The sequence below is a fragment of the Eucyclogobius newberryi genome, unplaced genomic scaffold, assembly GCF_026437365.1.
Source record: "Eucyclogobius newberryi isolate DKJ021-1_F unplaced genomic scaffold, fEucNew1.0.hap1 SCAF_5, whole genome shotgun sequence".
Taxonomy (NCBI): domain Eukaryota; kingdom Metazoa; phylum Chordata; class Actinopteri; order Gobiiformes; family Gobiidae; genus Eucyclogobius; species Eucyclogobius newberryi.
The window spans coordinates 35,315,726-35,387,814 of record NW_027316167.1 but is presented as its reverse complement, the minus strand read 5'-3'; the positions used below and the strand labels follow the sequence as shown (position 1 = coordinate 35,387,814).

Sequence of the window (72,089 nt, the reverse complement as noted above, 5' to 3'; positions counted from 1 at the left end):
TCATGAACTTTCGTTCAATGAACGCGTTCAGGCACAACATTGGATATGGTACTGTAGCATCTTTGAGGTAGGATGGGGCCATGTAATTTATGGCTTTGTAAGTCAAGAGGAGGATTTTAAATTTGATTCTAACTCGACAGGAGCCAGTGAAGAGACTCAAGCACCGGCGTAATGTGCTCTCTTCTTTTAGTTCCTGTTAGTAATCTTGATGCTGCATTTTGAACCAGTTGAAAGCTTTTTATTGAGCTTTTAGCATGATCAAAATGGGCATGTTACTTTTGTTTAAATCTCTACATTTCTTTTTCCTTTTACAAAGCCAGTGACTCAGCGTGGACTCAGACTCATGCAAGACCTGTTTGAAGAAATATAAGACAGAAAGGGTTAAGGTACTCTTTATTGTCCCACCTAGTCAGGACTACCTTTGCTCACTTTACTGTGGTGCTTGGGTTGATTTTTCTTTCAGGGTTGATTGTTTTCTGTGGCTCTTCTGGGGGTCAATCCTGATGGAGTGCGTGGCCTACTGCACACCCCGACACCATCCATCCATCATCCACCAGGTTGTCTACTGTCGGGTGGTGGACGACCTGGTGGATGCAGTGTTTTGTGGACCACTCTGCAGACAGTGGAGAGGGGGAATGTCGGTTCGAGGCTCCCCAGGCAGTGAAGGGTCACCTTAAACCCCACCTCATGGCTCCATCAGTGCCCTTTGTCCCCAGGGCCCCTGCAGCACTGCACTAATGCTGTCCCTCTCATTGTTGTAAAACATGTCCAAAAGGTACACTGTATGTGACTCTGTATGACACTGTAGTTGATATGTTCTTATGTTGACTGTTGTTCCTATGAAAGAGAAACTGTCCGCATTGATTTAGGATATTGAGTGCATTTCTTTGAAGCCATTCTCAGGGGCCCAAAGATATGTTTTAATGGTGGGCATAAGCTGCAAAGTGACTAGCTTGGGTCAGCTGTATCAAGCCCAAAACAGCTGCTCGTGCAAACCACCCCCCATTTCTGCCTCCTTGATCTGAGGGCTGCAATCTTCCTTCTTCAACATGTTTCCTCCTCCTCTGCCTCTGTGTGCAAGAGGCCAAAATGGACTTTAGTCCAATTATTCTAACAATTCACATTTGCATAAGATCAGAGGAGCGTGACCGATTTATACAGTTGAAGGATGGGTCAAATGCAGAGGACACTTTCACATTCGCGCTCATCTTCCTCCACACAAACAACAACACCAGAGGGATTATTTATCATCATCTCCTCCTTTACTACCAGCATCTCTAGTCATCTCTAGTTACTTGATACTCATCTTCCTCTTCTCTCTCTCTGTCTAGCTCTCTCTTTCTTTCTTTCTTTCTCTCTGTACATCTCTCCATCATTCTCCTCTCTTCCCTCTCTCCTCCTCAGGGTAGTGACAGTGCCAGAGGAAGAGATTAATGGATTAATGTGCGATAAAGCCCATATCGCACTTCTGTACTCTCTCTCCTGCCTTTTACTTTCTCTCTCATTCTCTCTCTTTCTCCTGGCAGAGTGCCTCCCTCACTTTCTCCTCAGGATCCATTCATAGTTTTTGGACTAAATCAGGACTAAATGGACAAGACCAAAAACACTCCCCTGCTCCGCCCTCTCTCTTTGCTCTTCTCTCTCTCTTCTGTCTCACCTTCTCCTCTATTTCCTAACTCGTCTCCTCCCCCTTTTTTCCTCTTCTTCCTCTCTGTGGCAATTGTTGGAGATTAGATGGAAAGCGTTGCTAATACGATGCTGCTCTTCCAGTCTCACCTTGACTCCTGCTCCTCACTCTCTTTCTCTCTCTCTCCATCCCTCTCTCTCTTTCTTTCTCTCTCTCTCTCTCTCTTTTACCCTGGATCCCCCTGCCCACGTCACTCATAACTCGTGACTCTTTTGTTGGTGTTGTCTCACTCGCACCAAATCTCTGCGCTCATAATCAAGCTATCCACAGGAAGTCCACTTTGCAGCATCCTGATTGTTCATGTGCATTAATTATTAGCTTGTATTAGCTTGTTTGGGCATGCACCACCGATAAGACGGCAAAGCAATGCAGGGAGGACCACCTAAAATTTAATATGATAATATTAATAATGCCTCGGATTTATACAGCGCCTGTATTATTCATCCTCCCCATACTTAAAGGTGAAAAGCTTCTGAAATGACGGAAGTGAAGCTGTCAAACCCGTACCATTGCACAGACCGCCACCGATCACTCGCACACCACATTCTCACCAAAGCCCAGAAGCCTAAGCACCAATCTGCTCTCCACCACCTGTTGAGGACACAAAAAGACCACGTCTCGTCCCACTGGAACCAAAATCCAAACAGGCCTGAGCGTGATCGACCGCGCGGCAAAGAGTTAGTTCTGTTCGTAACACAAACACTCGGAGGGAATCATTACGAGGGAAATGGATATTGACTTTCATGGAGAATATCTGCTCTAGTCGTTGTTCACTCATACAAACATTACATGTTGTACCATATGAAGACGCTGAGAGGATGTGATGTCATGTTCTATACTTTCTTGAACTTCAGGTGAACTTAAGGATTTATTCAAATATTCCGTGCACTGTGTCTGATATTGTTCCCGTGGCAGTCCGTCTCTGCGGCCCCCCGGTCCCTGGTTGAGACGCTGCGATTGTTTCTGGCACACGTGGAGGCCCAAGATGCGCCCTCAGCTCCGACCGTTTGTCCTTCAAACCATAATCCGTTTACATACATCGCATTAGAGAGTGTGTAGCAAACAGCAGGACTCCATCACCTGCAGCAGAGGAGACGCAACAGGAGCACGGGAGCTTTAAATAAAACTACACACGTCCAAATGTAGGGATCCAAAATAAGTAAGATCAAAGTATTTCTACTGTACAGATGATGTGACGATGTGATGCAAAAATATGAATTAGCGGCAGCTCATTTTGTTAAGTTTAATCATCGTACTCCACTCATCAGGACTATTCAACAAATCAGGTCCTCCGAGCATTTTATTCCAGCCCACAACCCATCTTGTTTACTGGTTTAATTCTGGGTTATTTCAAGTTTAGACCTGGTTTGGTCTTGGTCTAGTTTAATTCTGCTCTCGACTTGTTTTGATTCAAGGTTAGTCCTGGTTCAAACCTGGTTCAGTTCCGGGTGGGCAATTTTGCAAAGCAAAGTTGGTAAAGCATTTTGTATGTTATTTGCTTGGATCCAAGATGGCGCCGCTGACGGCCGCTTTGGTGTTTGAGCTGCAGTGGGCTCGTCAGATCACGTCATGGTTCACCTGATCCCTACGTACAGACAGAGGCTGAAGCTCTCTGTGATCGGCTGCAGACTTCCATCTCTTCAGGACCTGTACGTCTCCAGGGCTCTGGGACGAGCAGGTCGGGTCACAGCCGACCCTTCTCACCCTGGACACAGACTATTTGAGCCCCTCCCCTCAGGCAGGAGGCTACGGTCCATCTGGACCAGAACCTCCCGCCACAAGAACAGTTTCTTTCCCTCTGTCTTTTGGACTTATGAACACACTGTCATTTTAACCATAATTAAATCACTCACTGCACTGTTCACTTTCTGCACTGCATATGCAAATTCAACTGTACATTTTGTGTACACAGTAGGCCTATTTTTATCTTATAATCTATTTTTATTTTTTTCTATAGCAGTTATCATTGTGCATTGTTTTATTTTGCACCGTATCACCAAATCAAGTCTGTGAATTCTGTTCATTGGCAATGGCAATAAACCTTTTCTAATTCTGATTCTGATACGAATTTTTCACAAAAATCTCAGTAGTTATTTTAATGTATTAAATCAATTGATTGAGATATTTTGTGCGACCCAAATTGTTACAGTAGTGGCATGTTGTGCACGCCCGGCCCAGAGACCTTGGACCTCTGCTAGCTTCCATTTACAGTCCTTAATTTATAGGAATAAATTATACAATGCAATTAAATCCATGTAGAATAATTGTCTACTCTCTGACCCAAACACACTCACACACAACATCAGGAACAATACAACTATACATCTGCATCATCAATGAGAATTAAGTATCTACAAAATCATGAGTTAGTTTTGTTTTGAAAAAAACAACAGCACATTTACCATTTGGCACAATCTGGACTTCACTATTACATCAGTCCAGAGATTACATATCACAACTGCTAACTAGTCCGGGGCAAAAATGATGTTGTATGTATTACATCAACTGAAGACATGTATAAGACACTTTATTTCATATGGTAAAATGCGCATATTGAACCTTTTTAATGTAAATAATGTTGTAGTGTGCTGACCTCACTGCTGACCTTACAGTGGCCCTCATTTATCAAACCTCAACCTTTTGAAAGCTTTTAGCCGTGTTATAGTTGTTTTCTCTTCTCATTCACTTACTCAAAGAGATGCATGCGTGTTTGAGTCATCTTTATTCTCTTGTTTTCAAGATGCTATTGCTCCGACTTTCACCCAGCGCCGACACGCGCCGCTGCTCTTTAATTAACTTCTTCAGTACCTTTACTTTGACATTGCATGCTTTAGAACTTTAAATATTGAAACATTACTTTCTCTGAGTCAAGCCTTTCCTCAGCATCTGCTCGCAGCAGCGGGAATTACGATGGGAAAATAGACAAAAGCTAGCTTGCCATGACATGCTAATATAAGCACACAGATGTAATGACAGTGATTTTAGCTAGAAATACTCAATCGTGTCTGGTGATGATTTATAGACTTAAAAACAGCACAGGAGACCTCCAGATCTCCACCTTTGATGTCACAAATCTGGGAAATGTCAAACTGGGTGTTTTTGTAAGGGTCAGAGAAGGAGCAGAGAAGATGAACTCCAGGGAACAATGTAAATACAAAATATAAGTCCATTTAATTCCTGTCAACATCATTGCTAACAGGTCAGAGATGGTCATTGTGCATTGTGTTCAGGGAGGTAGGAGAACGACCCAAATGAACCGTGAGTAAACGTGTCTCCAACCCTCTCTTTCCCCTCCTCCTCTTCCTGCTGCTCCTCCTCCTCCTCCTTTTCCTCCTCCTGCTGCTCCTCTCCTCAATGTGCTCGTCTCTTTGGACATTAGCGACTGTGGCCGGAAGGCAGGTGCCCTAATTTACAGTAAGTGGCCGTCATTACCGAAGCAGTGCCCTTAGAACGGGGCAGGGAATGGGCCATGGAACGGAGAGAGGGGAAAGAGAGGAGAGGCTAATGCGATTTACAGAGAGAGAGAGAGAGAAATATGAGAGAGGGAAGGAGAGAGGGAGGGAGAGAGAGAGAGAAGGAGGAGAGGATAGAGAGGAGGAAAGAGACAAAAAGAGAAAAGAGAGAGGGAGAGCTGGTCAAGCCTAATGAGATTTACACTGTGAGAAAGTGAGAAGGAGAGAAGAGAGAGAGAGGATGGAAACGGAGATGAACAAGATAAAGAGAGAGAAAAGGAGAGAGGAAAATGAAGAGAGAAGGCAGCTGGGAAGAGAACAGCAGGTTCAGAGGAGAGGAGGTAGTTTAGAGATGTTCCTCTCTCAGACGGGGAAGTATTTCTGTCGGGATTTAGTTGTTTTCAAGAAAAGTCTCAGTTTGACCCACGTGTCAACCTCTGCACAGGAGAAGGAACCTTCAGCGAGGTATTGAGCGGTCACTTCTCACTTTCTCATTCATTTTCCCCATGGGATTTACAAAAATAAAATGTTGTCACGCTAGCTCAGGGCTAATCAATTATGTGTTCATTAATGACCACAACATCTAAGTGCCTTCAAATAAAATGTGTCACACACAGGCCCCGTCACACCCAGGCCCAGTCACACCCAGGCCCTGTTACGCCCCGTCATGGCGCGTCACACCCAGGCCCCGTCACACCCAGGCCCAGTCACACCCAGGCCCTGTTACGCCCCGTCATGGCGCGTCACACCCAGGCCCCGTCACACCCAGGCCCAGTCACACCCAGGCCCCGTCACACCCAGGCCCAGTCACACCCAGGCCCTGTTACGCCCCGTCATGGCGCGTCACACCTAGGCCCCGTCAAACCCAGGCCCCGTCAAACCCAGGCCCAGGCCCCGTCACACCCAGGCCCCGTCACACCCGGGCCCAGGCCCCGTCACACCCAGGCCCCGACACCTCAAGGCCCCGTAACACCCAGGCCCTGTTACACCCAAGCCCCGTCACACCCAGGCCCCGTCACACCCAGACCCCGACACCTCAAGGCCCCGTAACACCCAGGCCCCGACACCTCAAGGCCCCGTAACACCCAGGCCCTGTTACACCCAAGCCCCGTCACACCCAGGCCCCATCACACCCAGACCCCGACACCTCAAGGCCCCGTAACACCCAGGCCCCGTCACACCCAGGCCCTGCCACACCCAGGCCTCGTCACACCCTGGCCCAAAACTAAACTTAAGTAAATTTGGAATAATTACAAACTGCTCGCTTCGCCGCTCTTACTACTGTCTGTCTGACAAACGAGTTGTTGATTACTTCTGGCCCATACGAGCCTCCGTCCTCACAAACATCTCCATCTGATAATTATCCACAAAACACCAGAAAAACAACTCGTCTTCTACAAAACGCTGCCTTTTCACACTGCCATCTCTTTTATAGAGTCCTATTATTGTCCTAAATGCTCGTTCAGGGACGTGCTCATTGGCGCTGATGTGTTGCTGCCCTGGAGGAGGTTGATGCCCCCTGGTGGAATGTGAGGGCAGGTCAGATGTGCTGTTTACGTCTTTGTGCTTTCATTAAAAAGCCATTACAGTGGTGCTAATAGAGATTTAATGATGCCGATGCCCTGCGGAGCGTCCTTCAGCGCAGACGGAGGGAGAGCTGTTTTTGCAAAAGCTGAAGATGAGTTTGGAAATGGAGGGGTAAACATATTTTAACCAGATTCTGCTGGATTTAAACTCTAGGATCTGGTTAAGTCCTTTTTACAGTCAGTGTTGACTTGATAAAGCCCTGGTATTGTCCTCATCTGTCCTTGGTTACTGTTTTCCACTTTGGCAAGGTCTGCACTGTTTTACCCATTTGCAGTCATTAGTTCTGGGGTTTCTCCAGATCTTGGTCAAGTATGTTTTGAGTTGAGTTTACTCCTGGTCTATTCCTGGTTTGTCCCTGGTTTAAACCTGGAATAGTCCTGGTGTAGTCCTGGCCTTGTCTTGGATAAATCCTGATTATGGTCTTGGTTTAGTCTTGATTTATCCCATGTTAATCTCTGGTTTATTCCCTGGTTTAGTCCTCGAACCGTTCTGGATATATCTTGCATCAGGCCTGGTTTACTCCCAGTTTAGTCCTGATTTATTTTCCAAGTTAATACCTGCTTTTTTTCCTGATTTGATCCTGTTTAAATCCTGCTTTAGTCCATCTTTAGTCCATCTTTAGTCCCGCTTTAGTCCTGTTTTAGTCCTGCTTTGATCCTGGTTTGAAGGATTGTCTTTGCTCTAGCTGCAGACACTTTGACGTTGGTCTCTCACCATCAGCAGTTTGTGAAGAGCTTCATTAAGAAGAATCAGCTGACGATTTGTGACCTGAAGCTCCGACTGTGCTGACTCTCAAACCTGAGCGACCCGGTGTGACCCGATGTGACCCGGTGTGACCCAATGTGAGGGATTGTGGGTAATTGTCTGTTTTAATAGGTCCAGACCCGTAAGGTGTTTCACACGCATCGCCGCCTGCTTTTAAGTTATATTTATATGCATTTTTAAAGATATGTTTGGTTGAAAAGCACGACGGACGGCAGGCTGTGATTGGCTGACAAGGAGCCAGGGACGAGTTTTTTGTCTTTCTTCTTCAACTTATGTCAGTATGAACAGTAAGAGCACATAATAATAAATAAATCATATAAATTCCGCTCACATTTTTGCTTTTACGCTACAGTAGGGTTGTGTAAAAGAGAGAGAAGCCGGAGGAGAAGCCAGTGGCCCTGAACAGTCTCAGATACTGGGCCTCAGACAGCAGCAAGTCCCTGGACACACAGAGAGAGAGAGGGAGCGAGAGAGGGAGGGAGAGAAGGAGCGAGAGAGGGAGCGAGAGAGGGAGAGAAAGAGAAACCATGAAACGGATCAATGGATCAGACAGAGACCAGAGCTGAGGAGTTCAGACCAACGTCAGGGACATATCCCTTGAGAGAGAGAGGGGGAGGAAGGGGGTGAGAGAGAAAGAGAGAGGGAGAAGGATAAAGAGATAGAGAGGGCAGAGGGAGAAGTATAAAGAGAGAGAGCGTAGTAGAGAAAAAGAAAGAAAAGGAGAGAGAGAAAGAGAGAGGGAGAGAGGGAGAGAAGAAGAGGTGTAAATGCAGAGGTCATAGACCGAGGGCTGAGTCTGTGTGAAGGCTAACAAACATGAACATGAAGAAGAAAATGTGAGAGGAGGATCTGGAGCCAGACCCCAGACCCCACCTTCCAATCACAGACCACCGTCCAATCATATTATCTTATTGCACAATATTCTCGTAACATTCAGAACAAAGTCTATAACGTTTATCTCATAAGCCGCCATCTTTGTTTAGACCATTTTAATTCCCAATGTCTTTTATTTATTGGTTGAGTTTTTGTCATCATTAAAATTCAGGTTCATCTCTCTAAAATGTAAAATCTGCGCTTCAGTTTTTCGCAGCTACAGAACAGTCCTGAAGATGTGTTCGTATAGTGATTTTAATGCTTCTTTTCCTGTTAATGTACAGCACTTTGAATTACGTTGTGTACAAACTGTGCGCTCAAAATAAACTTGTGTTGTCTTTTTAATTTGCTGTGTTAACGAGCACTTTGGAAAAGGTTTTTGTTTGTTCAAATGTCATATGGAAATAAAGTGGCTTGAATTAAACAAAAAAAATTAATAAGAAAAGCTAATTAAGTTTTAAATTGAACCACGTTCCTCCGTCTCAGTTTGAGAACGGGAGGAAATGGATTCAGGGCTGTAATGAATGAGTCGTGTTATGTAATAAATGAGCTGTTGCAGGTTTAATAAAGCACTCAGTTTCTACACAACAGAAGACAAGTTTATTTGTAGAACACAATTCAACAGGCAAATCAAAAAGTAAATATCCATCCATCTTCTTCCGCTTACCCGGGGCCGGGCCGCGGGGGCAGCAGTCTCCCCAGACACTTCTTTCAACTCCTCAGGGGGGGGATCCCGAGGCATTCCCAGGCCAGCCGAGATACATGTGTCCTGGGTCTTCCCCGGGGCCTCTTCCCGTTGGGACATGCCCATAACACCTCTCCAGGAGGCATCCGGAAGAGATGCCTGAGCCACCTAAGCTGGCTCTTCACGATGTGGAGGAGCAGCGGCTCTACTCAAAGCTCCTCCCGCATGACTGAGCTCCTCACCCTATCTCTAAGGGAGCGCCCAGCCACCCGGCGGAGGAAACTAATTTCGACCGCTTGTATCCGCAATCTTGTCCTGTCGGTCATTACCCAAAGCTCATGACCATAGGTGAGGGTAGGAACGTAGATTGGCAGGTAAATTGAGAGCTTTGTTTTTCGACTCAGCTCCTTTTTCATCACAACAGTCCGATGCAGCAACGACATCACTACAGACGCTGCACCGATCCACCTATCAATCCATCATTCCCTCACTTGTGAACAAGACCCTAAGATACTTGAACTCCTCCACTTGGGACAAGGACAAGCCACCTTTTTCCGGTTGAAAACCATGGCCTCGGATTTGGAGGTGCTGATTCTCATCCCAGAAGCTTCACACTCTCCTCAAACTGTCCCAGTGCATGTTGCAGGTTCAGGTTTGACAGAGCCATCAGGACAACATTGTCTGTAAACCGCAGAGAGGAGATCATGTGGTCCCCAAACTGGACACCCTCCGACTCTACCAGAGGCTTGAAGCCCCCAACAACATAGCTCCTAGGATTCAAAAAAAAAAAAAAAACTGTTTTTAGTCTAGATTTGAAAATAATCAAAGTAGAACCTGTCTTACATCTTCAGGAGGAGGTAAGAACTGTTCATTAATACACAATGTCCCATTCAAATACATCGATAATCGCCATTTTGTTTTGTTATTTTTTTCTAAAAGGTGTTAAGCATGTAACACACAACAATTAGGCCATGACTAATTTGCAACGTCTGTCCCATTCCCATTTACAGTGAGGAATATAAGTATTTGAACACCCTGCAATTTTGCAACGTCTCCCACCTGAAATTTTCATCGTAGGTGAATTTCCTCTGTGAGAGACTGAATCTAAAAAGAAAAATCCACAAATCACATGGTCTTATTTTTAGATTTGTTTCTATGTTATTGCTGCTATGTATCTGAACACCTGCCAATCCGGAAGAATTCTGGCTGTTAGACATGTTAGTCTCCCTTTAAAAAGTCCACCTCTTCTCCACTTAATCATCTAAATTAGAAGCACCTGTTTGAGCTCGTTTGCTGCATTAAGACACCTGTCCACCCACAATCACTCAGACTCCATCTACTTCCATGGGCAAGACCAAAGACACCAGAAACTAAACTGTAGACCTCCACAAGACTGCAAAGGGAAATTGGTAGGACAGAGGCTAAAGATGACCCTCGGACTGGGGATCCATGCAAGTTCTCACCTCGTGGGGTCTCAAAGATGATAAGAAAGGGGATGAATCAGCCCAGAACTATGGGAGGAGCTGGTCAATGACCTGAAGAGAGCTGTTGTTGTTGTTGTTGTTGTTTTATGGCGGTTGGCATCCAATTGTTGCATTACCGCCAGACTTTATTCCTCAGACTTTTCGTAGTCCTCAGACTGTCGTAGTCCGTAAAAGAACTCCTTCCATTGCTGGGACCACAGTTTCAAAGGTTATTATCTGTAATACACTACACCGTCATGGTTTAAAATTATGCAAAGTACAGAAGGCTCCCCTGCTTAAGTCGGCACATGTCCAGTTTGCCAATGACCATCTGGATGACCCGGAGGAGTCATGGGAGAAAGTCATGTGGTCAGATGAGACCAAAATAGAACTTTTTGGTATTAACTCCACTCGCCGTGTTTGGAGGAAGATGAAGGACGAGTACCATCCCAAGAACACCATCCCTATTCTGAAGCATGGGGGTGGAAACGTCATTAAGGAGAGAATGAATTGGGCCATGGATTGTGAGATTTTGGGAAACCTCCTTCCCTCAGTCAGAGCACTGAAGATGGGTCGTGGCTGGGTCTTCCAACATGACAATGACTCAAAGCACACAACCAGGAGAACCAAGGAGTGGCTCCGTAAGAAGAATATCAAGGTTCTGGAGAGGCCTAGTCAGTCTCCAGATCTAAATCCAATAGAAAATCTTTGGAGGGAGCTGAAACTCTGTGTTGCTCAGCGACAGCCCTGAAACCTGACAGATCTAAAGAAGATTGTTGAGGAGGAGTGGGCCAAAATCCCTGCTGCAGTGTGTGCAAACCTGGTCAAGAACTAAATATTAACACAGATTTTTTTAGGGTGTTCAATTTCTGGATTTTCAAACATTATTAGATTTTGTCTCTCACAGCGGAAATGCACCTATGATTAAAATGTCAAACCCTCAATAATTTTTTATTTAAGTGTGAGAACTTGCAGGGTGTTCAAATACTTATTTTCCTAACTGTAACTGAAGTATTGTTAGTAGAAAACAGCAGTCCAATTTGCAGTATTTGGGACATTAAAGTCATTTACTTGGACTTGCTTGAGCCGAGTCTTAGGTGCATCAGCACATTATAGACAGAAGAGCTCAGTTTGGTCACCGCTGCCCCTCAGTCCCAGCCTTCATTAAAAGTGACCTTTTCGACTCTGCAATTAACCGCGCCGTCCTCTCCTCTTTATATCAAACACCACAGCAGCGTTTTGGCCAATCAGAGCGATCGATGCGGGCCTAACGAGCGGGAGCGGGGAAAACGAGACCGCGCTAAAATTAGACATGTCCGTGGTTTAGCCACCGCTGACGTGTGATCGACAATCTGCAGCACGTTAATGAGAATTCATCTTTGTCTTTTAAGGAAAAGAAAAAGACGCACAACATGACAAGATGGAAACGCAATGGAGACGTCAATCATAGTCAAGACTGCGATAAAACACACAGGCATGTTTGTGCTGCAGCCATAAGACCTTTAATGTGTTAGAAAAGATTTAACGTATGGAAAAGAGAAGCATTTATTAATCACCCAAAAGTAGAATAGCAAAGTAGAAGAACAGCAGCAGAATAGAGAAGCAAAAAGTGACGAAAAGGCTTTTTCCACTTGTTTATTCTGTAAAAACAGTACAAAACAATTCACTTTTCTAAAGCTTTGCTCACATCAAAAAAGTCATGGAAGTGAACGTGAAATTAAAACAGTTATAGATGTTTCTCCTCATTGTTATCTTCCTCAGAGTCATATTGCGTTGATTCAGGGTTGGAAAAGTGGAGTTGTCTGGACCCTTTTTAGAAATCCAAGACATTCCTAAAGTCATAAAGAAGCTGTAGCATTCTTCTGTGGACTTCTGTGAGGTAATATATGACCCCGATGATATATTCTGTGTGATTTCCATATTTCAGAGAATGTAAACACCCGTTCCAGCCGCGCACAGAGCAGAGGACACACAGGGTACAGATGATTGTAGTGTCAGAGGCGAAGGACAGAAGCACTGCTGAATATGTTTGCATTCTAAGGCTTTGATTTGCTGCCTGTTTAGAGCGTTATGGAACTGTAGGTGTAAAGAGTTCAGGAGATCAACCACAACCTGGAATTACTGTAGAATCTGCCTTTTACCTGACCTAGTTTATGGCTAATATCTCTGTAATCACTGGGTTTAATCTGTCTAGCAAGATGAATTCTCACGATATTAGTGAGAATCCCAGACTCCTGCTTTTACGATAAGAGGTTCCTTCGACCAATGACAGGGCAGGATTGTGGTTTGGGCGGAAAATCAAAAGTAAAGTGCCAAAACGGACTAAAACAAACATGGCAACCTTAACAGACATAGACTTCAACCTGTGACTTTGACAGGGTTTGACAAGCGGCCCACCTGTACTGGGTTTGACAAGCGGCCCACCTGTACTGGGTTTGACAATCGGCCCACCTGTACAGGGTTTGACAAGCGGCCCACCTGTACTGGGTTTGACAAGCGGCCCACCTGTACTGGGTTTGACAATCGGCCCACCTGTACTGGGTTTGACAAGCGGCCCACCTGTACTGGGTTTGACAAGCGCCCCACCTGTACAGGGTTTGACAAGCGGCCCACCTGTACTGGGTTTGACAAGCGGCCCACCTGTACTGGGTTTGACAATCGGCCCACCTGTACTGGGTTTGACAATCGGCCCACCTGTACAGGGTTTGACAAGCGGCCCACCTGTACAGGGTTTGACAAGCGGCCCACCTGTACTGGGTTTGACAAGCAGCCCACCTGTACAGGGTTTGACAAGCGGCCCACCTGTACTGGGTTTGACAAGCGGCCCACCTGTACTGGGTTTGACAAGCGGCCCACCTGTACTGGGTTTGACAAGCGGCCCACCTGTACGGGCTTGTGTACTCTGCTCTTGCCCCATGTTTGGTTTGCTATTCCGCGAGGCTGCTCCCCCAAAGGTCCTGCGCCTCATTTGGATTCCGACTCGGTGACGCTGACAGTTGCTCGTCGCGGGGGCCGGCCTGGACACATACATTATGCCCGCCCCCTCCTCCTGCATTTATCACGCCGGCCGTCAGCGAGAGAACAGAGGAAGAAGCCCCATGAATCACGGTCCACTGGGACATATGAGCTGGAGACAGGGCCCACCTGCACAACGACCATGCGCCCTCCATCATCGCGACATCGACGCACAATCCGGCGTGTCGGAGAATTGCCGAGGACTACGCGAAACATGTTGTGAGGGAATTAGGAGAAAGGGTACTTCAGCGTCCTCTCTGGCCACTTGAAGATGTACTGTGTCACTTTTATTCTTAGGGATTTGTCACGGAATTAAACGTATCTACATTCACTGGAAACATGTGAGGCCGTGTTTTATATTAGGTTATTGATAATTGTATTCAAATAAAAGGAATCCTCGTTGTTGTTTAGTCCTAATGTTGCAGTAATTGAACATTAAAGGTCGGACTCATTGAACTAAAATGCAGTTAAGATAGACATATTTTGAAGAAACATTTTATCACAGAATAGCAATTTTTTTAGGTTTATAATTTCACTTCCTGTTTGTAATTGATGACATCACACTAGGAAATTACCCAGCAAACACTGGGCCAAAACTAATCTAATGTCACAATTATTTTAATTTGACAAATACAGATATTAAAGGCGGTATGGACGATTTTTCGGCGATTTGAGAACGCAGGTGGAAGTGCACATGCGCACTCCCCCGTGCGGACTGATACAACACACATGTGCGTTTGTTTATTAGCGCAACGGAGCGCATCGCATCGCTCGTCTCCCGTAGATTTCTGTCCACTTCTGCGTCAGCTCGAACTGTCTTTCTCCGTCTTCATTTTGCCCCGTACACTGAGGGAACTATATTATGATAGATCCATGCGCTTAGGCACGCGGAAACGTGGGGACGAGCCTGACGCGGCTGCAGGTGAGCGGTAGGTGCGTTTTATGATTGATACGTGGCAGGACAAATGATTTATCCACGCCACGAGGAAATCTGATAAAAAATTTGCTGAAAAAAATCGTCCATACCACCTTTAACATTAATCTAGTTGAACTTATGTTTAGAGAGTCAAAAAAGTTGTTTCTTTGTGTAAATTCTGCATATATTTTGACTGGAATTAGTATCCCTTGTGTGGCGTCACTTCCTCAGTACAGTTATGAACACACATTATTAAGTCAAAATGAGAAAACCATAAATATGAGGCAAAGTAATTGCCTAGGCATAAATGTTTGATCCAGTCATTTAAAGGAGGCAGCAAAATAAAAGCCTTTCTTATTAGTTTGGAGACAGCACAAACAAATGGTTGTTCAATAATTTTATCATTTATTTATACATGTTTGTTATTTGCCCATGAGATGTGTTAATCCTTCTGTCAAATGAATGGGGATCCAATTAAAAAACAATCAAATCAATTTTCAAATCAAATCAATTTATTTTTTGTAAGGCCCAAAATCACAACAACAGTTGCCTCTGAGGGCCACAGGGAGAAATGAATCAACAATGTCTGTGGTGGCGATGGAGTCAGACAATGTCTGTGGTGGCGAGGGACGATGTCCCAGGGTCCTCTGTCCTTAGACTCTCCTTCTCGGCCAGGAAAAACTACAAAAAAAACCTCTTTGGGAAAAAAGCGTAGAAACCTGGAGGAGTTCCAGTGAAGGAGAGATCCGACTCTCACAGACGGACAGACGGACACGAGGAGACTGGAACTGGACCCACTCTTCAGGCAGAAGAGGGACCGACTGAGGCGAGCTGGACCCACTCTTCAGGCAGAAGAGGGACCGTCTGAGTCGAGCTGGACCCACTCTTCAGGCAGAAGAGGGACCGACTGAGGCGAGCTGGACCCACTCTTCAGGCAGATGAGGGACCGTCTGAGTCGAACTGGACCCACTCTTCAGGCAGATGAGGGACCGTCTGAGGCGAACTGGAGCCACTCTTCAGGCAGATGAGGGACCGTCCACACAGGGCAGGGACCACTTCACCAGGGGAGGGGCATCTGGGTCCACAGGTCCTCAGGAGTGAGAGAAAGAAAAGAAGGCGGTGAACAGTTTGCAAAGAAGGCGGTGAATCAATAAATATTTACTTAATATTTTACTTAACTTTAAGCTCTATTCTCTAAAGTTCTTTTAGTTTAAATAGGATGTGTGTTGCTTGATGAATTAAAGTATATACAATATAGAGTACTATGTTAGTGTAAGATATATTCTCTAATTTCCTCCTCACATTGTGGCCCCACTCATGCAGTATTGGGGGTAAATGGGTAGTTAAGAATTATTTTTATGAGGGCACCAGCTAGACTTTGTCCAACAAAACACTAGCCTTTTCAGTCTCATTCAGTCTAAAAAAAAATCAATAAACCAGAATGAATTTGTGTGGTTTAATAAACAAAAATATTAAAGCAATTAATTATATATTTGGATATAGAGCCCATTCCCTGCCTCAAGAAATGCTGGTGTTGCAAAGATTTGATTTAAATACACCGTCATTAGCAGCTAAAGAGGAAATGCACCGGTATATTATGGCAAATATGGCAAATATGGCACAATCATTTCCAAATACAGCTCTAAAGGCTGTTTAACAAACATGGTTTAGTTACAGATTTTGATCACCTAGTGAAACATGTCAGGCTAAATTAAACAATATAGTTATTCAAGAACGGTCTGTGGTTCAAACGGTCTGTGGTTTAATTACATTTATGACACATTAAGTTCCGAATACAAAGGCCTCAACTTTTTCCTCCTCCTCGTCTTCCTCCACCTCCTCCTCTTCCTCCTCCTCCTGATCCTCTTCTTCCTCCTCCTCCTGCTCCTCTTTCTCCTCCTCTTATTCTTCCTCCTCCTCCTCCATCTTATAAACAAACTCTACAGCGAACTCCTCAGCTTCAGATGATGCAATCCCCGACTCAAATGCAACATTCAGACACAAAATGGCTTAATTTTCAGTTATTATTATTATTATATTTAATTTAAATTTATTATAATTATTTATTAGCCGTCATTCCTCATATGTTCAAATCGATACAAAACACACAAAAGAGGAAGTGCACAGTCCCACTGCTGAGGCGGGGGCTGAGAATGTGATGTGAGTGGATGTGAACTTCTCCTGGGAAATCAAACGTAAGCCGTGGAGTCTGAGGCCCTGGTGGGAGGAAGAGGAGGAGGAGGAGGAAGAGGAGGAGAAAGGGAAGAACAGATCGTAATGTAAAGCAATATTTGGGGGAAAGTCTGAGATGTGATAAGAGCTGGACTGTCAGGAGAAAGGAGAAGTACATTGTTTAGTTTGATAAGAAGTATTCGTAGCAGAAGGAGTTTGAGTTGTGAAAGGAGTTGGGGTGTGACAGTATCAGGAAAAGTAGAAGTCCAATAGTTAGGGATGGTGTGCGCTAAATTGCTTAGCAGGCAACATTTTGAGCAGGTTTTCCTGTGGCTTTAGATGGGACAGAGGACAGGTGGAGGTCAGATCTGTTGTCTCAGGGCTGTATCTGACCCGCCTCTTCCTCACACACACACACTCCGAGCCTGTGCGGTGATGGATGGATGTGCTTATCGTCCCTGAACGAGCGATGCTAACGCTTTGGCAGTCCTCTCTCTCTGCTCTCACGTTTTACAAACCATTTTCAGCTAATCTGTCCGCCCTGATGCTTCCTCGCTTTGGATTACGGGGAAACTCTAGACGCGGTCTGAATATCGATCCAAAAACAAAGGCCGTGCAGGCTCAGATTCGCTTCGCCGCTCAATCATCCGTGATTGTGCCGTCAATGCATATTTATTCCAACCAAAGGAGATTTAACCAGGTAGATAAACGAGTGAGGTGCAAAGGATAGTTTGTGCAATGGATCAACTTTGGCGTCAATAATATGAGGAAAATAGAGTATTGCCGATTTTTTTGGGACAGACAATTTAATCTTCTCTGGCCCAAACAAAGTGATGATCAGTCTCAATTTTCAGTTCATATTTTATATTGTCGTATTAAAACTGACTAAAATGGCCTTCAAAATGTTTGAACTCTCCTTCAAATAACACTAAAAAGATGCAAGCTTTAAGTGTAACAACGTTATTTTTTAATAGTGATGAGTACTTCAATACTGTATCCTCTGCTGTATTGCAATACAACTCGTTTTAGTTGCAGCAGAAGTAGTGCCTCTTAAAGTGCTACAGGACATTAATACACTAAATTATAATGAACTGTAAATCCAAGCCATTTATTTAGTTATAATTTAGGTTCTGTATTGAATTCACTCTCCAAGAGAAAAGGATGCACTTTATGGAGGACTTGAATATTGAGTGGCCAAATAAGATATTGCAAATAAAACCAGTATGAGAGCTACAACCAATAAAACCAGGGAGTAAGAACTAATCAAATCCAAGCTAAAAGCTAGCTACAAACCCTAACTAATATGGGCCAAAAACGCTCTGGAATCAGACAGGAACACGGACACAACTGGATTTGCTCACACCAACCGTTCTTCAGGCCTTCATATTCTCAGGTGAGAGGTCGTTCCTCCATGTGGGACACATAACCTCCGATGAACCAACAGGAAAAAGGAACAGAAAACAGGGCCAGAACACCACACCAATCCCTTTACCAAGTGGTGCCTTCAACGGCTCGCCTTTATTCCTCACTTGCCCCTCCCACTGAGCAAAATAACTAGATAATTCAAATCCCAAATAAACTGACAATAAACTGTTGTGGCCTCTTCCTACAACATAATACATCATTAATTATATGCACATGCAAAATAAAGCAATATAAACACATAAAATACCCGGTGTCACATGGTCAGCACCACGGCGCGAACAACGCCCATTTAAACTTCCAGGAAGTCCTGGCTCGGTTTCGACCCAACGCGACGCATCGGCGGAGCGCGGCTTTCGTGACAAAACAGGTAACAATTGGCGTGTGTATGCTTAGACTTAACCTAACGCGCGCAAGTGTGCACCCTTGGCGGATTAGTGACGGAGGAGTGCGGGGAAAGATGCGTGTGTAGCGTCTGATGTGAATGAATGAAACAGAGGGAAACGCGGGGAGCGGGTAATGTATGAGTGTGTGTTGGAAAGTGCGCGCGGGCATGAAGGGCCGCGCGGTTGCTCAGCAAATAAGCGCCGACACCAGTTAAAGACGGACTGGCTCTGTCACAAACATCCTTCCCGCCGTTTCGGAGAGAAACCATGCCTCCTTCACCATGAATAACACTGCATAGTCTTTTAAGTTTTGTCTTGCTCTTGGCTTCAGCTCGTAAGACACACGTCTGGTGTGCTCCGCTGACCTAGGCAAGACCCAGATATCTGTGTCGCACATTTCTAGAAACCTCTGTATAAGGACAATAAACCTTTCTCCTGGTCATCTCTCTCCGATGCATAAACATGCAGAAGGGCACAAGACGCTAAACCCCGTCAATATGTACACACATTTACAGTTGTATAGATATACATATGTAGGACATAAAGTGCAGTGAGTGATTAAATTATGGTTAAAGTGACAGCAGAGGGAAAGAAACTGTTCTTGTGGTGGGAGGTTTTGCCTGACCGTAGCCTCCTGCCTGAGGGGAGTGGCTCAAATAGTCCATGTCCAGGGTGAGAAGGGTCGGCTGTGATCTGAACTGCACGTCCCAGAGTCCTGGCTGGCTGTGACTTTCCTGAAGTCCTGAAGTAGTTGATTTAAACATTCTAATTAAAACAAAACTTTTTTACAGTGATTTAAATGTCTATTATCACTTATGATAAGATGGTGCCACATACATTTCTCCAACGTTACATTTTTCGATGAGGATAATGTGGTTAAAAGTACATTTCTCATAATCAGGGCCCCTGGATGCCTCCTGATACCCGGCGGTGGTGGGACATTTCGCACGTGCTCCATCACGTCTGATAAATGTTTATTGGCGACTCTGATACAAATGTCTCTGCGGTTTATGACTTAGTGCCCAAAGACTGGACATAAATCACACACAAACAGTCGCGTGTGTGTGTGTGCGCGTGCGCGTGGGTTCGCGCTTGCGTGCGCGTGTGTGTGCGCGTGCATGTGTGTGCGCGTGCATGTGTGTGCGCGTGTGTGCGTGCGCGTGTGTGTGCGCGCGTGCGTGCGCGTGTGTGTGCGTACATGGGTGTGTGCGTGCATGGGTGCGTGCTGTGTGCATGCGTGTGTGTGTGTGCATGCGTGTGTGTGTGTGCATGCGTGTGTGTGTGTGCGTGCATGCGTGTGTGTGCATGCGTGTGTGTGTGTGCATGCGCGTGTGTGTGTGCGTGCATGCGTGTGTGTGTGTGCATGCGTGTGTGTGTGTGTGTGTGCGTGCATGCGTGTGTGTGTGCATGCGTGTGTGTGTGCATGCGTGTGTGTGTGTGCATGCGTGTGTGTGTGCATGCGTGTGTGTGCATGCGTGTGTGTGTGCATGCGTGTGTGCGAGCATGCGTGTGTGTGTGCATGCGTGTGTGTGTGCATGCGTGCATGCGTGTGTGCGTGCGTGTGTGTGCATACGCACACATTCACCATGTGCTTTGTCTGATTTCACTTCAGATTTAGAGAAGGTGGAATTTAATAGTATTTTAAAGGAATAATAGAGGATTTTTGGTACGCAATCTGAGTCTCATTTCCTCGAGGCGTGGACAGCCGCGTAGTTCTCCCACATGTCAATCATTCCCTGCGTCCTACTGCACACCTGCAGCCTTGTTCTGGCTTGTTCCCAGGATGACAGCACATTTCCCTGGCTGCGCATGCGTGGTTGATATGCCGGTGTGTGTTTAGCGAGTTCCTTCAGTGTACAGTACAAAAATGACAACAGTGAAAGACTGTGTTCGATCTGGCTCAGAAGAGACAGAAAAAGACAAACAATTAGAATTACTAAGTCAAAATGTCAGAGAAAATAAACAATTCCAGATTTTCATCAATAAAGCACATAACACCTATATGAGTATAATTGACAATATAATATTTATAGTTACTAATGAATAAGTATGTGTTTCCCTACTCCTGCACTCCAGCGCCTCCGGGGGACAGGATTTGGGCCCAGGAAGGGGCTAGAGTTATTATTTACCTTGTCCAGCTTCTTTCTCTGCTCTCTGCCCCAGTAGACTACACCGTTCAGAAGAGTGAGGCCACTGTAGAGTTGTGCAAGGTCCTCAGGAATGGCCCCTTACTCCAAAAGAGTCTCCTCTAAGAGCTGAGTCTCCTGTATGGGATTCTTACTAGTACATGTACGGTTAGGTTATTCATGTCCTCCCACTTATGAAAGAGGGTGACATTCAATGTTGATATTGATTAAACAATTGGATCAAGATTTCAAACATGACACACTGCATGAGTGTGGGTGTGTCTATTAGAGTTTATCAGAGTTATGTGGGGCATTTAACAATTCTATAATCAGACATAAACTAAAATAAAATAAATTTGCTCATTAATCTGAAGGTTTGTGAGAACGTAAGCGTAACACTGTCCCCTGTTCCGGAAATGAATGAACACCTTGCCAAATGTGGTTTAGGAAGATTTATTGACCAAACAGATAAATATGAATGGAATATATAAATGAGTCAATAACAGATGGAGACGCTAGACTTGATTGTTCTAGATCTATCTAGTTGTGTGTTAATGTTGATTCTAAGATGATCTTATCAGCCAGATTGTGAAATGCATCCATACAACCAGAACCAGAAGAAGCTGTGATCCTGAGTAGGGCCTGTGTGTGTCCGAGAGCTTGTGCCTCCAGAGTTCAGTCAGGGGTCACGCTGGGAGAGACTGCGGCAGCTCGGTCCACACGCTGGGCAAGGCAAGCCAAAAGTCCTGTCGGGATGAAGAAGCACCGGATCAGGGTCAGTGATTTGTGTTTTCCTTGGCTCTGAAGCATTCCTCAGAAAGGGCCGTTGTTTTGTTGTAGACTTGAAAATTTGCAAAAAGGTCCTTTGCTTGAGTTTGCATGTTGCAGTTTAAATCACGTTAAAAAAATAACGTGCACAGTATTTATATTTATGGGGGTTGAAAAGTTAGCTTCCGCAGGTGTGTTTTCGTTCCGTTCCGTTCCGTTGGTTGACTTAGCATCGCTAGACCAGAGAGGAGCCCTTCTCCTGAAATCTTATCTGGTGGACCTCCTGAACTGAATTGCTTTTCTCGCCTCTCTCTGACGGACACCTGGAGGGGGTTGGGTTTTGGCGGCATTGTTCAACCAAACTGCATGCATGCTGAGTCAGAGCTGATCAGAGAAAAAGATCCGGAATGATGCAGCCATTGTTTAGCATTAATATTAGGCCACATAGTTACAGCGGTAACATTGTTCACAAGATGAGTTATAAAACATTTAAATGAACATGCAGAACACAATAATATTATGTACAGTAAATTAATTTTGTGGACACGGTCTGCAATCAGATCCTCTTTTTAGCATTTTAGCTTTTGTCTTGGGAGAGGAAATGACTTAATTTGAATCCAAATTGATGGAAAAAGTTTTTCCAACATTCAAAGCGGGAAGTTTATTTCTGCAGAGACGGCATACATCTCCAGTACCATTCAAGCTTATTCCTGCATTCCTGTCACCATGGCAAGATTCAGAGGTCATCTGCAGGTCACTACACTCCTCTAAGGCCAGAGTCTCCATAAGAGTCTCGATAAGGGTCTCCTCTGGCCCGTCCTGTTTGGTGGAGCTGGAGGTGTCAGCACATGTTCTTACTGAGGTGAGGTGCTTTTGTCAGATTAAAATGGTTAATCTTTGGTGTGTTATAAACTCCTCCTCCTCCTCCTCCTCAGCTCAGCCGATTGGGTTCATGAGGTGCCTTTAAAACCCCTTTTTGAAATGGCAGAACTCATAATGTGGTTGAGCGAACACTGATTGAAAAGTCTGACATAAACTTCACACATCGTGACACAGAACTGTTCTTCTGTAAAAGCTGTTCCGACGTGGCCTCAGGACCTTGAACATCTGATGGAGACTCATGAAAGAGGAGGAGGAGGAGGAGGAGAGAGTGAGAGAAACGGGAGGAGCGCTGGAGGTTAGCAGCAGTGCATATGTGTTTGGATGGGTTTGACCTTTGCTTGACCTTTGCTGCTGATGGCTCTGTGCAGGTAATGTCAGGGTGATGGACCTGAGCATGTTCCACAGACGTACAGGAGCCGAGGTAAACACTGACCACAGAATCCACTCAGACCTGTTCAGAAAATTACATCTGAACATAAAAGTGCACAAAAACCTCAGTATGATTATATGTTATTGATCCGTCAATCATTAATATCCAGGCCACGACTCATTAAATTACAGTGAGTTCACAATTGTTAACACCCGTTTCTCAAAACAATAACATATTTTTTCAAACTGAACACACAGATCTGAAAACCTCACACACAAAATGCTAAACCTGACACTCCCTTTGCCATCAAATCTCTTACCTGTTCACAAAATGGAACTCGTGTTTTCATTTGGTACACACAGCCATTTTTTCAAATGACACACACATACCATTCATTGAGTACACACAAGTAAGCATTTGTCTGCACACTACCAAGCATTTACAGCACACTTAGGTGCAAAGCTGAAAACACAATTATAGAAACAGAACACACCATATGAATGACAATGTGGAAAATGTGCCATTTCTCCTTTTGTAAAATGTCTGTAGGCCTTAACTTTTGTAAACTTTTGTAGTCAAACATAAAACAGCACACAAATATGCAACCAAAAAAAGTTTACAGTAATTTTAGCACACACAGAACAGTACAGTACAGTACAGTAAACCGTCCCCCCTCACCAAAAAAAATTAGCCATCATGCCTCCGGTTCCTGTCAGGCCAGAGGGTAGGTGGTATTAGCAGGTCAAGCAGGCCATCCAGGAAGGTAAGGAGATGGGCAGTATTATAGGCCCCTAGGTGGGCATGATGGTGGAGGATGCCATGATGGTTCATGGCCGCACACATTGTGATGTTGCCCCCACGCTGGCCGGGGACCTCAACAATGGCCCTCTAGCCAATGACATTTCTGCCCCGGAGCCTCTTCTTCACCAGGTTGAATCCAACCTCATCAATGAAAATGTACTCATTCACCTCCATTGCGGTGTCATGCTCCTGGATCCGCTGACACAGACAACATGAGAAAGTTTGAGTTACAGTATGGACACAGAGACGTCAATACAGTGGACATTTTTTACAGTGTCTCACTATAGTGAGACACTGTAACAAATGTAAATACACTTACAGTAATATTGGATTACAGGTACAATACATGCATGTGTCAGTGCTGAAAGTATGGGACTTACAAGCACAAACTCTCACCGGAGCTCTTTGATGCGGTCTATGTTACGGTCAAATGGGACCCTGTAGACTTGCTTCATCCTAACATGATTCCTGCGGAGGAGTCTATCTAATGTTGATAGGCTGACGGTGTGGATGTCCCTGAAAGTGCCATGGTCAGCCAGGATCCTAGACTGTAGTTGCCGGAGGGTGATTGTGTTCTCAAGAACATTATTTACAACATCTGTCTCCTGCTCCTCTGTGAAAATCCGTGCTCTTCCTCCACGGTGTGGTTCTCTTTCAGTCCTGCAAAATGCAAATACTGTGAGCACACTGTATTCTATTGATATACAGTATAACAGTAAACAAGTACCTGTTCTCCACACTGAAGGTTCTTATGATGGCAGCAACTGTGTAGCAGCTGAGGTTGGGTTGGACCCTCTGGCCAGCCTCCCTCATGCTCAAACCATGGTTGAGAACGTGGTCAACCACGGTTGCCCGTATCTCATTAGAGATGCTAACTCTCCTTCTTTCTCCTCCTCCTCCTCCTCCTTCTCCTCCTTCTCCTCCTCTTCTCCCTCTTTGTCCCGCTCCTGCTCCTCTACCTCCTACTCCTCCTCCCCTTTGACCCCCTCCTCTTCCTCTTCCTCCTCTTCTTCCTTCTCCTCTCTGTCCTCCTCCTCCTCCTTCCCCTTGTCCTCCTCCTCTCACTCTTACCTCTCTTCTTCTCTGGTTCTCTCCAATGTTCTCCATTGTTCACCAAACAAAACAGAGGCTCAAGGAACTTTTATACTGCAGTCCTGATTGCAAATTGCTCAACAGACCTGAAAGTTTAGAGATTTGAATATTTGTGTGTTGTAGTTTGATGCTTTGAGATTTTACTTGAGAACTGTGTGCAACAACCGAAAATTGTGTGTAGTGTTTTGACAGCAAGGTGATTTGTAATTGACATCAGAGTGTAAAGAAGGAAAGTCAGAGTCTAATGCAGATAAGGGAGTGTGAAGTAGTGCCAACTTGGGGCGAGCGATTGGTACATGAAGTGAAGGTTGTGCAAATTGTGCCAATTTTTTACTTTTTGGGTGTTAGCAACTGTGAAAAACTGTAATGAAAGGAATGAATGAAACACGTGAAAAAACATTACGAGTGCGTCTGGTTTAAAGTGAAATCGCGCGTGTCGTTTTAACTGAACAGAAGAACACTCGGATTTGTTCTGGATTCAGCCGAAGATCTGGGCTCAATCTGGTCCTGAGTCAGCGCCGCAAACTGCAGCGTCTCTGTTTAGAGAAGAGGCTGACGACGCAAGAGAGAGAGGGAGATGGGGGGGTAAGTGGAGGGAAGGGAAAAGCGAGATAATGAGGAGAAGAGAAGGAAGGTGAGTGGAAGAGGGGGGAGAGGAAGAGAGAGAGACATGGAGAGAAGAGAGAAAAGCCAGGTTAGGGGGAGAGAGGAGGAGAGAGAGAGAGAAAGAGGGAGAGAGGGGGAGAGGGAGACAAGGAAAAAGAAAGAGAGGGAGGGAGAGGAAGAGCAAGTGGAGATAGAAGGATGAGAAGATAAATTGTGGAGAGAGAGAAGAGAGAGAGAGAGAGGCTGAAAGAAAGGGAAATAGTTGAGAGTGAGGGGAAATAGAAAGGGAAGAGAGAGTGCAGAGAGAAGGAGATGAGAAAGAAGAGAGAGTGTGACGGGGAAAGAGAAATGAGGGGATGTGAGAGGGTAGAAGAAGAAAGAGAACTCTTTTTACTATTTGTCTTTTCAGACAAACTGAAGCTGAGGAAAAAGGTTTGACACGGCTGAGATCTGTATCTCCTGATTGGAGAAACACACTGAGACGGAGGAGCAGCAGGAGGAGCAAGACATGTAGCAGGAGGAGGAGGAGCAGGAGGAGCAAGAGGTGGAGCAGGAGGAGGAGCAGCAGGAGGAGGAGGAAGAGATGGAGCAGGAGGAGGAGGAGCAAGAGGTGGAGCAGGAGGAGTAGCAGCAGGAGGAGCAGGAGGAGCAAGAGGTGGAGCAGGAGGAGGAGCAGCAGGAGGAGCAGGAGGAGCAAGAGGTGGAGCAGGAGGAGGAGCAGCAGGAGGAGGAGGAGCAAGAGGTGGAGCAGGAGGAGGAGGAGCAAGAGGTAGAGCAGGAGGAGGAGCAGCAGGAGGAGCAGGAGGAGCAAGAGGTGGAGCAGGAGGAGGAGCAGCAGGAGGAGGAGCAAGAGGTGGAGCAGGAGGAGGAGCAGCAGGAGGAGCAGGAGGAGCAAGAGGTGGAGCAGGAGGAGGAGCAGCAGGAGGAGCAGGAGGAGCAAGAGGTGGAGCAGGAGGAGGAGCAGCAGGAGGAGGAGCAAGAGGTGGAGCAGGAGGAGGAGCAGCAGGAGGAGGAGGAGCAGCAGCAGCATTTATCTGACCCAATCTGCATTTGAAAAACCATGACTGCCCAAGTGTAAAAACAACTATTTATAAAGAAAAGTTCTGTATTTTATATTGATAAATTGATACTTGATAAAACCTGCAAAACAAAACGGTTATTTAAAGTCAATGGGGCATAACTTTAAGTCCCGTTGTTAAAGACATTCCGGAGTGAACACTTGAATAATAACAGCTTTTTAAAAACACATTGTACTGTATTGTTTATCCACTCATAAATGAGGCTGTTCATTCATGCAGACGCGCCGGATTTTGTTCTGCCAACGTCTTAAGACAGTGAATTTAATAAGGATTAAGAGTAATAGGATTTTCCATTAGCCCGAGCAGCACTGAACCGGCGACTGCGGCACACTCGCTGATTAGCTACAGTGTTAAGCTTCATTTTCCCAGCTTTCTCGGACCACCCTGACGCCCGCAGCCTCGTCCCGACAGCGCACCACCAACAGAGTCCAATTAGCGCGGACGTGTTGGTTTTTAAGTGCGATCTCATCAGTATGCTGCTTCGTGTAATGCGTTTCCCTTAAGCGATGAGCGGCGGAGGCCAGGCGGCCAATTACGGAACTCCCACAACAGGAGGTTCGGGGGGACGCACCGAAGCGACCGAGCACAGTCCTGGACCAAGACTAGACCTAGACCAGGTTTAAACTCAACGGCAATGAAGGACGGGTCAGAAGGGAATATCCCAGAATAGCACATTCTTTAGAATTATAATTGCATTTCCTGTTTGTAATTGATGACATCACACTAGGAAATTACCCAGCAAACACCGGGAAAAAACTGTAACACTTTTTTGTATTTATTTAATGTATACAAATATATGAGAGTGACTTTATTTTGTTGAAGTAACGTTTAGAGGGTTAAAAAGTGTACATCCTGCATAAACATTGACTGGAATGGGTGTGCCTAGTGTGATGTCACTTCCTGTCATTTTCTACAGAACGTTTTCTCCACAAATACCCACTCGATTGGTGTAAAACTATAATCTATATGTACAATACGTATTAATACACCAAATAAAGTCAAAATTAGAAAATCGTAAAAACGTAAAGTATGCCAGGTTTTTACGATTTTCTATCCATCCATCCATCCATCTTCTGCCGCTTTATCCGGGGCCGGGTCGCGGGGGCAGCAGTCTGAGCAGGGACTCCCAGACCTCCTTCTCCCCAGACACTTCCTCTAACTCCTCCGGGGGGATCCCGAGGCGTTCCCAGGCCAGCCAAGAGACATAGTCTCTCCAGCGTGTCCTGGGTCTTCCCCGGGGCCTCTTCCCGGTGGGACATGCCTGAAACACCTCCCGAAGGAGGCGCAGGAGGCATCCGGAACAGATGCCCGAGCCACCTCAGCTGGCTCCTCTCGACGTGGAGGAGCAGCGGCTCTACTCCGAGCTCCCCCCGTGTGGCCGAGCTCCTCACCTTATCTCTAAGGGAGCGCCCAGCCACCCGGCGGAGGAAACTCATTTCGACTGCTTGTATCCGCGATCTTGTTCTTTCGGTCACTACCCAAAGCTCATGACCATAGGTGAGGGTAGGAACGTAGACCGACCGGTAAATTGAGAGCTTTGCCTTTCGACTCAGCTCCCTCTTTACCACAACAGTCCGATGCAGCGACTGCATCACTGCAGCCGCTGCACCGATCCGCCTGTCGATCTCACGCTCCATCCTTCCCTCACTCGTGAACAAGACCCCGAGATACTTGAACTCCTCCACTTGGGGCAAGGACACCCCACCCACATGGAGAGGGCAAGCCACCTTTTTCCGGTCGAGAACCATGGCCTCGGATTTGGAGGTGCTGATTCTCATCCCAGCCGCTTCACACTCGGCTGCAAACCGTCCCAGTGCATCTTGCAGGTCCGGGTTTGATGGAGCCATCAGGACAACATCGTCTGCAAACAGAAGAGATGAGATCCTGTGGTCCCCAAACCGGACACCCTCCGACCCCTGACTGCGTCTAGAAATTCTGTCCATAAAAATTATGAACAGAACCGGTGACAAAGGGCAGCCCTGGCGGAGTCCAACATGCACTGGGAACAGGTCTGACTTACTGCCGGCAATGCGAACACAGCTCCTGCTCCGGTCATACAGGGACCGGACAGCCCTGAGCAAAGGGCCCCGGACCCCGAACTCCCGGAGCACCCCCCAAAGGACACCCCGAGGGACACGGTCGAAACCCTTCTCTAGATCCACAAAGCACATGTGGACTGGTTGGGCAAACTCCCATGAACCCTCGAGCACCCGATGGAGGGTATAGAGCTGGTCCAGTGTTCCACGACCGGCGACGAAAACCACTCTGCTCCTCCTGAATCCGAGGTTCGACTATCGGTCGGATTCTCCTCTCCAGTACCTTGGAATAGACCTTACCCGGGAGGCTGAGGAGTGTGATCCCTCTGTAGTTGGAACACACCCTCCGGTCCCCCTTCTTGAACAGAGGGACCACCACCCCGGTCTGCCAGTCCAGAGGCACGGTCCCCGAACGCCACGCGATGTTGCAGAGACGTGTCAACCAAGACAGTCCTACAACATCCAGATACTTTAGGTACTCAGGGCGGATCTCATCCACCCCCAGAGCTTTGCCACCGAGGAGTTTGCGAACAACCTCAGTGACTTCAGCTTGGGTGATGGATGAGCCAGCCTCCGAGTCCCCGGTCTCTACTTCCTCTTCGGAAGACGTGACTGAGGGATTAAGGAGATCCTCAAAGTATTCCTTCCACCGTCCGACGACATCCCCAGTCGAGGTCAGCAGGCCTCCACCCGCGCCGTAAACGGTGTTGGTGAGACACTGCTTCCCCCTCCTGAGGCGCCGGACGGTTTGCCAGAATTTCTTTGGTGCCGACCGATAGTCCTCCTCCATGGCCTCCCTGAACTCCTCCCAGGCCCGGGTTTTTGCCTCTGCGACAGCACGAGCCGCGGCTCGCTTGGCCTGCCGATACCCGTCGATGACCTCCGGAGACCTACAAGCCAGAGTGGCCTGATAGGCCTCCTTCTTCAGTCTGACGGCATCCCTTACTTCCGGTGTCCACCACCGGGTTCGGGGGTTGCCGCCACGACAGGCACCGGAGACCTTGCGACCACAGCTCCGAGCAGCCGCATCAACAATGGAGGCGGAGAACATGGTCCACTCGGACTCAATGTCCCCAGCCTCCCCCGGGACATGGGAGAAGCTCTCCCGGAGGTGCGAGTTGAATACCCTACTGACAGAGGGCTCCACTAGACGTTCCCAACAGACCCTCACAATGCGCTTGGGTCTGCCAAGTCTGTCCGGCTTCCTCCTCCGCCAGCGGATCCAACTCACCACCAGGTGGTGATCGGTTGACAACTCTGCCCCTCTCTTCACCCGAGTGTCCAAGACACGCGGCCGGAGGTCAGATAACACGACAACAAAGTCGATCATTGACCTCCGGCCTAGGGTGTCCTGGTGCCATGTGTACTGATGGACACCCTTGTGCTTGAACATGGTGTTCGTTATGGACAATCCGTGGCTAGCACAGAAGTCCAATAACTATGAACACCGCTCGGGTTCAGATCGGGGAAGCCGTTCTTCCCGATCACCCCTCTCTAGGTGTCACTGTCACTGCCCACGTGGGCGTTGAAGTCCCCCAGTAGAACAACGGAGTCCCCGGTTGGTGCACTGTCCAGTACCCCTCCCAAGGACTCCAAGAAGGCTGGGTACTCTGCACTGCTGTTCGGCCCGTAGGCCCCCACAACAGTGAGAGACCTGTCCCCCACCCGAAGGCGGAGGGACGCGACCCTCTCGTTCACCGGGGTAAACTCCAACACGTGGAGGCTGAGCTGAGGGGCTATCAGCAAGCCCAAAGCAGCTCGCCGCCTCTCCCCGCGGGCAACACCAGAAAAGTGGAGCGTCCAGCCCCTCTCGAGGAGATGGGTTCCAGAGCCCAAACTGTGCGTGGAGGTGAGGCCGACTATATCTAGTCGGTTGCGCTCAACCTCCCGCACAAGCTCAGGCTCTTTCCCCCCCAGCGAGGTGACATTCCATGTCCCCAGAGTTAGTCTCTGTGTCTGGAGATCTGGTCGCCGAGGCCCCTGCCGTCGACTGCCGCCCAGATCTCTCTGCACCGGCCCCTTATGGATCCCCCTGCGGGTGGTGGGCCCACGGGAGGGCGGCCTCACGTCGCTCTTTCGTGCTGTGCCCGGCCGGGCCCCGTGGGGTAAGACCCGGCCACCAGGCGCTCGCCATGGAGCACCCATCCCAGGCCTGGCTCCAGGATGGGGCCCCGGTGACGCCGATCCGGGCGACGTAAACTGCCTTGTTTGTGTTGTCATCATAGGGGGCTTCTGAACCGATCTTTATCTGACCCGTCACCTAGGACCTGTTTGCCTTGGGAGACCCTACCAGGGGCATGAAGCCCCCGACAACATAGCTCCCGGGATCATTCGGGCACTCAAACCCCTCCACCACGTTAAGGTGTCGGTTCAAGGAGAACGATTTTCTAGTTCTGACTTAATTTGGTGAGACAATATCAGTTTAAAAATATCAACGACTTCTATCAATGGCATGACATGCAAACGAAAAAAAACAAATAGTTGCTTTAATCAGATAATCAGACATCTTCATGTGCATGTAAACACCTTACTCCGATAGAAATCGGCGTTCAAAATCTCCGATTGAGACACCCAGATTATGCGGTTGCGTAATCGCACTGAAACTAGACAAGGCTTGTGCGCATGCTCCACGACCCACGCTGACCTACGACCCCGGGAACAAAACCGTACAAGGAAGAACACAACCGCATTCACTCACAAGGATTAGCGTGCACTTGATCCGCACAACAACTAACGCGGACATTACATACGAGATGAACAAAGCTGTGCGACTGCTGTTGTTCGAAAATGCGCATGACAGTGGTTTATATGTGACGCAAAAGGTCAACTGGAAAGGGGGAGGGGGCGTATTAGTCCGCTGAAACGACACATATCGCCACCAAGTGTCAGGAGGACGACACTTTCTTGTCAGAAATGTGACTTTCTCGTCTGCCTCGTCTGCATGTTTACTTGGACAAGGACAGAGCTTGTCCAAGACGTCAAAACCGAATGTTATAAAAAAACTTTTTTTTTTCGTTTGCATGTAAACGCACTGTATGTTTTTTCGAGATCTACTGGACTTTCTTGACTTTATTTCATTTGATCTATTTTAAAATGTGTATTCTACAGAGCTAATGTTAATAATGAAATGTAATGTGTGGTAATTGTAATGAAATGTATACTTTTCATTACTGTTGTTGTGAGTTCAACTGCTACAGATGAAAAGCAGCAGGAGCCAAATCTGGAGCAGATCATCTTTTCTCTTGAAGATTAGTGATTTAGTACATGGACAAATAAAGACTAAACTGAACAACAAACACGTCACATCAAACAAAAGCGCCACATGCTCATCCAGCCCCACATTTACAGTTCATGTGAGTCTGAAAAACACAGATCAAAAGGTTATTATACCCACAACAAACATGTTTTTTTCCTTTGCTTGAAAATTTAATGGGAAAAATGACTCTTCTTCTTTCTTACATACCTCAAACATAGATTCTCTGAGTGGTTTATTAAATTGCTGAATGTTACTATAAACTATTCCACAACACCACTGATTGACACATTAAAGCTCTTCATTGTGGTTCTTACACATTGCGTTTTGAAATGAAGTTTACACCTGAGGTTGTGTTTTCCTTCTCTGTCTGGGAACATGTTTTGAAGATAATAAGGAAGTCATTTATTTCCGGCTTTATACCGTTTTTCTGTAGGAAAAAAACACATTCAACCTTTGTTGTTTACTATTCTGACGACCTTTTTCTGCAAAATAGTTAAGGTTTGGATATTAGTTTTCTAGGTTTTACCGCACACCTCCACACAGCAGGTTAAATAGGGCTGGAATAAAGAGTAAGATAAAGTTTGTAAAGGCCTTTTGAGTTCTCCAAATATGTTTCTGACTCATCGCTTGGTTGAATCCAGGTGGAGACTTGGACATGCCGTGTTTTTCTCCATTCACGGTTTCATTAAAGTGTATTTTTGTCATTTTAAGTGCTACAATATGAACTACAAATACCAACGTGACTAAGAGTATGTTCGAAAGCCATTCAAGGCCAACTCAGAGAGGAATAATCACTATCTTTCAGAAACGGAAGGTGCAGTGAAAACTTTATTCGGGCTTACAATGTTATTATTTTGTGAAAATGACTGAATTTTTGTGGTTTTCCACTGGATCACAGTTCTATATTTTGCACACGTTACAAAGCCACAGATACAAATTTGTTGGCTCAAAGTCTTGGAACCATTTTTATATTTTGTTGTTCACCGCCGGAGTCTGCTTGGGTTCAGGCCAACAAGACATGTGGACTGGCAACGAGACCAAAGCATTTTAAGCCCTTGTTTTAATGCAGAGTAGACTGTCATTTAGTGTTTGGAATTAGAATGTGACACTTGTGTTTGGACCAGAAAAAACGTGGACTGACTGAGCTGTAACAGATTTTTGTCACTTGCCAAAACTGCTACGTGATGCTGAGTCCTGCGTGGACACAGTTTAAGGAAAGAAGCAGGAAAACGCCTTGAATACAACGTTGAGAGACTTTTATCTGTCTGCCATTTTCAATCTAAATGGACTGGACACAGAAGTTGGATATTCAGACAGCTCTGAACTAATTTCGCCCTGTCCTAGAAGTTAGTTATAGCCTGAAACGGCTTTGTATCCTCATGGGCCAGTTTGGAGTCATTCTCACCAATGGCACCCTGGAACCCTTGCATTGCAGTTAAAGAGTCAAATAGAGAGACAAAGCCAGAGGGTCAAAGTGCAAGAACACCTGAGGAACAGCCATAGTCGACAAAACCACGTCATGGTCCGGAATAATGCCAGGGTCATCTTTGACGAAAGTAACAAAGAGAGGAGGAGTGGATAAGAGAGGCCATCGAGATCCACAAACGAGGTCCAAGTGAAGTCCTAGTAAGGTCCAATAGAGGTCCAAATGAGGTCCAAGCGAAGTCCAAGTGAGATCCACAAGAGAAGTCCAAGCAAAGTCCAATCAAAGTCCAAGTGAGGTCCAAGAGAGGTCCAAGGAGCATTCATCATGATGGAGGGAGCCTACGCTTGGTCACACACATGCAGTCCTATAGCAGGCTTCAGACAGTTCTCCTCCTGTCAGAAAAACATGTAAGCAGCAAACTACAAAAAAAACGTCACCGTCACGTGATGCTTCTGGGGAAAGCTACAGGAAGAAGCTGAATCATGTAAAGCAGAGAAACAAACAGCAGGAGCAACAGCAACACGTAACATTATCTACACCAGTTACTATTGCAACAACACATCATCAGTAGGGTAAAACTAACCTGTCTCATGACGATCTAATCCCAGCTCACGTTCCCTATTAGTGGGTGAACAATCCAACGCTGGGTGAATTCTGCTTCACAATGATAGGAAGAGCCGACATCAGCACCTGTACCACTGCTTACATATTATATGTTGGTTTCAAAACTTTACAAAGTTTGTAGGAAGGACAATGCTTTTCAAAGAGCGATGACAAGCATGCGCCGTCATTAGGCTGCTTACCTGATTTGACTATTTGACGGTCTTCTCCTGTCTTACGTTGTCTTTGTAAAATCGATGTACTATAGTCCATCATAAAAGCATTCCCAGAGGTTCTGGAGTCGTGTTGCATATCATTTACGCAACTCTCAACCTATTTTGACAGGGCATCGGCAGTTTATTTTGACACTATGCACCCCTTTCTTGTGTTTCCTTGATGAAAATTAGAACTCCAACCTAATTTGAGCGTCGCATAGTGACATTGCTGGTGTAAATGGCCCGTCACTTTAAAATAAAAGACAGAATGGACCTTTTCACAAGACATTACAGCGCGATTCCAGGTTATAACTCCTCTTACGACACTTTTAACTCAATTTAAATTGAAAATGACTTCTGGATGGACAACATTGAACCTTTGAGACTATTTCCTAACTGCTTTTCTTGCCTGGTGTGTCTTCTTCACAGTTGTAAATGAATGAATGAACAATGAGCTGAGTGAAACCAACACTGAAGCAGATGTGAGCCACCAGAGCGCCACCTCAGCCCCGGACGAGAACAATGTCGCCGCAAAGTGATTCTGACACGGCCGTATTTATGGCCTATCCATCTGCGCCCTGACAGTGATGCATTCAAACCCTCCGATCGGCGCCGTTTAACTACCACTTATCTCTGCCAAAACGTGTTATCAACATCCAGCAATACAAGAATCCTGGCAATGTGCCGCCGTGGAGATGGAAATGACTGATGCGACTGTTCCAAACACAAACAATGGGATTTTGGACAAATTTCAACGGTTTTATGACAGTCCCAGCGGGTTTTAGTTACTTTTTCTGGACAGGCAGAACTAACAAGAATTGGGTTTAGGAGAATTTACTGATCAGAGCAAAAATAATGTGGTAAGACCCATTTCAGAACTGGTTTAGACATGATTTAGTTTGGACCCCGTTTAGCCCTGGTTTAGACCTGGTATTGCCTTGTTGTCCTGGTTTAGACTCGATTTAGTCCTGATTTAGTCCTAATTTGGACATTACATTTTCAGTCCTATTTGAAACCCAGTCAAGATCTAAAATCTGGTTTAGTCCTTGTGTAGACCTGAGTTTATTCAGGTTTAGTGCCGTTTTAGTCCTGAGTCTTGTCGGGTAGTTTAGACTTCACTTGTTCAGAAAGTGAATGGGTTTTCTCGGTTCCGATGTTCCCCAAAGACGTGTGAAACAGGATTTACAGAGCATTTCATTATGAGCCAAATGCGATGGACCCCAAGGCAGTTCACCACCAATCCAGTCAAAGAGAATGATTGTTCATGGTTTAAATGTATTTTCCAGCCATACAACCCAACTGTAATGACATAGATATGTTCAGTGCCATACTGTGGAACATTGCAGGTAACGGAACAACATCTCCATAGAACAAAAAAAGATTATTACCACCTTATTACCGAGGTCAAAACTGTAGAGCTCGTGCATCATGAGACTCAACGTGAAACGACATTAAGGAAGGGATAAAACTGTGTTAATGAACAACAACAAGACATACATTTAGCTTTGGGAGTTTATCTTTGTCGATAAATGAAGCAGTAAATAACAAAACATGTTCAAAAATAATCAGATTAAACATTAAGAGCCTCACCTGGTCCCAGTGTTTTTTGTTTTATCGAGTAGATTGAGCGTTGAATCTGCTAAATCAATGTCATCAAAAAGTGTCTCTGGAGAAGTTTGTGAGAAATACACTTTATTATATGTCACATTAACTGAAATAGACAAATCAAATCACTGGTTTCACTTTAGATTGAGATTTTATTAAACAGTCAATTATGTCAAACTTTTTGAAGAGCATTTGTGATCGTTTTTCTTTAAACTTGTCTTTTTACTCGGTTTATAATGAACAGAATCCCCAATACCCAATCTTAATAAAACATTTGAATCGTTATGAGATGATGGTTAAATATTTCAACAAATTAATTAAATTAAATTAAATTTGTATTTTATTTAGTAAATGTTAGTCTTGACTCACTACAGTCACAGAAATCCACTTCTCTGTCTATCTGGAGCTTTGTCTTTCTTCTGACCTCCAGCATTTGTAAATCCTGGAGCAAAAATAATCCACAAGGTCTGAAAGAAAAAATAAAGATTGGTTAACTGCATCCGAATTGCGTTTCTATGCAAATTCAGCGCGGCGGTGGAGTTTATGGTGCATGCTGGGATCTCTCTAGGCGCTTTAAAAGGTTGTAAATAAAAATATAGCACATTTCAGAATGATGGCAAAAGTTTCAGTGGAACATAATGTGATTTGACTGGATTTTTACCTCAGAATATCACTAAATATGAAAAATCCTGGTGGTTTGGCCGCAGTAAAAGCACGAGAGTGGGATCAGATTGGGTTTAAACATATTTACTTGGACTAGATTTGATCTCATTTTACCTTTTAACCTTTAGAAATGTTGCCTCCACAATAGTTTTTCCATTTTATTCATTTTTTTGTGAAGTATCAAAAATTTAATATTTCTTTACAAACTGGCTGACCTTTCTGCTCTGGAAATTCAAAACTGTTGCTTATTTTTTGCATTTAAATGATTAACTTTCACTAGCATATAAATCTGATCTTAGTCAATCGTTGAAAATGTGTCACAGTTGAATTCATGTCGCCTCCGGTCTGGAATCCTGAACATCGTGACGGCGCAGCGTTTTTAAGGCTCAGTTGTTTCCACAGAAAACTACATGACTCATCGGTTCATTTTGTCCCGCACGACTCCGCCCCGCCTCCACTTCCCTCTGTATCTCCGTAAATCCAATCTGAAACTCAATAGGCAGGAGATGTTAGACCCGATCTCCGTCCAGTGCCCCGAACGAGGCGCGGCGCCGCACAATGGCACTGTATTTGAGGACGAGGGGATTGGCAAGAGTGGAGAGCGTTGATTAAAAAGCCCCAGGTGCCTCTCAATGGGAGGAAATAAAGGGATGAGCAGAGACGAGACAAGGAGAAGAGGGTGAGAGGGTGAAGAGGGAGGGAAAGGGGGAGGCAGAGGACGAGAGAGGGGAAAGAGACGAAGAGGAGAAAGAGATAACGGAAAGAGGAACAAGAAAAAAAGTGTGAAGTGTTGAAATAAGAATGAATCAATAAAGCTTTACAGACAAATTAGAACATCACAATCCCACTGGATTTCAGGACGATGTATTTGGGCCTCAGGACTCCTGCTGTGGACACATCCGGCTTCTCTGGAGCATCCTCCTGGCGGCAGTGAAAAGGGCAATGAATAAACTGACGTAATATTTGTAAAATGGAAACAATTACATTCGGACTGGATTTGAAAATTGACAAATTTGACCGACTGTGGAATAAATGAGACAGTTTTTTTGGGTTTTGTGTGCCATGATTTATCTCTTTATTTGTTTTGTTGTCTATTATATTTGCTGTTCCATGTTGTACTTTATCATTGAAGATAGTTCCAAGTTTGTGAATCTTGTTTTTTTTTTTAACAAAAACTAAAAGCAGCGAGGGGCAGGCTGGACTCTGGAGTTTGGATGTTCTCTCTATGTCTGGGGGGGTTTAAAAAGTTTAAGATGCTTCTTTTAACATCCGAGCAGAAGAGCAGAACAACAAGAACAACATCCAACGGTCAATGCAGCAAAAGCCAAAAGAAAAACTGCACTCGGCCAAACAGATTTCAGAACAATCTAAGCCAACTTTAACAGTAAAAAATAATAATTTTAAAATACTAAAATCTACATTAGTACTTATGTTAAAAAGTGTGTTTTTAAAGAAGACTTGAAAATGACTCAGTTTGAGGCGCACAGGGAGCTCAGTCCAAAGTTTTGGAACAGCAACAGAAAAAGATGGGCCTTAAAAAGTTTTGAGTGGAGAACACTTATTTTTAACAAAACAGAAGTGCCTACGTTTGTATTTCAGAATGTAGAAAATGTTTGACGCTTTGAAGAAGTGCAAAGTGGGAAGGGCAAACACATTTATTGTTATAGTATTTTTATTATGAAATTAATTAATGAAACGGTACGTTTTATGTACATTTGCATCTCTTTGCATTACTTTGATCAGTGCTCCTGTACACAGTTTCCCAAATACTTTTATTTCTGTCTTTGCCAGATTAGTTTGCCTTTTTCTGCAAAAAGTGTGAACAATAGGTCAGAAATCAGATTACCCACATCAGATGTTTCTGGTTTGCAAAAAAAAAAGACATTTCTGAGCACATTTCCACTGGATTGACCAAACATTGTCTGAAAATCACATCGTCCGGACATCGTCTGAACATCGTCTGGACATCGTCTGAACATCGTCTGAACATCGTCTGGACATTCTCTGGACATTGTCTGAACATCACATCGTCCGAACATCGTCTGAACATCGTCTGGACATCGTCTGAACATCGTCTGAACATTGTCTGGACATCGTCTGGACATTCTCTGGACATTGTCTGAACATCACATCGTCCGGACATCGTCTGAACATCGTCTGAACATCGTCTGGACATTCTCTGGACATTGTCTGAAAATCACATCGTCCGGACATCGTCTGAACATCATCTGAACATCGTCTGGACATCGTCTGGACATCGTCTGGACATTCTCTGGACATTGTCTGAACATCACATCGTCCGGACATCGTCTGAACATCGTCTGGACATCGTCTGGACATTCTCTGGACATTGTCTGAACATCACATCGTCCGGACATCGTCTGAACATCGTCTGAACATCGTCCGGACATTGTCAGGACATCGTCCGGACATCGTCATGGGGACACATCTTCATCCAGCACTAATGTAAACACAGTAAACCCGGTGATGACAGAAAACTTTGGCCTCAGACAGTTTCCTCGTCTCCTCCGCTTGAGCTGCTGATGGAGGACTTTTGGGGCTCGGTCTGCTCCGGTCGGTCGTTAGTGTCCGGGGCGTGGGAGGGCCTGCGTGTCTCCGTCCCGTGGGCCCCGGACGCTCCTCTCTGCAGATCAACGATATTAACAACTCAGCCGGCTTCATAACAGAGCCTTGCCCTGGTGCGTCTCCCATCTCTCCCTCTTCTCCTCCTCTTCGCTCCCTCTCTGCCTCTCTATCCATCATATTTACTCAGCTCCTTATTGCCCTGTCCAGCCCCCATCAGAGCATCTCTCAGAGGGGAATGCCGTGAGCGCTCTGTCCTCTGGAAGTGATGACGGGAGCAGAATGGACTGCGTGGGACTGTATAGACCCGCATTATAGAGATGCATTATAGACATGCATTACATGCACATTATAGACATGCATTACATGCACATTATAGACATGCATTACATGCACATTATAGACATGCATTACATGCACATTATAGACCCGCATTACATGCACATTATAGACCCACATTATAGACCCGCATTATAGACATGCATTACATGCACATTATAGACATGCATTACATGCACATTATAGACATGCATTACATGCACATTATAGACATGCATTACATGCACATTATAGACACGCATTACATGCACATTATAGACACGCATTACATGCACATTATAGACCCGCATTATACACACGCATTATAGAGATGCATTATAGAAATGCATTACATACACATTATAGACATGCATTACATGCACATTATAGACATGCATTACATGCACATTATAGACATGCATTACATGCACATTATAGACATGCATTACATGCACATTATAGACACGCATTACATGCACATTATAGACACGCATTACATGCACATTATAGACCCGCATTATACACACGCATTATAGAGATGCATTATAGAAATGCATTACATACACATTATAGACACGCATTATACACACGCATTATAGAGATTATAGATATTATAGAGATCTTTTGACAATTTGACTAATAGAACAAAAATAAAATAAATCATTGTCATGGAATCAGACGTACACCGATGCTATTCCGTAACACATCGAGAACCCAATTCAACTTAGAATATGAAACGACTCAGAAATATCAGACATTTGTATGGCAAGCTTGGAGAAAACGCGGGGACTGATCACGCAAGCTGTTGTAAGCAGCCTGCGTGATCCTCCTGCGTCTCACCTCGTTTTTTCCCATGCTGGTTGGTTTTATTAGATATTCTGGAATAGGCGGGTCACATTTCTCATTGGTCAGCTTCACATCAAGGCACTTGTTTTACAGCTGGTATTTTTCCGTAGAGATCAAGCCTTGGGTAAACATTACCCAAACTCCTCTGGGCCCATCTTTACGACCCCTTCACAACTGCAGTTTGTCACACACCCGTTCTTCTCTTAGACTAATGATGCAGATAAAATACCACTATTATGCAGATAAAATACATCACAGAAATATACTCATATATTCACATTTTATCACATTTCCCTCCTGTTTATCAAAGCATTAGTCTACTGTCTCATATGCCAAACACATTACTCTTTTCAGTTTTCAACATGTCTTTCATATTGTTGTTAAAATGACACTTTTACACTCAAAAGGTTATGCACATTCCTCAACATTGAACACACTTCTTTTCTCTCGGCCCACAACATTTCTACAGCATTACTGTCCTTTTGAGTCAGATTGGTCAATCTCTGTAATTTGACAAACAGACAATTTATCTTGTCTATAATTTTGTGCGGTGTGATGGGAAATATAGAAGTACAAGCGGAAAGCCCTTAAACCCGCTGCTCTCTGGTCCTCTGGACACCCCAATAGAATCAAATACGTAGTATCAGGTGCTACTGGAACCAGATCGTCCACTAACGTCTCGCCTTGACCCTGCGGTATGGTTTTGGGTGATGCTGGTCTTTGTTATGACCATGGCTGGCCACAAAAGGGATACATAGGCACAACGTTCCACAAGTGTCCCCACATCACCATACGTCCTCGCTTGGTTCCTTAAGAGACCTTCTTCCGCTGCTCGCTTCGGTCACACCTATGACACATATGAACTGGTACATTTCCCATCTCAATTCATAATCTCATTAACATTACATGTAGTTATGTTGTAGCAGATAAAAAAGGCACTCTTGGTTAGTGTAAACAACAGTGGCTGTATAATATGCCATTGTGTTTCTTCAGCTACTGTCATGTCAATTATACATTGTACATTATTACACATCATGCATTTCATAACCTTTCAAGTTGATCACTTATTTTCTTCCCTTTATTTTTCCCTTTCTGTGTATGTTGATCGATTGTCCCGATTGTCCCGATTGTATAATACAGGTGTTCAGCACCCATATTACCGTCATCGCTGTGATGATGATAACTCGTTGATTCTTTTTCCACCAAGTATGGTACTCTACGCACCTTAGCCTCTGGCTCTCGTTTATCGTAGCAGAGTATAGTACTTTGCGCACACTGTAACAAATTTATGTAAATTTACACCTATATTTCAGCATTAATAAACTGTTATTTTGAAATACGGTTATAAATAGTTTTTTTTACTATGTGTTTTGTTTAAAATACAAGCTTTGGTTTGTTTTTTACCAGCACTGTAATGTAATCCAAACAAACTATTCCATACTGTTAATTCATTGTCAGAATCTGTCCTAAACGGGGTAATACTGTATTTTTGGAATTCTGGGAAATTTGGCTGCTACCTAGCATGCGAAGACACCAGCTCCATGTGCCAGCGTTCATCTGAGTAATTGGTAAGTAAAATTTCAATATTAATCAATATTATGTGAGTTTTTGTAGCACATAGCACTACGTTGTTATGTTTTAAACTACTAGAAGCCAGATGCGAAAGGATTTATTCCTTTCTATAATCTGGCTGCATTTGGCTCGGCCGTGGGAAGGTAAGGAGAGAAAACTTTCTCCCACAGAATTTGCTTATTTTCTCGTTTTCAATCGTGAATCGCCCATGGATCCATTGGTTTAACCGGGGTTACGTTCACTGTGGCGCGCGCACACACGAGCAAGACCCAATGCACCCGTCTCCGCCTGCAGCGCGCAGTACTGTCCCAGTTGCTTTGCTCCGCAGCCATTTGGTCATTATATAGTCTACTGTATAAGCTACAGTGGCAAGAAAATGTTTGCCATTAACACCCCAACAGCGTCAAGCACCCCGGAACGCGTGTGCGCCGCCTCACGTACCGGGGCGCCCCTGCTCAGCAGCCCGCGCTCGTGCCCGCACCTACCGTGCTACTTGTTGAATTTGGACCCATGCATTGTGGCTGAAATCAAATGAGGCTTTTTGGACTTCTCCGGTAGAAACAGCAGATCTCTACAGTAGAACAGATGCGCCACTTTTAACTTTGAAGTGAGGATGAGATGCGAGAGACCGAGGAAGCAACGCCTCTTTTTTCAATGTGCCCGGGAAACTCACGATAAACATGTCTGCTAAAACTACTGCGTTACCTCTCCTCACACAACCTCGCACTACTTGCTTTTATCTATAATGGGCAGGTAAAACTAGTTTTAAGTTCGGTTTAAAACGGCAAAAATGTATGTTTCCGTTAAGTGCGGTTCAGTGTGTTGACGTATGCGTTGGCTTTCAAATTGACAAACACAAGTCGTTTTTGAATTTAGTATTTTTTCCATTTGGCTGTCCTAAGACGTGACAGCCAAATGTGCATTTCAAACAAGAATGTTAAAGTTACATTTTTTTTTTTTAAATACATTGATATACTGTTCATTTATCCACTGTTTGTTAAGGAATTAATTGTTTTCTTCCTTCACTTTACAGACCCAGATCCTGTTTTGCAAAAAATAGTAAGTTTACTATTATTTGATTCATCTGTGAAAGACCACCAACAATAATGGTATCTCCATGCGATATTTGTGGCAAACTGTCCGGCACGCCAATGGAGTTTATAAGACACACAAAAATTCACAACAATTTACCTAATGTGTTGTTGCACTGTTGCATGCCTGACTGCAAAATGACATTTCAAAAATATTCTGGTTTAAAAGTCCACATCTACAGAAATCATCGGGAATCTATGATTGGTTCAAACATTCAGATGTTGCCAATTGATGTGAGGTGCCATGTCAATTTTTGCAGTGAAAGATTTGATGCTATAAGTATGCCAATTGCTCACCTCAGAGTTCACATCACAGAAGGGAGAGTTGTTACATGTCCTTTCAAGAACTGTGATAAAACTTTTGAAGTAGTATCATCATTTTCCTCTCATTTATCAAGAAAGCATAAACAATGTGGAAGAGGCCATCTGAAAGATTCCGTTGAGAGCACATACAGTGCACAACCCAGTTCCTCTCATGAGCAGGGTAGTTTGGTGCATGGGCAGATTTCTGATGCCACAGGAAGCATTACTGAAGATATGGAGGTGGACCCAGAAAGTGTTGATGAGACCATGTTTTTGAAAAATCTTGCACTATTTTATCTTAAACTACAAGCCAAGCTACTTCTCCCGGCATCAACTATCCAAACAATTATAGAGGATTTTCAGTCAGTTCATGACATTAACCAATCACAGTTATTTTTCAAACAGAGGGAAAAAATGCTTTCAGTTGGCATCACTGAAGATGTTATTACTTCTCTTATTAATGATCTGAAAGAAGAGGATATTTTACACCTTCACAATACAAACACTCTGAAAACAGATCAACGTAGAAAAACTCTGTTTAAAAACATGTTCAAATATGTTGAACCAGTACCTGTATGTTTGGGAGAAAATGAAGCTGGTATCGGATGCTTTGCTCCTATAAGACAAACCCTCGAGGCTCTTTTTCAATGCAAATCTGTAAATGAACAGTTCAATGACACACAGGACCGAGAAAATGACATGAGTGAAATATTGAAAGATGTCTGGGACGGTAAAAATATTACTGAAGACATCATCCACCACAATCCTGCTTTAGGCTTAATTATTTATCAAGATGCATTTGAAGTGGTAAATCCCCTTGGGTCAGGAAGAAAGAAGCACAAAATAATGGCGGTTTATTTTACACTAGGAAATCTAAAACCTCACAACAGGTCAACTATTGACCAAATGCAACTTGTGCTTCTCTGCAGAGAAAAGGATTTTAAGCATTTCAAAATGCTGTTTTTGGACCTTTGGTCAAAGACTTGATGGATCTTGAGAACAATGGTATTGTATTGTCTGATGGACAAGTGTGTAAAGGATTTCTCCTGGCTATTTCTGGTGACAATTTGGGGTCCCATGGAATTGGAGGGTTTTTGGAAAATTTCAGCACCAGTGGACATTTCTGTAGGTTTTGTGAAATCGACAGAAAGACATTTCAGGATGATCCCCTAAGCAGAGCTCCAGATCGCACAGTTCAGTCATATAAGGAGCATATCCAAAAGATTGGACCAGGCTTAGCTCATTCTGGTGGCATAAAATTTGACTCCATCTTTAACAAGCTGTCTTTCTACCATGTATGCAAGCCAGGACTTCCTCCATGCATTGGCCACAACTTATTTGAGGGAATTGTGGCATTTGATGTGGCTTTGTACATCAAACATCTGGTGACAGTTGACAAGCAATTTACCTACCTTGACTTGAACAGAAGGATTAAGCAATTTAAGTACAAAGGAAATGACGCAAATGACACCCCCTGTGTAGTCTCTCCTGGAAGCAACACACTGAGTGGACATGCTGTCCAAAACTGGTGTTTGATAAGACTTCTACCACTGCTGATTGGAGACAAAATTATAGCTCCAAGTGAAAATCAGGTTTGGCAGCTAGTGTTACAACTGAGAGAAGTAGTTGCTTTCTCCTGGAAGCAACACACTGAGTGGACATGCTGTCCAAAACTGGTGTTTGATAAGACTTCTACCACTGCTGATTGGAGACAAAATTATAGCTCCAAGTGAAAATCAGGTCTGGCAGCTAGTGTTACAACTGAGAGAAGTAGTTGCTCTTATTTTTGCACCTGCTATTTCAACTGGACAGATTGCATACTTGAAAGTTCTTTATGAAGAATATTTGTTTTTCTGGAAAAAAACTTTCCCTGACCACAAGCTACGGCCCAAACATCACTATGTGACTCATTATCCTGAGCTCATTATCCATTTTGGCCCACTAATTCGTTTATGGACATTACGATTCGAAAGCAAGCACAGCTATTTCAAACAATGTGCCAGGAAACTCCACAATTTCAAAAATCTCTGCTCAACTCTTGCTGAAAGGCAACAGCTTCTCCAGGCATAGCTCACGGCAGGTGACCTCTTCCCTCCATCTGTGTCAATGGAAAGAGCAGCTGTTTTTTTTCCTGGATGACTATAATGATAAAATCAAAGAATCTGTCTCAAGCCATAATTTCACCCCTCTGAATACTTTAATTGCTCACGAAGCAACAGTGAAAGGCACAAAATACAAGAAAAATATGCTTGTGGCAATAAAAAATACATCAGATGACCTCCTTTTTGGTCAAATTATTTTAGTTCTTCTGCAAAATAATGTTTCTGTCTACCTTATCACCAACAACTGTCAAACACAGTTTATCCCTGACATAGGAGTTTATGCCTTTCAACCAACAGGAGATGTGTCATGCATTAGTCAACAAGAGCTAGTTGATTACTACCCTTTACCTCAGTACACATGGTGTCAGATGCCAATTATTGTTCCTCACCATTCATTTCTTCCTTTTTAAAGACAATGTCAACTTTAAATGAGTTGCGAAGTATCATCCAAAGGACCCTACCAACCTGTTCAGAGGAGACCCAAGAAAACATAATGGAGCGACTTGTTAGCTCTGGTATCGACTGCATTGATGACCTGAAGTATTTATAACAAGAGGATATCAAAGATGTTCTACCTGTTATTCAGCAAAGAAAACTGATGGAGGCCTTCAAAATGGGTACTGCTTAAACTTATTTTATTTTCATCATTATTATTATTAGATTTTTTTTTTACATCTTATCATTGCTTTTTCTTCATATCCCTATTGATTTATGTGATGTGTCCAAATTTAGTGACGGAATCCATAACGCTGAATCTTGAAGATGTGACATGCGCCCTGGCTGATGACACCATCATTGTACCAATCCCAAGTCCATGCAGCTCATCCTCATCCTGCCACCCATTCTCTAGCGAATCGGAGGAAAGTCCAGGCACCTCCCAAATACTGAAAACATGGCCAGAAACCTTCCAAGTTCCCTGGAATCTCATGCCAGCAGACATACAATCTGCTATTGTAGAGGAAAAAAGGGCGTCACCAGGAGGACGCCGACAAATGGTGAGGATAATTGCAGACAAAATGAGAAAAAATGAGCTGAACCCTACCCGTGCCCAGTGTGCAGTGGTGTGTCGAAACATCGTGAGGCAATATCCAAAAACATTTGCAGATCAGATGAGCAGTGGCCAAATAGTTGGAGGAGGATATGATTCTCTTCTACTGCAGATCAAGAATAGAATCGAAAATATTAATCGACCCACCAGCTTCAGGCAGCATCGCTCCAGCAATGGAAAGAAAAGAGGACCCACAGACACTTATGGGTGTACACGTTTTCAACCTGCTCTACCACCAGAGGAAACCGAAGAGACACAGGAGACAAAAAGGAAACAATTATTGGAAATATATGCAAGAGAAGGGATGAATGGAGGCGAGAGAGCTGATGTCAAAGAAACAATGAACGTGACTTTCGCCTTACAGCGGCTACACATTAATGCTCTTCCATCTCCAAACATCGCTGAGCTTAAAACAAAGTGGCCCTACCTTTTCACCCGAAAAGGCCTGTTCAGTCATTTTGAACTTCTAACTGACATATCTGTGTTGAGCACACTGGAGATGGCAATGGAGGAATGTGGGAAGGCTATTATTGAGTTCTTCAAAATAAAACCAACAAACAAACAAGTTAAAGAAGTTCTCAAGTTGACCGCAGATGTGGAGGTCCCCTTTGTGGTGTTGCAGCTCCTGATGGCACACTTTGGAGAACAACTCAACGGCTTAGTCCTGCTAGCACAAGTAAGTAGCCTACAGCACAGCCATGGGGTTGCAGTGTAAAGTAGGACATCAGGCATTCAATTTTTGGAGCCCAGGTCTGAGCCCAGGTCTGAGCCCAGGTCTGAGCCCAGGTCTGAGCCCAGGTCCATACACAATGCTTGCATTTCCCAGTTTGCCTTTAAAACACATAGAATACAAATGTAAAATGAACAATATAACCAAATAAGTTATGTTTGTTTGTGAAAGGAACACATGACGTCTGCTGACATAGAGGGAACCCTTTCCCTTCCTGCCACGCCTCGTCTCATTCTCTGTGGTATGTCACCTGAAGTTTTATTCATGTTATCATAGTTCTCCATCTTCTTGAACTGTATTTTGAAGGATTTATATATTGTCATTTGACAGCAGAATAAATACTGACTATATTATATTTATACTTTATATTTTACACTAAAACCATTGTAGTTTCAGGTGACACTGGTGGCAACTGCATCAGGCACTGGAAAGTGAGCCTTGAGGGCAGCATCGTCTCTGATGGGATCCAGCCAACCTTCGGGACAGGACTTGCAGCTGTATTTTCCACCTATTATAATTTTAACCTGGAGTACCCGGACGAGGCAGCCTGCACTTTGGAGTTCATTCAAAGGTTAGAACAGTAATTATTATAAAAATGAATAGAAGTTATGTTCTCTAAGTAATAGATTTCCTGACTTTATGCCTCTTCTATTTTCCAGGCGTTTCATAGGGATAAACCCTGAAAGGGGCACCAAGATCACAAGGGGAGAGGTCGTCTCCAAAAAAACCGGGAAAGTGACGGTGAAAAAGACATCCACCGTAAACCCACGTGTCTCCACACTATTGAGGAAGCTCATGGACTTTGAATGGGATTTCATTTAATGCTTCAATCCCAAAGAACCTAATGTGACACTAGAGAATGTTCCTCTTCTCAGGTGACTTTGTTCCTCTGCATCAGCGTTGGCTGTAAGTTGGCTGTAAGTTGGCTGTAAGTTGGCTGTAAGTTGCCTGTAAGTTGGCTGTAAGTTGGCTGTAAGTTGCCTGTAAGTTGGCTGTAAGTTGGCTGTAAGTTGGCTGTAAGTTGGCTGTAAGTTGGCTGTAAGTTGGCTGTAAGTTGGCTGTATCTTTATGAAGGTGTGAAAAATGACATGCAGTATAGAATTTGCACTTTATTTTATAATAGGAAAAGGAATCCCACACATCAGATTCTGTGCCAGGTGCGAAGGAAAAAAGGCGTACGTGACCCTTTCCTTCAATAGGAAAAGGAATCCTTTTCCTATTGAAGGAATCCCTTTCCTATTGAAGGAATCCTTTTCCTATTACATTTAGCGTCACGTACGCCTTTTTTCCTACGCACCTGGCACAGAATCTGATGTGCGGAGCACCTCCTTGATAGCACTTTATTTTATAAAATCCTGCTGCTGCGATGTTTTTATGTTACTATTTTATTTTGTTATTATTCACAGCCAATTATATTGATTTGTTTAATAAAACAATCAAAAATAATGAAACATTTTTGTTTCTTTGTAACATTCACATATTTTTGAATATATATTTAAAAAAAAGAACATTATTATACTGTTTTTGAAATTAGATTTAACGGCAAATTAAAGTTAAATCAATGAAATCACAATGACCTAATGTTATTTCATGAACAGTAATAAGCTGTTAAATTTGCGACAGTAATGCCCTGTTAAATCAACGGTTAAATAATGGCAACTATACTGCCAGCTCTTAACTGTTTTTTAACAGGGAAATTCTTTACAGTGCACTGTAGAATCTGTCTCCTCATCCATTGTAGCAAAGTATCGTACTCTACCGTAGACTCTGGACAAAACTCATACAAACGAAGTCCTGCGTCTGCGATGTTATGGCTCTGCCGCTGTGTTGTCCAGACATTTCTCTCTTTCTTGTAGTCTAACCATCTTTTGCCTCGGTCCTGAGTCCTATAATGTTTAAGCCCTGTTATCACTGGTTTTCATAACTTCTATAGCGTCTAAATTTAGATAATATTGTCTAATTTAAATCTATTCAATTCTTGATTGAATCTCCACAATCCTTCAGGTAATTCCTTTAGAATGTCAAATTCTTTCCCTGTTAATGTTAACTTTTCCTATTACTCATCAGTCAACCCCCCCTGAGGTGTTGCTGTTGGTGTCCCTGTGATCCGTAAAGATAACAACATCTGCTCCATCCTGAGTCCTCCAGATTCTTTGCCAGTCAATAGCGCCTTATCTCTGACTATCTTTTATTACTTGGTGTCCTGTTGTCACCCTGTTAGTTAATAAACACATGTATGTCCCATGTCCCCCCACTTCTGCGTCAATTGCCTTAGTTAATGACCCAGTCATGTCTTTCCAAGGAGGACATTGGACGTCACTCTTTAACTTATTCCCTCACTTACGTCTACATGCAATACGAGGTTTCCTCATGATAATTCAAATAAATAAGTTACTAATAGAACTTTTACTCTCACTTTACTTACTGCCCGTCCTACTCCTATGTCCAAAAACATCAGTAGTCACTCATTTACCCATATTATCACACTCCAGGCCTGTGCCTGTATTTGATCCTAAATTTAAAAACACTTCTGTCTTTTCGTCCTGTACTTTCATCTAGTCATGCATTAAGTCCAAAAAGATCATTTTCGTCAAGTCCAAAAATAAAACAAAACAAAACGTCGGTTTGTTCTGTGCACTCAAAAAACATGACTTTTGTCTTCTATGTCGGGAACAGGAAGAGTCCTGTCTGTGATCACATTCCCCAAAAAATTGGCCATCTATAAAAATCTGAATTCATCTTCATCTCTTATCAAGTTTAACACAATCTTTATAATTGATTGTTGTCAATCAAACAAAATCGTTAAAATGTGTTCAAACACTAAAATTTAAAAACCATCTGGGTTTAGTTCCTAATTCATTCACGTTCAGAGTGTCCTCTGAGTGCTTTCTCCCCATTCTCCTGCCTTGTTGACCCCCCTTATCTCCCCCTCTCTGCCACGTCATCTGAGCACGCTGGAAGTCTCCCTCCAAAATCCTCTTATGACTTTTCCTTTGTCTTTTTACAGTTTGGGGTGATAATTTTGGCATTATGTGGTCTCGGTCGTCTGAGAGAAATGCTACTTGCTTTACAGTCACGTCATATCGCAAGCTTCTAGTAGAATTTCTTATTGATTTTCCACCGGAGATAATGCTAGGTGTTTAAAGATTCACCCATGACTGCAAATTTTAGAACTCTCAGAATAACGCCTTGTGACCCTTGTATGATTAATTGTGATTCACACTTGTTAGTTAATCACTTATTAATCCTCATTCACACATTCACACTTTTCTCTTACTAACTTGGCTCGTGCACAGCGTTTACATTCACTCATCTTTATGTCAGTAACAACTCGTACATAAGGCCTCATTACTTGCTTTTGGTGAGAAACTTAACTCGTAGTGAGCAATTTAACTCCTTTATGTGAGAAACTTATCTTGTCCATAAGCTTACAATATTTCCTCAGTAATATCAAACTGGGCATTTCCTCAGTAATACCTAACTGGGCATAAAAGCCTATAATATTTTTCCAGTAAATATCAAACTAATGCATAAAACGTTTATGGCTAACTCTTTTTCACAAACAAAGTTTTATCTGACCTTCTTTGTCGCCTGTGTTCTCCTGCTGCTTCGAAACGACGCGCTCTCCTCACGGAGAATGAGGTGCGATGGGCGGCCACGGGAAAAGTGGACTTCTTTCAGCTGTGCACAGACTTTCACCGATTCACCCGTCAATCTCCGCGGAGGGCAGCTGGTCGTCCGGCTCGATAGGACCAGAAAATGTCCTTGGGAGGAGACATACACCGATGCTATTCCGTAACATATCGAGAACACAATTCAACTTAGAATATGAAACGACTCAGAAATATCAGACATTTGTATGGCAAGCTTGGGAGAAAACGCCGGGACTGATCACGCAAGCTGTTGTAAGCAGCCTGCGTGATCCTCCTGCGTCTCACCCCGTTTTTTCCCATGCTGGTTGGTTTTATTAGATATTCTGGAATAGGGGGGTCACATTTCTCATTGGTCAGCTTCACATAAAGGCACTTGTTTTACAGCTGGTATTTTTCCGTAGAGATCAAGCCTTGGGTAAACATTACCCAAACTCCTCTGGGCTGTCACCCCCCCTAGGGTAAACATCCTTTGGCCCATCTTTACGACCCCTTCACAAATGCAGTTTGTCACACACCCGTTCTTCTCTTAGACTAATGATGCAGATACAATATCACTATTATGCAGATAAAATACATCACAGAAATATACTCATATATTCACATTTTATCACAATCATACTAGGATAATTATTGGTTTCAGCCCTTTATGTGCAAGTCCCAAAACGGCTGGACAAAAACATAAGTGATGTTGCGTTTGGTTTAATTCTAAATCTCAGATAGTTGTGGGACGCTGACAGCTGGAGAAGCTTCTGTTCAGAGACACAGCAGAAGAACGGAAACAACACTCCAGAGCAAAATCATCTGTGATAACTGTAACACACGCAGATCATTATTTTACATTTGGGTCATTAGCAAAACATGGTGGAAGTCAATTGAGCATCATGTCAGTCTCCGATGCTGGTTTTAAATTAGCATGAATACAGCAAAAATATTCACGTATGTAGAGTATGAAGTTTTACACATAGGGCACAAAAACACATTTCTATCGGTTCACTTTGAAGCGGTTCAGGACAGGACGAAAGTGTCTCCACGACCATAAGTGAACCGGCCTTAAAGTGCCCCCTACAGGTCAGAAGACTCTCAGGTTCTTCATCTCTCAGGTTCTTCATCTGCTTCTGAGTGGGCCAAGCTCCACTGCCGCGTCCGCCTGTCTGTCTGAGGGAGTCAGATCCCTCCTTCACTGTGGAACTCCTCCAGGTTTCTACTTTTTCCCAAAGAGGTTTGGTAGTTTTTCCTGTCCGAGAAGGAGGGTCTAAGGACAGGGGAGCTTGGGACATTTTTCTAAGGACACGGGATGCTGGGTCATTACCAAGTCCCAATGAACATTGTTTAATCTGTTTTTTCACTATCGCCCCTCGAGGCAACTTCTGTTTTTGGGCGTTACAGAAATACATTTAATTTAAATTAATTGATTTGTTAAGATGTTTGTTAAAAGGGTAAAAACGTTATTCCGGAATAGCTCATTTTACATGTAATTGTTATAATTGTAATAGTTAACATCACAGTAGGAAATTACCCAGCACCAACTCATGTAATGTCGCAAATCATTTTTATTTTACAAATAAAGTCAAAAAGGTTGTTTCTTTGTGTAAGTTATACATAAAGCTGGAATGGATGGAATGAGTGTGATTCCTTCACACTTCACAGATTTTTTCTACTTTTTCCACAAATACTTATCAGATTGGCGTAAATTATATTATTACTATAATTTATATGTTTGACAGGTATAAATACACCAAATAAAGGGTCCAGAGAGCAGGGAGTGGTTTTGGATGCTCCTGGAACGCTTTAACGCCAGATGATTGGACAGGAGAGAAAAGAGACTCAGACTAAAAACAGATTTAAATGTAAACAATTATAATTTCTCACTAAACGCTGACCTGATCTTGTAATCAACCACTGTATTTCCACTGATGCTATCCTACATGTTGAGCCCACATACTTAGCAAAACAAAGCTAGCAAAGCACATTAGCATCAGCCGTTTCCTGTATATCGACGCACAGCAAGACCCAAAATATGATATTTCCAGGTCATAATGCATCTAACATTATCCAAACCCAAAGCATTACATAAATAGAGCTTAAATCGTGGCATAGAGGCTTTGTAGAGAAGTCAAACAAATGAGGCAAAAATGGTTCTTGTTTACTCTAGCTTTGGCCACGTCTCACACTCAGAAACTTGACTTTTTCAAGAATTCGAATTTAAAATAATGTTTGTACTGAAAACGACACGACTTTCTCTCACTCAGGCGTTCCATCGTCAGGATTTGTGTTAGCGCTCCATCTACTTGCAGCAGAGGGAATTGTCATGGGGAACTAAACAAAAGCTAGCTTGCCCCGACATGCTAATGTAAACACACAGTTGTAATGAAGGTGATTTTGTGATGATTTATGGACTTAAAAACCTCCAGATTTCTACCTTTGTCACAAATCTCAGCGAGTGTCCTCTGAGGCTCAAAGGGTGTGGTTAGGGAACAATCATGGTTAAAAGCTCAAAACATTTCATTATGTGTCAATAAGGCAACAAATATGAGATTTTCATTACTGACTTTGAAGTATAGAAGTTTTACACATTTCTGTTGTTTCCCCGAGTCGAGCAGGCAGGCAGATCTTGTCATTCAAGTCTCGGTCGTGAAAAGGTCGCTTTCCTTCACTTTGGCCCTGGAACTGAATGGGTCATTATCCACTGGACTGTGGCTATGGAAGGTCACAGCAGCGGCGATGGAAAAACCTTCATCATTTCAAACCTTTTCAGCCGCACATGTCCTCGTGTCGCAGGTCCAATCGGTCTTTAACCTCCTCGATATTTTAAACGCTGCTCGAGTGGACATCAGGACGCTTTACGCTGATTAGACGTTATATTTTTAGCCTGATGTCGCTCCCTGATGGAGGACAGTGATCGCCCAATCAGAACGCTCCATCTGCTCTGGGACTGAAGTGTCTCTGATGAGGTGGGGGAAATTTTAAATTACATTATGCTTTATTTAGCTATACTTTCTGTTCTTGGACATCTTTTCGCATTTTAAAGATGTTTTCAGGTGTAACGAAAGTCCTGCAGACAACGGAACCCTTTAGTTTCAACTGAGGGCGTCTGTAAAATTGAAATATCCTCAAAATTGCAGACTGATAAACACACATCCGTTCTTTAATTCTTTGCATTCATAGCGTTTCTTCTATTTTAGGTTTGTTTTGACCATTTTGTGTCTGTGCTGCCGTCATTCTTCACCACGTTGTTGCGATCAGAATGTCCTCCACATGATCATATTTCTTATTCTCCCACTTCAAATCCATTCACACTGAAACAGCCTCTCGAAATGATCCTTCACATGGGACTAGAAATACCTGAGGGTTGAATTATAGGAGGTAGAGGGAATTTTTACAGACAGAGGTAAAACAGCCCTAAATGTTAATGAGGAGGTTTTAGTCAAAAGTAAATTTAGCATAATAGGACCTTTCAGGACCTTTAATTGAGGCGTATCTCTAGTGTGGACAGAGCCAGAGACATTCGGTCACCCTGACGATCTGCTGCATGAGGACAATCACAAAGAGAAGAACCAGGCCTGCACCAGGAGCCTCAAACAGCCCAGAATTAACGTTCTGAATTTTGAAAGACGACAACAAACGAAACAACAATGATCGCCATTAAAACATGGACAAAATACTGTATAGATTTACTGTATAGATTACTCTACGATACAATCAGCACAATCAACTAATATGCCTCACTAAAGCCTACACACTACAGGATTTTCTGCCCGATTTAGGCCCTGATTTGGCTTCTGCTCAACTTCAAGAAAGTGTGACCGAGTTTGGATCTTTCACTCTTCGTGTTTGTGGCGTCAGCATGACATCAGTATTAGGTTAAATTCACCCTGGAGAGACAAAGAGACCACGAGAATGGACTGTTTAGCAAGCTTTATTCGTGAGTTATTTGGCACTCAGACCCCGGCGGAAGATGTTGCAATCATGGGCACTCCATGATCTATTTGTATTAGATGTCTCCCCCCGGAGCCTGGAGACTGGTGGTGGTAGATGTGAAGAGAAGGTAGAGGATGAGGGGAATGCAGAGGAGGAGCTGGGGAGGTGGTGGGTCGCAGCACGGTTTGAGCGGCCGAGCCATCTGCCTGCGGGCTTAAATGCGACCGCCTGGGCGCTGATTGGGAGCGGGGAGGAGTGACAGAGCATTGATTGGGGATGAGGAGCAGGTGCGAGGGCCATGGTACAGACGCCCCCTGACCTTTCACAGTACTTCTTGGCCGGGAAAAACTTTCATAACCTCTTTGGGATAAGCGCATAAACCTGGGAGAGTCCATGGTGAAGTGAGGGATCTGACTCTCACAGACGGACAGGCGGGCGCCCGCTTGAGTGCGATGATGGCGGTGGGGAGAGGGGTCATTCCACGGTGGCCTTGACGTAGATGGGTGGAGTTAGGTCTTCCAGACTGAATATACGCGGGCTTCATTTGTCTATTTTTTTTTGCCGCACAGATTATAACACCCGACACAAACGCAACCAAAAATGCAAACACTGTGGCGTGCAGTGTGTTCAGAGCCTTAGGATCGCCATAAACCATCAGCGCTGCCAAAGATGAGCAGAGCGTCCGGAGCCAACGGACTGACCAACACACTGAGATCCAAACATGGGACACAGCAAGAAGGACAATTAGTACACAGCCCTCGTGACGCTGTAAAGTTAAACTGCTGCGTTTTGCTTTATGCTTGACTTGAGTGACAGGTGGAAGTTCCTTTACCTCAGTGTTTTTTTACACGTACAGGACGCAGGAGTTTTGCGCCTGTTCCGTTCCCCTCAGATTCTGTTTGGATTAAATTAAATGTGTCGCTCATTTTCTCTGTTTTAGGAAATCGACTTGTTGTTCCAGAGCAAACTGTCCCCTGCTGCTGCACCTGCCTTGCTTTATCTGTACTTTATTTACCTTGCGCTCTCTCTCTCTCTCCATCGCTCCTTTTCCTCTCCTCAAACTCTCCCTTTTCTCCCTCTCTCTTCTCCGCTTTCTTTATCTTCCTTTCCTTCCTCTTGCTTCCTCTTTTCCTCCTCCGTCCTCTCTCTTATCTCTCTCTCGTGCGACACCCTGACACACAAACTGCAGCAGCTCCAAATTGATTAACTCATTTAAATTCAGGCCAGCGGCGTCTTTGAGCCAAATGACGAAGGAACAGGCACAAGGACGAGGCGCACCAATACATCACCTCTTTCACTTCACACAGATACGACCACAAACTCCGAGAGAGAGAGGGATTCTATAGGCTGTATCCTAAACAGAGCTGGAGTACATTTAGCTTCATTCATAGTTTGATGAATCCTGGTTAGAAAGTACTGTCCCTCCAGGCCTCAAAAACACCCTGTTCTGAAACTCCTCGATAACTGATGTTTTCTCCATCTGTGACGTGTGATGAGAATCTTCTGCAGATGTTCAGAACAGCTAAACCAGCCTTCATTTTATGTGTTTGTTATATTGCACTGGTTTGTTTTAATGGCAATTATTATCTGACTACAGAAATAATCCCCAGACTCAGACTGTGAGTTTTTCCCGTCTAATCACAATCAGGACATATGTGAGCTAAGACCAGGAAATGACAGGCCAGCCTGATGCATCGTAATTACAATTCCTTTTGCAGCCAGTAGATGGCACCAAAATGTTGTTAGTACTGTGGGAAACAGCAGAGATTTGTTTCTTTGTTCTAAAAGATGAAATTCCAAACTAAAGATTCTCAATAGCATGTTTAAAGGCTGAGAAGAATACAAAAAATGCAGAATATTTGTCCTTTAAAGGTGCACTACATCCATGTTTCCATTGGTTGACTTTGGAGCGGATCAGTACTGTCCAAAGGAGGAGGTCCACATCACAGCCAGATGATTGGATAGGAAAAAAAGCAGACTCGGGTGAAAATAAGACTACTTTCTCACCCAAAAGCTGGCTTGATCTGGTGATAAACTGCCATATTTCCCAGCATAAATTGTAGACCATAGTAACATTCTTAGCAGAACATTATCATATTATTATTATAACAGTATCAGCTGTCGTAACAGCTGTTTCCTGTTCATTGACGTACAACACTTGTGGCTAGACCCAAAATATGATATTTCTAGTGCATAATTTAATCAACCAATTTCACAATGCATGACATGAAGAGAGGTTTAAACACGCACAGAGGCTTTGCAGAGAAGTGAAATAAATGAGGCAACAGCTGAGGAAAAACTGGAAGTTGTTTCCTGTTTACTTTAGCCACATCTCGATACTTGGAATCACTACTCTGTGTTTTTCTAAATTGCTTGGATTGTCTAAATAAACTGTGAAAAAGGAGAAAAGTAATACAGAGGTTTGAGAAACGGAGCAGATGTAAACAGAAAGTAAAGTGTCAATCTGAGGTTAAAAAAGGTATGTATTTTGTTCTGAACGTTGTGAGGATAATAAGGGGAGAGACATGCTGCAATGGTGGTTGGATCGTTCCTAGTTTGACACCCTTTATAGTCCAATCCCAGACCCTTGTGTGTGCTAACAGAATGAAGGGACTGGCTGGTCAGGCAGACAAGGTGCATGTGATGCTTGAGGACATTACACCTCTCATGAGTCAGGAGCTTGGTCAGAAGTACGTAGCTGGACAAATAGCTTATACAGGTTTAAGCAAGATTTAAATCAAATCAAATCAAATCAATTTATTTTTGTAAGGCCCAAAATCACAACAACAGTTGCCTCTGAGGGCCACAGGGAGAAATGAATCAACAATGTCTGTGGTGGCGATGAAGTCAGACAATGTCTGTGGTGGCGAGGGACGATGTCCCAGGGTCCTCTGTCCTTAGACTCTCCTTCTCGGCCAGGAAAAACTACAAAAAAAACCTCTTTGGGAAAAAAGCGTAGAAACCTGGAGGAGTTCCAGTGAAGGAGAGATCCGACTCTCACAGACGGACAGACGGACACGAGGAGACTGGAGCTGGACCCACTCTTCAGGCAGAAGAGGGACCGTCTGAGTCGAGCTGGACCCACTCTTCAGGCAGATGAGGGACCGTCTGAGTCGAGCTGGAGCCACTCTTCAGGCAGAAGAGGGACCGTCTGAGTCGAGCTGGACCCACTCTTCAGGCAGAAGAGGGACCGTCTGAGTCGAGCTGGACCCACTCTTCAGGCAGATGAGGGACCGTCGGAGGCGAGCTGGACCCACTCTTCAGGCAGATGAGGGACCGACTGAGGCGAACTGGAGCCACTCTTCAGGCAGATGAGGGACCGTCCACACAGGGCAGGGACCACTTCACCAGGGGAGGGGCATCTGGGTCCACAGGTCCTCAGGAGTGAGAGAAAGAAAAGAAGGCGGTGAACAGTTTGCAAGTGGAATCAAAAAATAAATATTGTTTGATAGCATAAGTAGTCAGAAGAAGAAGAGGATAGTGCTCAAGCTGTCATACTTCCCCCAGCATAGTTACTCCTAGGGCAGCGTAGCTGAAGCTGTGGGTTTATCTTTCTGTTCCTAACTACTCTGACCATAAGCGATTTCGAAGAGGAACGTTTTAAGCCTGGACTTAAATGAAGAGACTGTGTCAGCATATTTAACATGGGTCGGGAGCTGATTCCATAACACAGGAGCTTGGTAGCTAAACGCTCTAACTCCTACAGTACTTTTAGAGACTCTTGGCACCACCAGAAGGCCAGCATTCTGAGAGCGAAGAGCTCTGTTTGGATGATATGGTTCTATAGCATCTTTGAGGTAGGATGGGGCCATGTCATTTATGGCTTTGTAGGTCAAGAGTAGAATTTTGAATTTGATTCTGGACTCGACGGGGAGCCAGTGAAGAGACTTCAGCACTGGCGTAATGTGCTCTCTTCTTTTTGTTCCTGTTAGTAATCTTGCTGCTGCATTTTGAACCAGTTGAAAGCTTTTTATGGAGCTTTTAGGACACGCTGCAAGCAGGGAGTTACAGTAGTCTAATCTAGTCGTTACAAATGCATGGATAAGTTTTTCGGCATCACTTTTAGGCAGGATTCTTCTGATTTTGGCGATGTTGCGCAAATGGAAATAGGCTGTTATATTTAGGACTATGCCGGAGCAAAGAAAGCCCACAGGACACAGGGAGAACATGCAAACTCCAGTTGGCTGCTAAAATCCGGCTGAACTTACTCAGAGTTTTGGAGAAGCGTAATTACTGAGTTGACAAAACCAAACCAAAGCAAACTGGGTAACTTTAGGTTCTCGTATTGCTTGATGCTGGACATAAACTTTCTTTATTGAAACCCTGAGGCTCTGATGAAGCAGCTGCTGAAGCACGGATCGGGCATAAACTGGCCCAGCTCAGCCAAGGTATCTTGAGTGAGGAGGAGGAGGAAAGTATAAGAAAGTCAGTGGAGTGCTGTCAAGTTTCGAGGAAAAGCAAAAGGAAAGAGAGAGCTGAGCAGTGAGTCGGTGGTGATTGAGATGAAGAGGTTGAAAACGGAAGTCGGGAGAAAAAGAGGACAGTTTGTCTATAATGATTGAGTTCAAGGATTAGGTGCTTCCACAGTTTGTGTCTGTGGGTTATATGTGTTATAATGTGATGGTGTTTGTGCCACTGCCTCTGCTATAAATGCCAGAGGTGTGGGCACATTAAGGTGTGGAAGGCGTGGAGGAGAGCATGATTGTGCTTGTTTTAGATCCAGGAGAAGTCTGCGAACTGTGGCGGAGCTTAAAGACTGTGAGGCAAGAAAACAGGGAAGGCATGAAAGCTGTAGAAATCATAAAAGTTTGTTATGCGGAAAAAAGGTGCAAGAAACACAGTGGAGAAATGTTGTAGAGTTTCTTGTGGAAAAAGTCAGATTCCTTGTATTTCATGGTGGAGGTCATCACAAGTCAAGCACAGGGGTGAACAAGCGAATATTATTACAGTCAAATGTTCAGCCAGGCATTTGGGGATAAGAAACAGTACAGAGGAGGAGGTGGAGAGGAGAGGGAGGCTCGTTCTCAAGCTCAAGCTCAGAGCCAGTAACGTCCTTTATTTTATTTGTCCTGTAGCTTGTATGCTACATTTAGTGACAGTTGGGTGGTCATAATGTGCCTTTAAACACTTAACAACAGCTGAACATATAGTTATCTCATTTAAGTATAATGGGTGACGGCATACACCTTTTCCCTGGTTTGTAGCCTGCAAGAAGAAGAAAAAATTCATATGGGATTCAAGTGTGTGAATTGCATGAACATGTCTTGTGAATATCAAAATGTTTTACGCAGATCCAGAGTTAGAGTGTGTCACAATTACTGTACAAAGTCAAGCTAAACCATCCTCAGCTCTAATGCCAGTCCTAAAGCGTCAACTTCTGCCCGTGAAGCCTCTGCAGCGCCCGTCATGTCATCTCGAATTATTCAACAAACTAATGATGTTCCCGCCTGAAGGTCATGTGACTCAGGCACTTCACACGCTGCACTGATGAACACATGTTAATGAATGTGCACTGACCCATAAGAAATAGAAAAAACAAAGCTGCGAGTGCCGAGGTGCCAAACAAATGTCCTCATCGGTGACGAGCAGAGACAGCTGAGCAGGATGGAAAAGGTTAGAAGATTTAACGCTAACGATTGGTCCCTGCCTTTGTGGATTATTAAACATATACAGGTCTTATATTATGCAAACATGACTCATCTTTTAGTCACGTTCTTGTGTTGTTTCCACATCAAAACAGCAAATTTAAACTACCCTCCAGCAAGGTAGTCCTGATTAAGACCCTGGCTCACATCGTTCAAGAACAAGACAAGATTTGAAACCTTATGGAGGGAGACACAAGTTAAACGCAGACTACAAACCGCGCCCTGGATTGAGTGAATCTGAAGCACTGCCCCCCGTACACACCGCAGACGCCTAAACGCGTCCGACGCAGAATTTGAGCGCGTGTACATTTGAAAGGTTTACGCAGTGGAAGCGCGCTCTCGACGCCTCGGCCACTGTACACAGGCGCGCGTACTGCGCGCTCGAGCTCTCTGAGCACATGCGCAGTAGAGGTGTTATCGCATGAGCAGTGGAGTTGTTGTTGGTGTGGCCTTTCATTGTGTAAAATGGCGGATATCGAGAGCGTTGTTTTCACGTTTTTGGTTTTCAAAACCCTCACACGGAGGCGCCGGGCTTATTTCTGTCTCTGTATTCCACCGTGAATACGTCGTACAGCTCCTTTCTCCCACAAATAGCCACAATCAGTCTTTCGTCTGCCATTGTTGACGAGCAAGGAAAAAGTGGCGCTTCTTGGGGAATTCCACGGGGAATACCGGAAATGCGAGGGGAAATACTTACGTACGTACGTCACTGGAGCGTCAGCTCTGATTGGCTGCGGCGGCTGCTATGCTTCTGCAGCAGAGACCTGAACATATCTGAACACGTCGCGCCGGCCGCTTTCGTCGCCTCGGCCGCCTCATACACGCGCTCAAAGCGTCGAGAGCGTAAAAAAACGCACCAATCGCGCCGCAAAAACGAAGAAATCACGCCGCGGATAACGCACTACTTGTTCGACGCGTGTTTACCATAGACTTTGAATGTAAACTAGACGCTTTGGCCGCGGCGGTGTGGAAGCCCCTTAAGGCTAAACCATCGCCTACAGCTCTCTAGTATGGAGTGCCCTTGAACACTGCGCCACCATCTGCGGTCCTCATCTATCAAAGGACAAGAGGGTTCAGGGAAGGGAAGGGCATTATGTAACTTCTGACTATGATCCACAGAGCAGCGTAACATTCATGTTCACAAAATCACAAAAATATCAACAACTTATGATGCATGAAATTACCAATCAGCTCATACCAGTGTCCCTCCTGCTGACCATCGAACCAGAGCTAATAATCCAGACAAGTATCTGACCTTAAAGGACAAATATAATGCATTATTTGTATTGTAATCGGCCTTTAACGATGCTCTTGAATACCTTTTACTTTTGCATTTCATGTTTTAGAACAAAAATAAAACCCAAATAACTTTTCCACAGCCTTGGGAGACTCCAGAGTAACAGCACTTTGGCTACATCTACTGGCTGCAGAGGGAATTACAAATATACAAATCAACACTATTTGCTAATCCTGGTTTAATCACGAGATTTTACAGCAGAAAGGCTCAAAATGAATCTGGGGAAGATTTCTGGAGCTAAAAAGAGCAGAAGATTCCTAGAGCCACGTCTCAGATGGAGAAAACGTGAGTCATCGAGGAGATTCAGAATAGAGTGTTTTTGAGGCTCGTAAATGTACTGTAAATGACGCTGAATGTACTCCAGCTGTGTCTGTGATGACAATGTTCGAACAGGGTTAAAAGCTCAAAAAACTAAATTTTGCGTGATATGTGTCCAACAACAAAACCCAGAAGCAACAAAGTAGTTCCAAGACTGACTTATACATCTTTAAAAAGTCTGCTGGCAAAACGGTAACTTCATGCATGATATCCATTTGGAATTTGTGGATTGATAAACCAGAACACGGGCCTGAAGCACGGTCCAGGAGCGTGAACCCAACTCTTCCTGCTTGGAGCTTAAACACCTAAACATCTGGTGGTATGAAACCATTAAACTCCTCTGTGTTTTTGAAGTCACCAGTTCACCAGACGCATTCTGTGTTCATCTCTCTGCAGGGAACCACCTTTACTGTTAGCAGAGTTAGCATTAGCCTCCAAAACATCACAAACTATGGAAAAACCAGGGCTGTTTTGGTGACTGAAAACCATTTGACCACACAAGAGTAACACCAGAGCTTCATAAAAAATGACATTATGCTGGTAATCAAATGTTTGTTTTGTTAAATTCATTAGAGAACCTCAGAAAACCACTGCCACGCATTGTAATTAAGAATTGTTAAACGTTGCTCTTGTTGTTGTGTGGCGAGTGTGTGCAGCGCCTGAGGTCATGTGACACATCCTCTGTTTGCACACATCACTGCAGCCTATGAAAACAGTTCAACATCGCCACTTCATCACCTGAGTCATCACAGCAACAGAGGACCAGAGGACCAGAGGACCAGAGGACCAGAGGAACAAGGGGAAGCTGTGATCGTGGGCAGCGAGGTTTGAAAATATAAGTAAAAGTGTTAATGTAATGCTTGGTCTATTGAAGGTACATGGTTTTGTGAAGGGCTGGGCAATTAATCGAAAAATCGACAGCCGTGTGAATCATGTGAATTGCCATCGTCCATTATTTGGAAGGGTTTTTGATTCGAGGGGCTCCAGTCGATCCTTTGTAAGTAAAAACATGTGGTTTTGAGCAGAGTCGGGCTTTGGAGGAAGAAACGGCGCAGATAACATTTTCTGTATAGTTTATGTACATTAAATCATTCCTAAAAGGCTAAATTAAACCAAATTGAAAATCAAGCTTGATCAATATGAGACAAAAAATGTATCTTTATTTTCTCATATCGCCTCGGCCCTAGTTTTGTGTCTTATGCAGTTTGTGTTTTGTCTTGTTCTAGCCCAGGTCCAAGTCTACTAAGTTCTTTTAACCTGGTTCAGTAAAGTTCAGACCTGGTTTTGACACTATGTTTTAGTTTTCATTTTGTTTTTTGTCACACTAGTTCAGTCCTGGTTTAGAGTGTACATTTTACTCTTTGTATCGCAACTAAGAAGCAATCCATAAGTTACAGCAAAAATCTATGTCATACTTTCATCACTTTTTTTGTCTCTCTGGGTAGAAGTATATTCATGATTATTTAAAGTTGTGTGTTGATGATACAGCATCCTGTTCCTGTTTGTTGTAATCTTTCAGGCTCTTTTAAAGGTCTGCATCTGTCTTCATCTCATGTCATCTGACGCTCCCAAATCGATGGGACCAGGAAAGAATGAAACAGCGCAGACAAACTAATGATGTGCTGCTGAAAGGATTTGTCAAAGAGGAGACTTGGACGTGGCCGGACAGACAGAGCATGATGGATACGAGGACCATGGGAGGATGTTGAGGAAAGATCTCCCCGTCGAACATTGGGCTGTGATGATGGAAAAGCACAGGGTCATTTGTAAACAGGTCTTGAATGTAGACGGCTGATATAAGCTGCGTTTACGGGACATCAATCTGGGCAGGCTCAAACTAAAGACAAATGATTGTTTCGGGGCAATATCATGGCTGTGGCGCTTGGACTGCAGCAGGGAATGACGAGCGACACATTGGAGAATCAGAGCCAGATAAGAGCTAGTAATACTATGGCAAGAATCACCATATCGAACCAATACCAGTGATTTTTGTATTAAATTAATTGAAACATCTCTTCAACCAAGATGGCGCCGCAGACAGATGCCCTACTGTTTCAGAATATTCTCTAAAGAGGTCCTGAGATCAATCCCCTATGGGGCCTTTCTGTATGGAGTTTGAATGTTCTCCCTGTGTACTCCTCCCCCCGTTCTCCTGCCGTTCACCTGGTACAAAGCATCTCTCCTAATAAGGTTTTAAGCATATTGTCCACTGTCTCAAATAAATTAAACTGGACTATTTTTCGCCAATTTGAGAACTCAGGCGTGAGTGCTCATGTGCACTCCACCCGTGCGGACGCACAAAAAAGCAATGTGCGTTTGTTTATTAGCACTCTTGTCTCCTGTAGATTTCCGTCTCTTCTGAGTCAGCTTGAACTGACTTTCTCTGTCTTAATTTTGTCCTGTACACTGAGGGAACTATATTATGATAGATCCATGCGCTTAGACACAGGGAAACGTGCTGCTCTCATGGGGACGAGCCGACGAGGCTGCAGGTGAGCGGTAGGTGCGTTTTATGATTGATACGTGGCAGGACTAATTGGCAGTCCACGCCACGAGGAAATAAGACTCAGATTTGGTGCCAAAAAATCGTCCATTACGCCTTTAATTATCTTTGCTCCAACCCAACTTGAACTGATCTCAAAATGAAATACATGTACAGAAAAAGTAAAATATCAGCAATATATTTCATATATATCCAAATTAATTAAAAAAAAAAACTCATGATGCAGCGTTTAGGTTGTGGGAGGAGCCATGAATGTGAACAGGACGGACCCAAAAGTAAAGTAAATGTATGAAAACGCTCTAAAACCAGCACCAGTTGAAGCTGTTCTCCAGAGCGGACAGAGTGTCCTGCAGGGGGTGGCACTCATGGACCAGCATAGATGTGACTTTAGCCAGGACCCTTCTGTCCCCCACCTCCTGCACCGAGTCCAGAGCACAGCCCAGGACGGAGCTGGACCTCTTGATGACTCTGTCCAGCCTCTTCCTCTCCCTCTCTGTGATGCTGCTGCTCCAGCAGGCCACACCGTACAGGAGGGCTGATGCCACCACAGAGTCGTAGAAGGTCTTCAGGAGTGGCCCTGTCACTCCTAAAGACCTGAGTCTCCTCAGGAGGTAGAGCCGACTCTGGCTCTTCCTGTACAGTGCGTCTGTGTTATGAGTCCAGTCCAGTTTGTGGTTCAGATGAACACCCAGGTACTTGCATGAGTCCACTCTCTCAATGTCCCGTCCCTGGATGTTCACTGGTGAGGGGGCAGTGGAGTGGCGTCTGCGGAAATCCACCACCATCTCCTTGGTCTTCCCCGCGTTGATGAGGAGGTGGTTCCGCTGACACCAGTCCACAAAGTCCTGCGCCAGTCCTCTGTACTCCACATCATCGTCGTCCGTGATGAGTCCGATGATGTCAGAGTCATCAGAGAACTTCTGCAGGACACAGCTGTCCGTGTCATGTCTGAAGTCTGCAGTGTAAAGGGTGAAGAGAAAGGGCGCGAGGACAGTGCCCTGGGGCGCCCCCACACTGCAGGTCCGAGTGTCAGACACACAGTCCCGTGCTCTCACAAACTGGGGTCGGTCTGTGAGGTAGTCCAGGATCCACTCTGCCAGGTCATACTCCACACCAGCCGTCTCCAGCTTGTCCCTCAGGAGCAGCGGCTGGATGGTGTTGAAGGCGCTGGAAAGATCGAAGAACAGGATCCTCACAGAGCTGCCAGGCTTTTCCAGGGGAGAGAGAGAGCGGTGCAGCAGGGAGATGACGGAGTCCTCCACTCCGATGCCAGGCTGGTATGCAAACTGCAGCGGGTCCATGGCTGAGCTCACGGTGGAGCGGAGGTGGTCCAGGACTAGCCGCTCCAGTGTCTTCATCAGGTGGGACGTGAGAGCCACTGGCCTGAAGCTGTTGAAGTCTTTGGGGCGCGGTGTCTTAGGCACAGGTACCAGACAGGAGGTCTTCCAGACCTGTGGTACCACCCTCAGCTTCAGGCTCATGTTGAAGACATGCTCCATAACTCCACACAGTTCATATGTGCAGGACTTAAGGAGCCTGGGGCTGATGCCGTCAGGTCCTGCTGCCTTCCTCACTTTAATCCTCTTCAGCTCACTCCTCACCTGTGCTGCTGTGACAGTCAGTGGTTGGCAGGGGGACCGTGTGCTGGGGGGATGGGTGAGTCCAGGCGAAGTGGGGAGCCTATGGTCCGGGGCAGAGAAGCGAAGAGGAACAGATGCAGGGCATTGTCCAGCTGTGGAAGAGGGAGCATGCAGCTGTGCAGGGGGAGGGGCGGGTGATCTCAAGAAGTGAGCATTTAAATCATTCACCCACTGTAGATCCCCCTCTGTCTGGGCAGGGGGATTTTGAGGCCCGAGATTTCAGGCTTCTCCACACTCCCTGAATGTTCTTCTGCTGCAGCTGCTCCTCCATCCTCCTCTTGTAGCCGGCCTCGGCCTAGTTGAATTAAAAACTATTCCAGAGCGTGTTCCTATCGTACAGTAAAATAGAAAAAAAATATTTACAAAATATAGCAGATAAAGCACAATGAGTGTGAAAAAAAAGAGGAGCGTTTACACCGGGCTGCTAGCTGTACCAGCGCTTATGACGTAATATACAATATTATTTTAATATTTTTAATATCATATTATATATATACATACATATACATATACACATACATACATATTATATATATTTTTCAAAAAGTCCATGGCAAAAACGAATTGTAAATGTACTTTCGGAACCACCACAGGCTTCTAAGTGGGTGGGACTGAGATATATTGTACATGTTGAGGTTGATGGGGGAACACAGGGAGAACATGCAACACGCAACATGTGACACGCAAGACGCGACACGAAACACGCAACATGCAACACGCAGCATGCAACTTGCAGCATGCATGTTGCATGCTGCACACTGAAAAATCTGGGCTCAAAACCCATGTTGCAGAGTAAAACATATTGGAGGGCTTCATTTCTTCCTTGCTTTAAAGATTGTTTGGTTCTGTGTGGGCATTTACTCTGCCTTTAGTCCCTATCTGACACGTTTAGTATCGTCATCACCTCATCTCTCGCTGCCTTGAGCTGCCATGACGATGGGGCCAATACCTGACGGAAACGTGAGTCAGAGCTACAGATAGTCTGTCCCTTCCCCCGCCGTCTGCGCTCAGAGTAATGGCCCGTGGAGCATTTTTTTCCTCCAGGAGGCAGGGCGGCTTCTCCTGCCTCTCAGTTAATCTGAGTGGAGAGTGTTGTCAGCACACAGAGGATACTTCCCTCTCCCGAGACGCTTCATCTCTGTCTCCTCCTTCTCGACTGCCCAAACAAACAGGGCTTTTGTCTTCACTGCGGGCTGCTGGGGAAGTGCTGAGTGTGCCCAACAACAAACCCTCCGCTGGGTAATAGGGTTTAGTGCGTATAGAGAAGTGTGGCAGGTTTTATAGGATGAAATCATCAGAGCAGGAGTCTGAATGAGACATAAACACTGCATTATTGTTTGGGAGGTAAGGGGCTTGTGTCCTGTCCTGGGACAAGCCTTGTTCATAGCTATCCGTAGGTTTTAGTGTAAGGAAATATATGGAGTTGGAGATGTAATCGCTAACTGAGGTTCAGGAGCGGGACCACGCCTCAACCTATACTCCACTAGTAAACACGCCCCACTCTCTAACCACACCTCTAATTACCCAGAAGCCCTATTTATAAGGCCTATTCACAGCATATCTTGTCGTCTCAGCTCTCTCGACCCCACCCTCCCACCCCATGTCTCTACCATCTTCACCATATCACATCACCATCTACGGAGGGGGGGTTCTGAATCGGCTGGGCTGATCACCTGACACGGAGCCCCCATCCTGAGTCTCTACCCAGCCAACTCTCGTGCTCGATCGTCGCTGCATCGTCGCTACATCGTCGCTCGATCGTGGCTCGATCGTCGCTTCACTGTCCATCTCCATCGTCGATCTCCATCGCCGATCTCCATCGCCGATCTCCATCGCCGATCTCCATCGTCTCTCCCCATCGCCGCAATAAATATTCTTTCGTACTTAATTGTGGCGTGGTCCCTGCTAGTGAAATGCATCGTAGCTGTAGCAATTAACAATATCAAATAAACATTGAACTGGTCAAAAGTCCTCACAACGTACATATACTGCTGTCATTCATTTACAATCTGTTAATTAATGATAAGACGCCTAATCTTAAAGGTTAAGAAAGGTTATCAGATGAATTCTCACCTTCACAAATTGTAGTCTATCAGATAGACCATCTTATCAAGTTGAGATTTTGTGATTTAGCCCAAGCCACCAGCGGTGCAGAGACTGGACCAATCACAGGGCAGCATTGAGGTTTGGGAGGAAACCAAAGGGATAGCGTCCATATGAACCATAGAACATCATACCAACAGTAAAATATGGTGATGGTAGTGTGATGTTCTGTGGCTGTTTTGCAGCTTCAGGACCTGGAAGACTTGCTGTGATAAATGAAACTATGAATTCAGCTGTCTACCAAAAAATCATGACCTGAAGCTGAAGAAAAACTTGGGTTCTGCAGCAGAACAAATATCAAAACAGCAGAATGTCCATCTCTGAATGACTGAAGAAAAACAAACGCAGACTTTAGAGAGGCCTAGACAAAGTCCTGACCTGAATCCTGTTGAGATGCTGTGACAGGACCTTAAAAAGACGATTCATGCTCAAACCCTCCAATGTGGCTGAATCACAACAATTCTGCAAAGATGAATGACCAAAACTCCTCCACAGCTGTAACAGACTCACTGTAAGTTATCACAAACACCTGATCGCAGTTGTTGTTGCTAAGGGGGGCCCAACCAGTTATCAGGTTTAGGGGCAATTACTTTTTCCACACAGGGCCATGTAGGTTTAGAGTTTGTTTTCCCTTAATAATACAGATATTCATTTAAAAAGTACATTTTGTGTTTCCTTGTGTTGTCTTTGACTACCGTGATATTTAAATTTGCTTGATGATTTAAGTGAGACAAAGGAATCAGGAAAGGGGCAAACCCTTTTTCACACCACTGTATATACATATTATACATATCCACAGCTTTCCACACTACAAAAACAAACTATAATACATTATTCTGAGTAGTTTTGACTCAATTATAACACAATTAGTGCCCTGTAGAATTGTTTCCAACAGTGGGAGCGAAGCAACTCCAACTCTTCAAATCTTCACTATTTAGATAAAACATTGCTTTTTATATCTTCAGTGTTGAAAGTATTCAGTATTTTATGCAGGTAAAAAGATCCTCTTTTCCTGTTGCATTTAGTTTTTCCCAATAACAGATTAAGGCAAACAGTTTGTTGACATGTTCTCTCTCTCTGGTGTTGTTTTGAAAGTATTGAATTTGTAAAAGAAATGTGTGTTAGATGCAACAGCAGCAAAACAAATAACCAGTTTTGAGAATGGAGCTGTCGTGTTTTACTTTTACAAAAATCTCTCTGAATCAAAAGACTTTACCCAAACACGAACATGAGAAATGTGTCAAATAACTAGGGGAAAAAGGGAAATCTGAAACATGATGCACGACGTCAGGCTCAGCATCAACATGAGGTTCATTTAACACAGTTTGGGATTAATTGTCAGATTAAACCATTTCTGTGCCTGTTCTGATGTGTTTTAATAAAAGAAAGAAACAAACAAACCTGGAGCTATTTATTGTGCTTTTGAGTAAACCTACATTTATATTTTCTCCTTCTTTACAGACAGAAATGCTTGGATATACAGTATATCAATCAAAAACATTATTGTTTAGGTTCTGGTTCAGTAAAAACTCCTGCCAAAAATACCTTCAAACAAACTGTCCTGCAAATAACTTCAAGCTTTCAACTACTGTTTTTCAGCCTCATTTAAAGGGGCCATGTGTAATATTGAGGAAACATATGTATTTTGTGTATATTATTTAACTTACAGGCAGACATCTATGTGTATTTACAGGCAGATAAATAGGCCTCGTAATAATTATTTATTTGGTGCTAAAGCAGAATAGTAGTTTTGAGATACTGTTGAATCCCTCAAATTCTTTCAATAGTTATAAATAGTACCAATATAACTATAGGTGCCAAGTGCATAATTTAGAGGTTTGCGGGTTCGAACCCCAGAGGAGACTCCAATACCACAACTAGTACAAAATGTTTCCATTGCTGGGTCGTTCAACGATTTAGGATCTGGCTACAATTGGAAAACTTTGACGATGGCGGTAGTATTACTTAGATTGTTTTATAATTATCATGATACTGAATCATTCTTGGAAAACACAACATAGTTATGGGTCCAGCGAGACAATATTTGAGATCAAACCCAAACTTATGGACCAAGAACTTTATTGAACAAACAATAATCTGGACAAAACACCAAAGTTCTTGGTGATTTTACACTCTTAAGCATTTTTACAATCGAAATATTTTTACATTAATTTATTGTTTTAGTAATAATCCTTTTTAGTCTGCTCATTCACTCAGTAAATTGTTTTTGCCCAGAGCAGAGTCCCTGTTTTCCTAAATATTCCTGCATTATAAAGTTGGAGGTGCTTTGCATTTAAACCGGTCTGAGCTCTGGGACTCCCTCGTCCTTCTACAACATGAATTAATTAAACAGAACAAAACAGAACAGACTCATTTTACACATGAAGAATTCTGGAAGAGGATTTGGAGAGAAGAGAATCGGACCTCCAGGAGAACCGCCAGAGACAAGAGACCAGAGGGGGCCAGACAAGAGGAAGACCAGAGGGGGCCAGACAAGGACCAGAGGAGACAAGAGGATGACCAGACAAGAAGGGGGCCAGACAAGGACCAGAGGAGACAAGAGGAGGGCCAGAAGCGGGCCAGAGAAGGGCCAGAGGAGGGCCAGAGGAGAACAACAGGAGGGCCAGAGGAGAACAAGAGAAGGACCAGAGGAGAACAAGAGATGGACCAGAGGAGAACAAGAGAAGGGCCAGAGGAGAACAAGAGACGGACCAGAGGAGAACAAGAGACGGACCAGAGGAGAACAAGAGACGGACCAGAGGAGGGCCAGAGGAGAACAAGAGAAGGGCCAGCGGAGAACAAGAGACGGACCAGAGGAGAACAAGAGAAGGGCCAGAGGAGAACAAGAGACGGACCAGAGGAGAACAAGAGAAGGGCCAGAGGCTGTGGGACAAATCCAATGACCAGACTCAGGTTTACAAAAGGCAGGTTTATTTAAAGCACTTACATAGAAAAATATGATTGATCTGAGTCAACAATAATAAATATGCCCCAGGCCCCGCCCACAACATTAGTCCCGCCCACAACAATACAATCAATATCCACTGTGACGCTCACACAAAGGCACTGCATTACCACAACCAACACAAGGCCTGGTCTGGACCGGGATCTGGGTCTGGACCGAGACCTGGGTCTGGACCGGGATCTGAGTCTGGACCGTGACCTCAGTCCAGGCTCAGAACCAGCAGCAGCTCATGGAGTTTCTGCGTGAGGAATGACGACACAAACACACGGGAAAATGAAGTCCATTTGGAGACATTGAAGTGGATTATTGATTACATTTTTTAAATCCCATGACAGACAGTTCAGGACATCAAGATTATTCCGTTTATCGATAATCGTGATCATTCAGCTCACAATATAATCAAGAAATAAGAAAATAATAAGTCCTTTTGATTCAATCTAAACTCCAAAATGATAAATCTAAATGTAAAGTGCTTTTTATCTGTCTGTTTACGTCACATTAACTGCACGTTTTCAGCCAGAAAGTTCAAACTGGAATGGTGATTTTAGATCTTTAAAATGTCATGAGAACGTTCGACTGGAGGAAAACTGAAGCGATACATTTCCCATCGTTAACTTACATCAGATCTAAATGCCAATTCATTTACATCTTTACAGAAAATAAAAAAAGCAACAGTTTTGAATTTTCTGTTACAAAAAATGGGAAAAAATGAATACATTCTTGCATAAAAACTACAAAAAATATTGTTTGTGGTAAAGTAAGTAATGTATTTCAATTAAACTGTGAACGTCTTAAAACCAGGCTCAAATTTCTCAGTTGAAATCACATTATGTTCCACTTCAATTTCGCCTCCAATCAGGCATTTAAACTGTATTTCTTTACAAAATTTGGTGTCAATAATCATGAATAATCATACAAATTGTGATGTTTCTCCTCACAATGATCGTCGCTCTGAAGTTTCACACTGTAACATTTCTACTGACCATCTGTGGTGAATATTTTGGACATATTTTCAGCCATTTCTCTTTTTTTGGGGACAAATAACAACACTCCTGTTATTTGGAGGTTAATAAAACTTCAAAAACTCAAACAAAAAAGTTGAAACAAAGGATTGAAATAAAAGATTAACAAAACAAACGTAAACGCACAAGATTAAAGACTATATTTGGTCTGTAGCAGTAGTTTTTGCACCAGTGAAATACATAGTTTGCCAAACATAAATGAACAATGACATAATTCACATTTCAGAATCCGGTGTTGATTATTTTCTCGTTAAACGTTTGTGGTAATCAGTGATACGACTAACCACCTGCAATCAAATCTATAGATATATTGCTTTGATTAAAATAACAAACTAAATCGCAAGGAATCGTCTAGAATGACTGACGTTTGCATAAAATGTGTCACGATTATTTTCCAATTGGAAGTGAAAAGAGGTTTCAGAGCGACGGAGACGTGAAACACCTCGAAGATGTTCAGAAGCAGCTCAGGAGATCTCGGAGTAAT

General features: G+C 44.1%; 1 protein-coding gene across 1 annotated transcript; it reads left to right on the top strand.

Moving 5' to 3' along the window:
- Window positions 1-45,376: 45,376 nt before the first annotated feature.
- Window positions 45,377-47,363, top strand: LOC140380744 (uncharacterized). The gene is made up of 5 exons (XM_072464649.1): window positions 45,377-45,380; window positions 45,496-46,487; window positions 46,713-46,782; window positions 46,938-47,112; window positions 47,201-47,363. The coding sequence occupies exons 1-5, from the start codon at window positions 45,377-45,379 to the stop codon at window positions 47,361-47,363; spliced, it is 1,404 nt and encodes a 467-aa protein (XP_072320750.1).
- The last annotated feature ends 24,726 nt before the right edge of the window (window positions 47,364-72,089 follow it).

Bases quoted from the DNA above. Each gene is read 5' to 3' on its own strand.
- LOC140380744 (XM_072464649.1), top strand. The intron at 46,783-46,937 runs GTATGTCACCTG...TTGTAGTTTCAG, and splicing joins GCCTCGTCTCATTCTCTGTG to GTGACACTGGTGGCAACTGC. The intron at 47,113-47,200 runs GTTAGAACAGTA...TCTATTTTCCAG, and splicing joins ACTTTGGAGTTCATTCAAAG to GCGTTTCATAGGGATAAACC.